The sequence below is a fragment of the Ipomoea nil genome, unplaced genomic scaffold, assembly GCF_001879475.1.
Source record: "Ipomoea nil cultivar Tokyo-kokei standard unplaced genomic scaffold, Asagao_1.1 scaffold3400, whole genome shotgun sequence".
NCBI lineage: Eukaryota > Viridiplantae > Streptophyta > Magnoliopsida > Solanales > Convolvulaceae > Ipomoea > Ipomoea nil.
The window spans coordinates 109,806-181,894 of NW_017619828.1; the positions used below are offsets into that span (position 1 = coordinate 109,806).

The window sequence follows — 72,089 nt, forward strand, 5'->3', positions numbered from 1 at the left end:
CTCATAATAACTTATGGCCCCCTTTTGACCAGATTAAATTTGAGTGATGAGTTTTCGTGTGACCTAAGACAAGAAACAGACAAAGTTAAACATAGTCATGAATTGCATTCATTCTAAGTACGAAAATATAACATTTTTATTAGATCATAAGGAAGAGAAAAAGAAAGTTCCAAGTCACGAGAATACAGTACACAACAATTTAGAGAAAGCGATAGGGCACGTGAAGTTCCAGACGAGTCATCTCTTCGGTCACATCTGACAGATTTGTCTTCTTTGCATAATAATAATAATAATAATAATAATAATAATAATAATGAATATGATTATGATATACTGAATGTTATATATATATATATATATATATATATATATATATATATATATATATATATATATATATATATATATATATATATATATTATTTATTTATATTTATATTTGTATTTGTATTTATATACATGTATAAGCATGTGTGTGAGTGAGAGAGAGAATAACAACAACAACAACAACAACAACAATAATAATAATAATAATAATAATAATAATTATTATTATTATTATTATTATTATTATTATTATTATTATTATTATTATTATTATTATACAAATACATATTTATTTTTATATTTATTTTCTCACTTATCCCACATCGGTTGAAGAAGTAAGGAATGGAGTGTTGAGGCTCCTATAAAAGGAGCCTCAAGGCTCCATAATTTCAATTGCAATGCTCATCCGCTAGGCAAGCTTGCAAAGCCCATCCGCTAGGCATGCAGATGAGCAGACTACTTAATTTAGGAGCCAAGGCTCCATAATTAAGGAGTCTTATACAGTTAATTTTTTTACATATATATATATATATATATATATATATATATATATATATATATATATTGATGGATAAAAATTATAATTAATTAAATATATACATTTATATAATACACTATATTTATTAAATAAATATAAATATTATATAATGTGCAAAGGGTATTTTTGGTATTTGTGATATAAAAGCTATTCCCATGGGCATGGGAATAGCTAATACCAAGGCCCCCCCTACGAATGGCTATTCCCCTTGCGAAGGTAATAGCTCATTCCTAGGCATGCTATTCTCATGGCAAAATGATCCAACCAAACGATGGAATAGGTCTATTCCAAGGAATGTTATTCCATTCCTGACCTATTCCATAAACCAAACATGTCATTACTTCGTCAAGAATTTCTCTTGCTTAGTTAGTCATTCGTCAGTACCTCGTCACAAATTTCTCTTGCTTAGTTATCCCTTGCGTCGTCAGTACCTCGTCACAAATTTCTCTTGCTTAGTTATCACCTTGCGTCCTTGCCTCGTCAGTACCTCGTCACAAATTTCTCTTGCTTAGTGATCACCCTTGGCTCGTCACAGGCTTAAAAATATTTATTCATAATAGAATTCAAACCTGGGATCACTTGACATACTCTTTCACTAAGTCTTCTTCCAACTATTCTAGATTAACATTTGGTAACTTATGTGCAACATAAATATCTTAAACCATAATCCCGCTTAACCATGAGGTTTAGCAATTCACGTACCTTTCATTCCATGGGTGCACCATACTCATACGGACCCAGAGCTGACTCAAGCAAAAATAAAATGAAAAATACTAAGGGGACGTTTACTAACAGGAAATTTCCGAGAATTGAAAATAGAAAACAGTGGAGGTGTTTATCATTTTCTTTTTTCATTTCCAAAATAGAGAATTATTCTCTATTTTGTAGGGAAATCAGGAACACGCCAAAAGTTGTTTTCTAAACTGGAACACACGCGTGAACAGTATAATATCAACGTGAACCACCCATCGACTCCAGGCAAAGAATAATATCAGCTTTTTTATTTTCTTCTTTCTTCTCATTTTCAAAATACATTTGGTTCATCAAAACTTTACACTTTATTCCTAACAACTGGTACCATTGATTCATTCATTGATCTTGTATATATGTGCATTCATTAAATATATTAGAACACTTTGCAACAAAAATACTTGATTACTATTTAAAAAAAGCGATTGAACTAAATGAACACTGAACAAAACACCTAAAGGACTGGTACCATTAATTCATTCATTGATCTTGTATATATGTGCATTCATTAAATATGTTAGAACCTTTTGCAACAAAAATACTTAGTTACTATTTAAAAAAAGTTTAGTAACAATTATAATGAATTTCCTATATTACATTGTATTCATATACTATGAGTTCATATTTAAATAAACAAATTCGACATTAAATTACTTATGTATGAACTTCTTATCATATATAATCTTGTATTGATATACTTTCAAATATTTATTTAATTATAAACATTGGTCATTAACTTATTCGCGCAATGCGCGTGTAAAACTAGTATTAAATTATTAATATTTGTGCGATTAATTCTTTAATTACCATAATGATTATTAGGTAATTATACTAATATTTTGCGATCCAATAGGTAGAAAATGTGAAAATTATGAATTTGTAGGCTTAAGTTCCTTCATTTAGCACCATGAACTAAAAACCGATTCTTTATGCCGCACCCACCTTTCATAAGTGTTGTTCTGATGCACAAATAAAAAAATGTTTTTCTGGGTTGATAGACCCAACATCCTCAACATGGGATGTCCCTCTGCTGAATGAGCTTTTTATGCCTACTGAAGTTGAGCGTATTACTAAAATACCTATTAGCCCAGCCTATGATGATTTGTGGTATTGGCATGGGGACCCTAAGGGGATTTATACCGTCAGGGGCACTTACCGTGATTTAATGGGAACCATAACTATACCCCCGAATGGCTTCTCATCCTGGAACAAAATTTGGAACCTGAAGGCACCCCCGAAGTGGAAAACTTTCTTGTGGAGAGCGGTGAGGGGCCGGGAGTACTTCCCACCACCACGAACTTATATAATAGGAGGGTAGATGTACCTTTAGCATGTCCTTTGTGTGGTCTACATCCTGAAAATATTTTGCATGCCTTGGTTCAATGTGATTATTCTAAATGTTTATGGAATATTTCGGGTTTAATGGTGCAGTGTACGATGGGAGATGATTTTGGTGTATGGCTTGAGTTGTTGCTACGGAGTGTTGATGAGAAACACTTTACTACTATGGTGGCCATCATGTACCACATTTGGTTGCAACGTAATTCTGCGGTATGGGAGCATAGGGTGGGTCTGCCTCGCCGTGTGCATGCAATGGCTATATATGGCAGCACTTGAAGCATGGTGCGCGGTTGCGGGTACACGGTCTCGGCAGCAGGAGGCGTCCGCGCCATCAGCCCCCAGCTGGGAAGTCCGCAGGCTAGCTGTTTTGTTCCTTTGACGCGGCTTTGGCTTCGGCGGATGGGAACGGCGCATATGGCCTTGTTCTTGAGCATGCAGGTGGCGGGTTTATTGCGGCAAAGAATGGGCCACTACCACCATGTCACGGACCTTTTATGGCGGAGGCATATGCCTGTAAGGAAGCCCTATCGTAGTTACGGGAACGGGGGGTTATGAAGGTGGTGCTTCGGACGGATTGCTTGAATCTATGTCACGCCCTTTCTACTTCAGTGGCGGAGTTTCGCTCTTATTGGTGTAGCTGTTTCAGCATGTGCGAACTTGATGAGTCTTTTATATTCTTGTTCTGTTATTTACATTCCTCGTACGTCAAATGTTTTAGCTCATTCGTTAGCTCAGGCAGCCTTATCTCAGGCAAACACTATGATGTGGGAGGATGTCCATCCTGCGTTTGTTTCGGCTTTGGTTAATTAATTATAACAGCATTTACCTTTCAAAAAAAATGTTTTTCTTCTAAATTTTTTTATAGGTTTCCTTCAAGTTACATGTTTTAAATTATTAATGTGGAGATGTTTTTTTATTGACTTGTTTAGATAGGTATTAAAAGTATAACTAACATGGCAGTCATTGTTAGAATGGTAATCCGAAAAACGTGAGTGACCTTTCTGAACAAAGATCCCAGTGAAAAACGTGAGAATGACTGTAGCATTCCCGCACTCAGACTTCAGTTGTGATGGATGCCTTTGCCACATATGGAGCTTTCTCAGAGTCTGACATTGCCTTGTACTGCGTCCCAACTGCTTTTTTCGCTATGAAATTAGCAGTTTCTGCGGTGCCTCGCTCATTAACGTAACGGATCTCATCCAACACCTCAACCACTTCCACCACCACTAGCTTCGCCTTCGGTATCTCGTTTTGTACCCCTGAACCAAGCCAGTCGGAGACCAGTTCGCACAACGGAGAGGCGGGGGCGCAGGGACGTAGTCAGGATTGAATAGTGCGGGGGCCAACCGTTGAAGTACTAAATCAAATACATTGATAACCCGCTAACATATCTCAAAATAATCGTTACATTACAAATTTAATAAAGTTTAGAATAAATCATTTATAATTGAATCTATATTAAATTATTTTGCAATATGCTTTTTAATGCACATTGCTTTGTACGGTTGAAAGAATGAAAACATTCACGCATGTTTTAAAAGACTATTGATTATTTCTTCAAAAATCCTCTTCACAACATAACATAATAACAATTGTTTTCTCAAATACATATACAACACAATTGTTACATTATTATGCATTTTAAATTAATTAAATACAAAATTTATCACATAACCACAATTTTACATAATTAACCAAACAAATGCACCTTGATATCCATTATTTAGAATCAAACAAAACGACTATTTAAGATAAACAATAGAATATGAAACAAAAATGAACCAAATTAACAAGTAGTTAGAATTGAAGCATGTGCTCCATCTCAACTAAAAATCTAAGCTAATAGTTGGATTGCACATTAATGGCTAGATGCTCATAGTTAGAAACAAAAACAAAAAATAAAAATAAAAATAAAAATTAACTTGAAAAACATGCATAGATTTTATTAATGACAAATTATCTTGTTATAAATGCCGCATATATGTATGGTTCTAGAGAAAGAAACTAGTAAGTAGGTTAAATGAGGTTTAATTTGAATGTGAGTAACAATATAGGGAAGACATAATTTGAAATGGGAGAGAATGGAAAAGTTGAGAAGATGAAATTTATAACTTAAGATTAACTTTAGATGAAATTTAAGATTAAAATTCTATATTTTTAATACATATATAATATTAAAAAAAATTGGGGTGGGGGAGGGGGGCCAAGGCTCTCCTAGGCATGCATTTGCCTCCGTCCCTGCACACTACTGGAAATTATGAAATTTCCGACCACTTGAAAGTAATCTTAAATCAAGTCGAAAGCAAAAAGTGGTCGGAAATAGCTATAAAGATTTTTTCGAATACCAAAAGTGATCAAAACAAGGCTTTCAACTTGATTTAAGATCACTTTCAGGTGATCGGAAATTCCATAATTTCTAGTAGTGGCGGGGCGGTATGGGTTCTTGTTGGCCGCTTTCTCACCCACAAACCCATACAGTTTGAAGCCATGCAACAAATCAAGGTGGCAGTCAGGAAACCTGTACTGGGGGTGCACATCATGGAAGTCGAAAGTAACCCAGAGCTAAATTGCTAATCACGCCGGGCTGGTTTTCGTTCCCTTTGCCACTCAATCTCGCCGCCCAAAATGCTTTATTAAATAGTTTCTTTCTAAGAAAAAACTATGAGAACCTTATGTTTTATTAATCAATTTTTAAAATTTTTAATTAAAAAATTGTCCCGTGTATTATTTAATAATCTCTCTTTATAATTGGTCAAATTATTTAATTATGGTAAATTAGGGAATAATTAATGATGATAATAGAAATCCTAGAAGAATATTAGAATTGAAGAATATTTAATTATTGTTATATTATTATTGTGACTCACGGAATACAATACAAGAATATTTAATTATGGTTATATTATTATTGTGTGACTCACGACCATTATATACTAACAAAACTTGAAAAGAAACTAATAATAATAATAATAATAATAATAATAATAATAATAATAATAATAATAATAATAATAATAATAATAATAATAATAATAATATAAGTGGTAAAAATAATATTTAAAAGTAATTAAGTGTTAATAATAATAGTAAGAATATTAACGTAAGAATTATAACATAGAATAAATCGTAATAATTAATAACTATAGTCTAGGATTAAATTTAGAATTGTCAGGAAAGATAAGCGACCTCTGATGAAATTAACTCTTTATCGATTTAAATATTCTTAATATATTACAACAATTTCATTTCGTGCATCGCACGGGTGAAAATACTGTAATAATAAAAAAGAAATAATAATATTACACTACACTAAGTTCGGATGCTAATTTCAGAAATTAGTAATATCTGTATAGTAATATGTTTATAATTCTAAATGACACTATTATTAACCTAATTACAATTAAATCATTATTCTTTAATTAGTATATATTAGTATAATAATAAAAGGAATAATAATATTACTGTACATTAAGTTCGGATATTAATTTCAGAAATTAGTAATATCTGTATAGTAATATATTTATAATTCTTACCCCAAATATATTTATAATTCTAAATGACGTTTTTGTCAAAAGTTTGATATTACTAAAATGTCCTGAGTATATATAGATATTATTTTTGAATACTATTGATTATATCGCAATGTAATCCACTTATAATTTTCAGAATTAAATACACTTGGATTATTTTATTTTTTTATTATTGATGATTGATGATTGACATTAGATGAAACTCCGACTTGTTATGTTAAATGGTAAAAGATCACAATAAAGTTGATCGGGATAAATCAAGAAGACCAATACAATGTCAATGAGTGAAGAGAGAGTCTTTGTTATTTTTTAAATAATTTAAATAATAATAATATTGATGAATAATAATATTTTTTTAATATGCTGCGAAATATGGATTCACTTTTAAAAATGCATTGAAATTACATGATGTAGAAAAAATAATAAAAGAATTACTAATTTGATGTTTGGAAGTAGAACTCAGGTATGAAAGTATTGCATGGATAATGATAGCCTTAGCCATATTTGGATAAGATTTTTCCTTTTTGGTATATTATCTATTTATCTTACTTAGATCGAATAGTTAGTTCCTGACTTAATTCAAACAAGAAATCGTTTATCCCGGCAAATTATCAACAGATCAGAAGGATAATTTTGAAAGGACTGAAATACCTTTATCTATTAATTAATTCTGACATATCACCCTATAAAGTATAAATACCCCTCTCTTCGCTGCGCTCTTCACACCGTCACTACTTCAATCTTCTTCTCCCTCAAATTAAATCTCAGTGAGAAATTAAGCAATCAATTTGGTGAGAATGGGAAAGGGCTAATGGAGTACCCACAGAAAACAACATGGCTGCTTGGCTTCTCGGCGTTGGCAACCTCAAGATTCAGCCCTTCAACCTCCCTCCTCTTGGTATATAATATACTAGTATTTGTCCCATGCGATGCACGGAAAATATGTTATAAAAATATACCATATATGAGGTTTATTCATATATAAAAATTTTGTTATTTAATAATTATGTGTGAGTTGCTATGATAAAATTAAAACATAAATATATTTAAAATTAAAATAAGAATTGGTATTTAAGGTGGGTGATTACTACAAATCTTTAATTATATTAAAAATTTAGTACATAGTATTTAATATTACAAATTTTTAAGAATTGAGCTTAGTAAACTACAATAGTAATTGAATTACAATTTTCAGAGTCACCACGGATCAAAATTTTTAGACCTTTGAAATTTCTAGAAATTTTTAGGTCTAATTTTTTTTTATCCGTGGTGACTCTGAAAATTGTTAGAAATCTCAAAGGTCTAAAAATTTTGATCCGTGGTAACTCTGAAAATTGTAATTCAATTACTATTGCAGTTTACTAAGTTCTTGAAAGTTTATAATATTAAATACTATGTATTAAATTTTTAAGATTGACCACATTAGAATAATCTCAATTGAAGTTTATTTGTGAGTTTTTGGATGGATTGGATGAGGCAAGAGAGATGAAAATGAATTAAGGTGAATTTGAATTTTTATGCACCATGTAATAAATAAATAAATAAATCTTAACTATAATATAACCATATGGTGAGCAATTATTGTTACAATAATTGCTCACAAAATCATATGGCTATATTATAGTTAAGATTGTTAGGACATAAATGTGTGGCTCAAAATCCATGAAGAATTAATCTTCCGACATCCCACCTCGCATGGTTGCACTCCAGATTCACTGCCGCACAATCAACACATGTTCTCCCATTTTCCCATTTTTCATGCGCTATTTTCTCTTATTCAATGTATAAATAGCATTAGTTCCTTTGTTTTCAAACACACATCAATTCAATATATTAAATTCATTCTTCTTCTTTCTTTGTCCCTCACGTAGCATATATATATATATATATATATATATATATATATATATATATATATATATATATATATATATATATATATATATATATATATATATATATATATATTTATATTTATATTTTCCCTTTTGTTAATTATTTATTTGTCATTTTATATAATTTTCCTCATTTATATATTTTTCCTATTATTTAACTTCTATAATTCTCAATTTTCGATTCTTCGCTTTCGCATTATTCCGCTATATTCCTAACAAGTGGTATCAGAGCGGTTTAATTGAGAGTTATTTTCAAAGATGTCGACTGTTACCAAGTTTGATATCGAGAAGTTCGACGGGAAAATTAGCTTTTCTATCTGGAAGGTTCAGATGGAAGCCGTTCTAACCCAGAACGGTTTGAAGAAAGCGCTAGCTGGGAAGAAGAAGAAACCGGCTACAATGACAGATGAAAATTGGGAAGATTTGGATGACAAGGCACGTTCAACCATTCTTTTGTGCATGTCTAAAGAAGTTCTACGTGAGGTAGTAAGTGAGACGACTGCGTCAGATTTATGGTCCAAGCTGGATACGCTTTACATGACCAAAACTCTGGCGAACACGCTGCGTTTGAAGGAGCGTCTGTACACAATCCGTATGACGGAAGGTACTTCTATTAAATCTCACTTGGATGAATTCAATTCTGTTTTATTAGACTTGGAAAATATTGATGTCATAATTGAAGATGAGGATCGTGCTGTTTTATTGCTTGTATCTCTCCCTAAATCATACAAGCATTTCAAAGAAATTATGCTTTATGGTAATAGTAGTGATACCCTTAGTTTCGACAATGTTATGTCAAACCTATTGTCCAAAGAAAAGTTTGACTTTGAAATTAAGTCTGAGGACAAAGGTGAAGGCTTGACTGTAAGGGGTCATTCACTTGAAACAGAGAGTAGCAATAAAAAAACTAGATCCAAGTCCAACAAATCCTGTAAGTACTGCAAGAAGCATGGTCATGATGTGACTGAATGCTTCAAGCTGAAAAACAAGCAAGAGAGAGAAAAGAAGTCCGCTGAAGCTAGTGTTGTTGAAAGTGATACAGATGGTGATGTGTTGTTATCTGTTAGCTCCGGTGAGAAACAGAGTGAAACCGAGTGGATTTTGGACTCTGGTTGTACATTCCACATGTGTCCCCACAAAGATTGGTTCATTTCTCTGGAACCGGTTGATGATGGAGTTGTCTTGTTGGGTAATGATACCCAATGCAAGGTTAGTGGAATTGGAAGTGTTTATATTAAAACTCATGATAACGTTGTCAGGACTCTTGCCAATGTTCGGTATGTTCCTGATTTGAAACGCAATCTGATATCCTTGGGCACCTTGGAATCTCTGGGGTGCAAGTACATAGCTAAAGGTGGAGTTCTGAAGGTCATAAAAGACTCTCTTGTTCTCATGAAAGCTTCTCATTCTGTAAGCTTGTACGTCTTGCATGGCAGTACTGTGACAGGTTTAGTTGCGATATCCTCATCGATGTCTGATGCATCTACTAGCACCGCACCTCTCGTCGAGCCACATTGAGAGTATTCCATTGCTATGGATCGTCCTAGGAGGACAATTAAAACACATGCTAGGTATGCTAGTGATTATAAAGCCAATTTGGTTGCTTATGCTCTTTCAGTCACACAGGAGGTTGATGGTGCTCTATCCAGCTATTCCGAGGCTCTTCCTGTTGCTAAGTTCAAGTAGTGCTTGAGTTTAGTCGGACGTTTTCAGTTGTTAATTCCCACTGTGGATTTGATCCAAGGTGGAGATTGTTAGGACATAAATGTGTGGCTCAAAATCCATGAAGAATTAATCTTTCGACATCCCACGTCGCATGGTTGCACTCCAGATTCACTACCGCACAATCAACACATGTTCTCCCATTTTCCCATTTTTCATGCGCTATTTTCTCTTATTCAATGTATAAATAGCACTTTTCAAACACACATCAATTCAATATATTAAATTCATTCTTCTTCTTTCTTTGTCTCTCACGTAGCATATATATATATATATATATATATATATATATATATATATATATATATATATATATATATATATATATATATATATATTTTTTTTTTTTTTCCTTTTGTTAATTATTTATTTGTCATTTTATATAATTTTCTTCATTTATATATTTTCCCTATTATTTAACTTCTATAATTCTCAATTTTTGATTCTTCGCTTCCGCATTATTCCTAACATATATATATATATATATATAATATATATATATATATATATATATATATATATATATATATATATATATATATATATATATATATATATATATATATATATATATATATATATATATATATTATATATATATATATATATAATGTTAATCGTATGGTGTATTTAATTTGCATGTTGTTGTGTGATAGGTCCTCATGATGTTAGAGTGAGTATGAAAGCAATTGGTATCTGTGGGAGTGATGTTCACCACCTCAAGGTGATCATCGTTACGTTTTAATTTGTTTATGGTTTTTAGGGTTTTATTTTAATTTTCAGTTAATTGATATAGAACTTGATTATTATATATTCAGCATGAGAGGTGTGGAGATTACATTGTGAAAGAACCAATGGTGATCCGCCACGAATGCGCAGGAATCATTGAAGAAGTCGGGAGCGAGGTGTAGAGTCTGGTCGCCAGCGACCGCCTGGCGTTGGAGCCCGGCGTTAGCTGTTGGCGGTGCAGCCATTGCAAGGAAGGCAGTTAAAATCTGTGCGACGAGATGAAGTTCTTCGCCACGCCGCCGATCCACGGCTCTCTCGCTAATCAGATCGTGCATCCGACGGATCTGTGCTTCAGACGTGAGCTTGGAGGAAGGCGCAATGTGCGAGCCGTTGAGCGTGGGCGTGTACGCTTATCGCCGGGCGAACATCGGGCCGGAGACCAATGTTCTGGTGCTCGGAGCCGGCCCTATTGGCCTCGTCTCCATGCTCTCCGCTCGGGCCTTCGGAGCTCCGAGAGTTGCTGTTGTGGATGTCGACGATCAGCGGTTGGCGTTCGCTAAGAAATTCGGAGCAGATGTGATTATCAAGGTTTCACACAAGATGGAAGATGTGGAATCTGAGGTGGAAAACATCAAGGCCGCCATGGGAGTCGGAATTGACGTCAGCTTGGACTGCGCTGGTTTTAATAAGACAATGTCCACCGCCCTTCGCGCAACCCGCTCCGGCGACAAGGTTTGCCTCGTCGGTATGGGCCACTGCGAAATGACAGTCCCCCTCACTCCTGTAGCAGCAAGGTAATTTTTAATTAATTATCTAATTGTATTATTAATAGAATCTCGATTGTATTTTGTTAAAGGTTAAAGATGATGGTTGTTTCTTAAAGGTTAAAGATGATGGTTGTGTTGTTGTGTAGGGAGGTGGATATAGTGGGGATATTCAGGTACAAGAATACATGGCCACCGTGCATAGAGTTTTTGAAGAGTGGGAATATTGACGTGAAGCCACTGATCACACGCAGGTTTGGGTTCACATAGAAGGAGGTTGAAGAGGCATTTAAACCAGTGCTCGTGGTGGCAATGCTATCAAAGTCATGTTCAATCTTTAGAGTTTAGATTAATTGATTAAAGTAGTAGTTACACTTGACTAGCTAGTCTCCTTTTTCCCTTTATTTTACTTAGGTAAGGGTACTTATATCTATGTCAATGAATCGAATACGCATAAAAGCTCAGGTATTTTGACATTTTCTCCATAAAATGGAATACTCATACGCCGTTATAATAGTATTGATTAATTATATTAATAGTAAAATAACGGCCAGTAATTTTAATATAAATTATTAATAATGGATTATTTTCCATTTATTTAATAAATTCTTTATTTATTTGCAAAGTCCTATGGCTTCTCGAATTACAGATTCTTTTCCATTTTCCTTATTAAGTATTTGAGCGGGAATAATAATAGTATAGAAGTATAGATTATTAATAACTAATTCTTTTATGTTTTTTTTTTCTTTTCTTCAAAATATTCTTTATATTCATTAGATTCCTAAGACAGTGGTTGGAATTAGGGACAAGCCTTTTCCGAACCACCCAAATGGTCGAAAAAGGTGTTACCGACCGGATTAAGGCCATTTCCGACCACTTTTGGGTGGTTGGAAATATGATGATTTCCAGTCGTGATGGCTTATAATGCCGAGCTGGTTTTCGTTCCCTTTGCTGCTCAATCTCACCGCCCCAATGCGTGACGTGCGGCGGTGGCCTTAACCTCGAATGTGCCATCGCCCATATCGAAAATCAGCATGGTCTTTTTGTTTTTAGTTTTTTGTTTTTTTTTTCCTACCATCCACATATTTATTCTATTTATCATATATATATATATATATATATATATATATATATATATATATATATATATATATATATATATATATATATATATATATAAACAAAATCGTCCATTTTAATTTCTCGCCCAAAACACTCCTATACTATTAATTAAGGTTTGCGTAATATTGTAAAATATGGTAATATAATTTCTATTCGTACTATAATTCTACATTAAAATATGGTAATACAATTCCTATACAATATATTCTTTCCTACTTTCATATTCGTAATACAATTCTAGATTAAAATTACTAATCTATACATACTATTAATAAAAACAAAATCCTACTACTTTTGCACTTTCCTGCCCAAACTACCTCCAAATCAATATTACTATATAAAATCTAATAATTATTATGGTAATTAAGCTAATAATTATAATTACACGAATATCTATACTATATATAAAAATAAAATCCACCATTTTAACTTCCCACCTAAAACAATCCTATAGTATTATGATTTGCGTAATATTGTAAAATAGTGTAATAGAATTCCTAATAGAATATATTGTTTCATACTTTCCTATTCGTACTACAATTCTACATTAAAATTCATATTGTTCTCCCAAAATGTTGATTCCCCAACCCTAACAGGGCGTTTGGTTGGAGGAGGTGAATTATGTGGGAAAGGAATTGTAATTCCATGGGAGTTGAATTACTGGGAATAAAGTGGGAATTTAAATTCCAGTGTTTGGTTGACAAGAATAGAATTACTGAGAATTTCAATTCCAATGTTTGGTATACATGGGACTTGAAAGGGAATAAGTAGTATAAAGTTAAAAATGTCCATTATTGTTGTTAGACATTAATTTTAGGTTAAAAAGGGAAATGATAATTTTGACTCATCACTATCTTTTTTTTCCTCGGAATTAAAATCCCAGGGGGGGACATGGGATTTTAATTCCATGAAAATGGGGGAATTGCAATTCCATGGAATTGCAATTCCCTCCAACCAAACTACGGAATTTAATGGCCTTTGGAATTAGGTGGGAATTAAGTGGGAAGGGAATTTAAAATCCCTCCAACCAAACACCCTGTAAGGGCCCCCCAACACCCAGACCCGATAGAGTATTTGGGAGGCTGTAAATCACTATTTCATATTCTAATATTATAAAATAGTGTAATACAATTCCTAATAGAATATATTGTTTCCTACTTTCCTATATGTATTACAATTCTAAATTAAAATTCTCATTCAAAATACAGTACAACAATATTAAAATTCATATTTCTATTCAACAATATTATATTATTTCTTTTCCCGTTAAAAATTATATTCTCCATTATTAGTTTTGTAATTCTCCGTTAAATTTACTAAATTTCAAACTTCCATTAAAACTCAACTACCTGGCTGAATAATAGTCTGAGAATATAAATGGCACGGAAATTAGGCCAATTGAAAAAAAGAAATGAATATTAATAATTGACTAAAAATTAAACAAGATCCCCAAATTAACTATTTCAAAAAGGAAACGGATTAACTATAGTATAGGTAAATTGGAAAAAAAGTATCTATTATTAATATTTTACTAGAAATATATATAAAAATATGTTATTAATAATTAACTAATTAATACATATTAAAAAAAATAATTGGTTGAGAATAAAGATGGCATGAGAATTAGGCCAATTGGAAAAAAATAAATATTATTACTTAATTTAAAATTAAAAATGATCCCAAATTGACTCAAATGAAAAAAAAAAAAGAAATGGCCAGACCGCTTACACAATAGTATATATAAATTGAAAAAGAAATCTGTTATTAATATTTGACTGAGAATATATATGACACGAACCCCTTGACTGAGATTGTTATTAGTAATTTACTGGAAATATAAAAAAAAAAATTGTTATTTTTTTTTTGAAAACAAAATTTTTTATTAATAATTAACTAATTAATATGTATTTAAAAAGAAAAAAATTGTTATTAATAATTAACTAACTAATATGTATTAAAAAGGAATAATTGACTTATGCAGAGTCCCCTTTTGTTTGGAGACAAGATCTGCGTGAAATGACATCCAATGAAGAAAGAATTCTCCGTAGGACAATTGTTCTATGTTTTGTCAGGGTGTGGAGAATTATACTATTTAAGATGCCTTTTAAATCTGGTATGTGGACCTTCTAACCATGAGGATATTATTCACACTGTGCGGGTGTCATTCACAAATCGTTTCGGGATGCATGTTATGAATATGGATTATTAGATGATGACAAGGAGTACATTGATGGCATTACTAACTCGAGTTACTTGGCATCCGCCTATGCTTTGCAACGGTTGTTTGCTACGGTGCTCACTTCAAGTTTAATCAGTAGGCCAGAGGTGGTGTGGAATGCCGTTTGGGAATTTCTTGCGGAGGATGCACAACTTTAGCGTCGACGTCTCATGCAAAATCTAGATATATCGGCATCCAATCTATTTAATCGACTTTGTTATTTGCTTATCATTATTTCAAAATAAACTAATTTGTTGATTTTTTTCTTTTTTGGTGTATGAAGAGTTGGTGTTATCGAATTCAGATAATAAGAAACAGTTCGCTCTGGTGGAATTAGAGAAGTTGCTATCTCTGTGGGGTGGGGAGGGGGTGGGGGGAGAGCTTGAGGGACTTTCCAGAAATGCCAATTCGAAACAAAAGCAGCATGGGTTTGATGGAAAACATGTTGATAGCTGAAGAGTTGGTGTATGACAAGGAATCGTTGAAGATAGAGCATGAAGGTACATAATTGACGGACGAAAAAAAAAAAGAATGTCTACGACTCTGTGCTGAATGATATTGATTCTAATGGAGATGGATTGTTCTTTGTGTATGGTTACGGTGGAACAGACAAGATGTTAGTGTGGAGAACGTTATTTTCAAAGATAAGGAGGCGCGGTGATACTGTTCTCAACGTTGCTTCGAGTGAAATAGCATCTTTGCTCTTGCAAGGTGGCAGGACGACGCATTCCAGATTTGCTATACCATTCTCTTTGGGCAATATATCGTGACCTTGCTAAGCTTATAATAAGGAGCAAATTGATAATATGGGACGAAGCAGCGATAACGCACAAACATTGTTTTGAGGCTTTGGATAAAACCATGAGGGATCTTTGGGGTTCGCCATACCGGGTAGTGACGAAAAGATATTTGGTGGAAATACAGTAGTTTTGGGCGGCGATTTTAGACAGATTCTTCCCGTTATTCCGAAAGTAACTAGACTAATAGTTGTCGCAGCCAGTACATGTATGACATGAATACTGCAGAAGGTCGAACATATTTAAGTTGTGACTCTTTGTGTAAGGCAGAATTAGATGGTGAAAATCTATCAGAAGTACACACTCCTAAATTCGTAAATAGTTTGAGATTGTCTGGACTTCCTAATCATTCATTGGAATTAAAGGTTGGTGCACCTGTTATGTTATTGGAGAATATAGACCACTCTATTGGTCTTTGCAACGTTACATGCTTCTTTGTCACAAGATTGTCCGATCACATTGTCGAAGCAAGAATAGTTAATGGGACTAATGAAGGAACCAAAGTTCTTATCCACTAAATGTCTCTCACTCCTTCTGATACAAGATTGCCCTTCAAGTTCCTGCATAAATAATACGCATTTATGATCGAAAATGTCATGACTATCAACAAAAGCCAGGGACAACCAGTAACTCACGTTGGGTTATTGCTGAAAAACCGGTCTTTAATCACTGTCAATTGTACATAGTTTTTTCTCGAGTCACCCATCCTGATGGCCTGAAGGTGTTAGCTCTAGACAAACATGGACAAGATTCTGTTGCTACTACCAATGTCGTCTACAAAGATGCTTTCAATAATGTGTAATTCCAACCAATGATATTATGTTTTCTTTTTATGCGAAAATGACAAAATCGATATATATCTACACAGAAAATATATCTTCCATACAAATAAATTAGGATAGCAAATGATTTCTATAATTGAGTTGCTAGACAACGAGCAAATTTTCCCAATTAATACAAATCCTAAACAATGATATATAAATTCTCTAAAGTTTGAGCACCGGATTCGTACATATACACATTAGCTATTAATTGGGTAATTATTTGTTCAAATTCAAGCAATGATAATATCATAAAATACAATCGATCGAACTCAATTCTTCAATTGTATTATATGAATATATAATATTCAATGTTATAATTTATATAATTGTATATCGATCCAAATATTCTTAAAATATTATAACAAATTCATTCCGTGCACCGCACGGGTGAAATACTAGTTTTAATAAAGATATAATTGTACATTACTTTACAAATATTAAACTATTATTTTTTTATTAGACAATATTGTTTTTACATCATTATCCGACCTACGTGACCTAACTACAATGTTGTTGATAAAAACTACAATTACACTTGGACTCTAAAACGGTAGGACCATTTTCCAACAAATTAACAACGTTGACATCCCACTGGCTCTAATTGAACAAGTTTACACATCATTCTCAGAATTTTATCAATGCATGAAAACTTCTAAAGAAATTTGTAAGTTAATTTTTCCTATATTATTATAACAATATCTATTGTAATCAGTAATCATATATTTCAAATTATGTATTATCATCCTCTATTCACAGCAATTGTCATTAACAAATTCACTACAAGAAAAATCGCGAATCGCGACGGAATTTTTCCGTCGCGAATGGCAAATATTCCGTCGTGAATCGCATTTCGCGACGGAATTTATTCCATCGTCTATCACCTTTTCGTATTTTGATAGACGATGGAATAATTCCGTCGCAACTTTTGGCGACGGACTTAGCGACGGAATATTTCTGATGCTATTTGGCGACGGAAGTATTTCATTGCGATTCCGTCGTCCATTTCGCAACGGAACTGTTTCCGTCGCAAATACGTCGTTATTTCTGAATCGGATATTCCGTCGCCATATTATCTTTTCCGTTTCCAATTCTGTCGCCCATTTCGCAACAAAAATGTTTCCCGTCGTAATGCCGTCGCATCATTTGCAACAAATATTTCATCGCAAATCTTATATTCCGTCGCGATTCCGTCACGTTTTTGAATTATTTTAAAATAAATTTGTGATTTTAAATAGTAATGAATGTTTTTAAAATATCTTATTTACCTATATCTCAATCATAGCAATTAAACAAGGCTGGGAAAAAAAGGAGCATGGAGATGACGATGATGCTTTATTATTTAAAATTTCAAAACTAAAACGAATGGTTTAACAGGATGCATCATTAGTCTCTCTAACGGCTACACTACAGTAATCATGTACACATGATTTTCAAATACTTCTACATGATGGTATCACTGGGAATCAATGCATCCTTGATGATTGTGACGATTTCACTTTTAATGAAATATCCTTCAGTTTCCCTAGCTGCTTCTTGAACATTTTCACTGTTAATGATCTAAAACAATCAAGAGTCAAGTTAGATGCTTCTTTATGTTACACGTGCACAGGAAGATTGAGCACATTGGTTCACTAGATTAATGGCCAAGTTTTTAAAAGCAAAAAGAGGAGAAGAGCATAAAACTATTTGATACCGAACCTTCACATCATTCCCAATACGAGCATATTCTTTTCAATGATTTCTCTTTTGATGTGTGAATTCCTGCCAATTCCAATTGGAACACTTCCCTTTGCAGCCAGAAGCCTCCTATCAGCATTCGTCTGAAGCAAGAAACCAAAGGATGTGAAAATGGCTATAAATTGCTAAAGGGAGAAAGAAGCATAACAACAACAAAGAGTATGATATCCATTAGATCATGAACTAATAAAATATCGCATCCTGCCCAAAAGCCAATTTCAGCCCAACAGGAATGCAAATTCATTCAGTATCTACATGGATGATTACCTTATAGTAATCTGCTCCCATCAATAATGTATCTTCTATAATTGCTCCCTCCGATATGCATGATCTAAGTCCAACCACAGAATGGTGAATTTTACAGTTCTGCACCAAACAACACACTTGTGAAGACAGACCATATAGGTTTCATAGTACTGTGTAGAGTAAGGTTAGTCATGATGTACTGAAACAGAATCCAATAAAAACAAGTGAACTCTCAGATCAAAATAGTTTTAAGCCTCTCGGAAAAAGTAGACGCATCACACTATGATATGCAATGACACAAATTATGATGCTCTTTCTTTTCCTGGTGGGCAAACTAGAGCAGTATAAGGTTGCACCAAAAAAATTATAATATGTAAGGATTTACAACCAAAGTTCAATTCACTTACCTTGATTACACAACCTTCACCAATAACGCCGTCTGTGACATCAGCATCAAGCATTATAGAAGGATGTAAATATCGAGGTTGAGTGTAAATGGGAGCTGATCGGTCATAGAAGCTTCAAGAAGGCATTGAAGACTTTTAGTGCTATAAATTAAAGCATCACAGTCAAGAAATCAGTCTACAATACTGTTGTGTTGGGCTTCCCTCCAATGTGGTAAATAGCCCAGTGGTTCAAAAAAAGAAGCACCAGTGGTCTAGTGGTAGAATAGTACCCTGCCACGGTACAGACCCGGGTTCAATTCCCGGCTGGTGCACACAATTAATTGACGACAAAAGCTGTGCGGGCTAGATGAGTCCCTGGTAAAGGACACTCCAAATATAGAGACTTATTGCCCATTCGTACTCTATCAGGGACACATTGACTGTAGAGCCAGGTTACCCGGGTGCCCGTCACTTACTTGCTAAGTGTCTTTTAGCAGTCAGAACCGACTACCTCCGTTCTTCCAGGCCGAGGGCCGGATGGGGGTATCTATCACATGATATACAAACTTGTGTTCGATTTCATTAGTTTATTCGTTTTGATTGAGTACGTTTATTTTGTGCCTAAAAAAGAATTTCAAAAGTATTCATTTATGTTATCATTCTCGCATGGCTCTTATTTTGGTGTGTATATAAAAATTCCATTATTCAATATCATATATAGGAAAAAAATGCGTAGAGGGTATGTCATAAGAGATTATTAAAAAATCACTTCTACTTTTTACAAATGTCTAAAAAGTAGTATAATAAGATAAAATTTCTTTATTTTGTTCTGTGTTTTTTTTTTTTAATTTCATTTTTGCATTTTTATCTTCTTGCACTCTTGATGATAAGACATTCTTTTCATTTTTCTTTTGTCACATCTTTTGATAATAACTTGTCACTGATCTTTGGCTTAATATGATTTTATCTATTTAAATATTTTACTGTAAAACTTGATTATGTTGATCATTAATCTGTAGTCCTTTGAATAATACACTAGTAATTCTCCTAAATTTCTTGATAGGACAGGTTCATCTTGACAATATTTTGATAATCTCTTGATTTAGAGAACTTTTGGTACTACGCCACTACGAAGTATAAGTAATTCAGTGGTTTAAAAAAAGAAGCACCAGTGGTCTAGTGGTAGAATAGTACCCTGCCACGGTACATACCCGGGTTCGATTCTCGGCTGGTGCACTCAATTAATTGATGACAAAAGCGATTCCCAGCTGGGGCGCTCAATTAATTAACGACAAGGCTAGCTGAGTACCTGGTTAAGGATACTCCGACTATAGAGATTGGTTGCCCATTCGTACTCGATCAGGGACACACTGACTGTAGAGCCAGGTCACCCGGGTGCCCATCACTTACTTGCTAAGTATCTTTTAGCAGTCAGAACCGACTACCTCCGTTCTTCCAGGCCGAGTGTCGGATGGGGGTATCTATCACATGATATAAAAAAAGAATTTCAAAAGTATTCATTTATGTTATCATTCTCGCATGGCGCTTATTTTGGTGTGTATATAAAAATTCCATTACTTAATATCATATATAGGAAAAAAATGCGTAGAAGGTATGTCATAAGAGATTATTAAAAAATCACTTCTACTTTTTACAAAAGTCTAAAAAGTTGTATAATAAGATAAAATTTCTTTATTTTGGTCTGTTTTTTTTTTTTTTTTTTTTTTTTTCATTTTTGCATTTTTATCTTCTTGCACTCTTGATGATAAGACATTCTTCTCTATTTTCTTTTGTCACACCTTTTGATAATAACTTGTCACTGATCTTTGGCTTAATATGATTTTATCTATTTAAACATTTTACTGTAAAACTTGATTATGTTGATCAATCATCTGTAGTCATTTGAATATTACAGTGGTAATTCTCCTAAATTTCTTGATAGGACAGGTTTATCTTGAAAATATTTTGATAGTCTATTGATTTAGAGAACTTTTGGTAAGACGCCACTACGAAGTATAAGTAATTCAGTGGTTTAAAAAAAGAAGCACCAGTGGTCTAGTGGTAGAATAGTACCCTGCCACGGTACAGACCCGGGTTCTATTCCCGGCTGGTGCACTCAATTAATTGACGACAAAAGCGATTCCCAGCTGGTGCACTCAATTAATTGACGACAAAAGCTGTGCAGGCTAGTTGAGTACCTGGTTAAGGACACTCCGACTATAGAGTGTCCAACTATAGAGATTGATTGCCCATTCGTACTCGATCCGGGACACACTGACTGTAGAGCAAGGTCACCCGGGTGCCTATCACTTACTTGCTAAGTGTCTTTTAGCAGTCAGAATTCCCACACTGACTGTAGAGCCATGTCACCCGAGTGCCCATCACTTACTTGGTAAGTGTCTTTTAGCAGTCAGAACCGACTACCTCCGTTCTTCCAGGCCGAGTGTCGGATGGGGGTATCTATCACATGATATAAAAAAAGAATTTCAAAAGTATTCATTTATGTTATCATTCTCGCATGGCGCTTATTTTGGTGTGTATATAAAAATTCCATTACTTAATATCATATATAGGAAAAAAATGCGTAGAAGGTATGTCATAAGAGATTATTAAAAAATCACTTCTACTTTTTACAGAAGTCTAAAAAGTTGTATAATAAGATAAAATTTCTTTATTTTGGTCTGTTTTTTTTTTTTTTTCATTTTTGCATTTTTATCTTCTTGCACTCTTGATGATAAGACATTCTTCTCTATTTTCTTTTGTCACACCTTTTGATAATAACTTGTCACTGATCTTTGGCTTAATATGATTTTATCTATTTAAATATTTTACAGTAAAACTTGATTATGTTGATCAATCATCTGTAGTCATTTGAATATTACAGTGGTAATTCTCCTAAATTTCTTGATAGGACAGGTTTATCTTGACAATATTTTGATAGTCTATTGATTTAGAGAACTTTTGGTAAGACGCCACTACGAAGTATAAGTAATTCAGTGGTTTAAAAAAAGAAGCACCAGTGGTCTAGTGGTAGAATAGTACCCTGCCACGGTACAGACCCGGGTTCGATTCTCTGCTGGTGCACTCAATTAATTGACGACAAAAGCTGTGCAGGCTAGTTGAGTACCTGGTTAAGGACACTCCGACTATAGAGTGTCCGACTATAGCGATTGATTGCCCATTCGTTCTCGATCCGGGACACACTGACTGTAGAGCCAGGTCACCCGAGTGCCCATCACTTACTTGCTAAGTGTCTTTTAGCAGTCAGAACCGACTACCTCCGTTCTTCCAGGCCGAGTGTCGGATGGGGGTATCTATCACATGATATAAAAAAAGAATTTCAAAAGTATTCATTTATGTTATCATTTTCGCATGTCGCTTATTTTGGTGTGTATATAAAAATTCCATTACTTAATATCATATATAGGAAAAAAATGCGTAGAATGTATGTCACAAGGGATTATTAAAAAATCACTTCTACTTTTTACAAAAGTCTAAAAAGTAGTATAATAAGAGAAAATTTCTTTATTTTGGTGTGTTTTTTTTTTTTTTTTCATTTTTGCATTTTTATCTTCTTGCACTCTTGATGATAAGACATTCTTTTCATTTTTCTTTTGTCACATCTTTTGATAATAACTTGTCACTGATCTTTGGCTTAATATGATTTTATCTATTTAAATATTTTACTGTAAAACTTGATTATGTTGATCATTAATCTGTAGTCCTTTGAATAATACACTAGTAATTCTCCTAAATTTCTTGATAGGACAGGTTCATCTTGACAATATTTTGATAGTCTCTTGATTTAGAGAACTTTTGGTACTACGCCACTACGAAGTATAAGTAATTCAGTGGTTTAAAAAAAGAAGCACCAGTGGTCTAGTGGTAGAATAGTACCCTGCTACGGTATATACCCGGGTTCAATTCTCGGTTGGTGCACTCAATTAATTGACGACAAAAGTGATTCCCAGCTGGTGCACTCAATTAATTGACGACAAGGCTAGCTGAGTACCTGGTTAAGGATACTTCGACTATAGCGATTGATTGCCCATTCGTACTCGATCAGGGACACAATGACTGTAGAGCCAGGTCACCTGGGTGCCCAGCACTTACTTGCTAAGTATCTTTTAGCAGTCAGAACCGACTACCTCCGTTCTTCCAGGCCCAGTGTCGGATGGGGGTATCTATCACATGATATAAAAAAAGAATTTCAAAAGTATTCATTTATGTTATCATTCTCGCATGGCGCTTATTTTGGTGTGTATATAAATATTCCATTATTTAATATCATATATAGGAAAAAATTGCGTAGAAGGTATGTCATAAGAGATTATTAAAAAATAACTTATACTTATTACAAATGTCTAAAAAGTTGTATAATATGATAAAATTTCTTTATTTTGGTCTTTTTTTTTTTCATTTTTGCGTTTTTAACTTCTTGCACTCTTGATGATAAGACATTCTTCTCTATTTTCTTTTGTCACACCTTTTGATAATAACATGTCACTGATCTTTGGCTTAATATGATTTTATCTAATTAAATATTTTACTGTAAAACTTGATTATGTTGATCAATCATCTATAGTCATTTGAATAATACAATGGTAATTCTCCTAAATTTCTTGATAGGACAGGTTTATCTTGACAATATTTTGATAGTCTATTGATTTAGAGAAATTTTGGTAATACGCCACTATGAAGTATAAGTAATTCAGTGGTTTAAAAAAAGAAGCACCAGTGGTTTAGTGGTAGAATAGTACCCTGCCACGGTACAGACCCGGGTTCGATTCCCGGCTGGTGCATTAAATTAATTGACGAAAAAAACGATTCCCAGCTGGTGCACTCAATTAATTGGCGACAAAAGCTGTGCAGGCTAGCTGAGTACCTGGTTAAGGACACTCCGACTATAGAGTGTCCGACTATAGAGATTGATTGCCCATTCGTACTCGATCAGGGACACACTGACTGTAGAGCCAGGTCAAGACACTTACTTGCTAAGTGTCTTTTAGCAGTCAGAACCGACTACCTAGAAAAAAAAAATCACTTCTACTTATTACAAATGTCTAAAAAGTAGTATAATATGATAAAATTTCTTTATTTTGGTCTTTTTTTTTTTCATTTTTGCGTTTTTAACTTCTTGCACTCTTGATGATAAGACATTCTTCTTTATTTTCTTTTGTCACACCTTTTGATAATAACATGTTACTGATCTTTGGCTTAATATGATTTTATCTATTTAAATATTTTACTGTAAAACTTGATTATGTTGATCAATCATCTGTAGTCATTTGAATAATACAATGGTAATTCTCCTAAATTTCTTGATAGGACAGGTTTAACTTGACAATATTTTGGTAGTCTATTAATTTAGAAAACTTTTGGTAATACGCCACTACGAAGTATAACTAATTCAGTGGTTCAAAAAAAGAAGCTCCAGTGGACTAGTGGTAGAATAGTACCCTGCTACGGTACAGACCCGGGTTCGATTCCCGGCTGGTGCATTCAATTAATTGACGACAAAAGCTGTGCAGGCTAGATGAGTACCTGGTTAAGGACACTCCGAATATAGAGACTTATTGCCCATTTGTACTCTATCGAGGACACACTGACTGTAGAGCCAGGTCACCCGGGTGCCCGTCACCTACATGCTAAGTGTCTTTTAGCAGTCAGAACTGACTACCTCCGTTCTTCCAGGCCGAGGGCCGGATGGGGGTATCTATCAAATGATATACAAACTTGTGTTCGATTTCATTTGTGTATTCATTTTGATTGAGTACGTTTATTTTGTGCCTAAAAAAGAATTTCAAAAGTATTCATTTATGTTATCATTCTCGCGTGGCTCTTATTTTGGTGTGTATATAAAAATTCCATTATTTAATATCATATATAGGAAAAAAATGCGTAGAGGGTATGTCATAAGAGATTATTAAAAAATCACTTCTACTTTTTACAAAAGTCTAAAAAGTAGTATAATAAGATAAAATTTCTTTATTTTGGCCTGTGTTTTTTTTTCATTTTTTCATTTTTATCTTCTTGCACTTTTGATGATAAGACATTCTTTTCTTTTTTCTTTTGTCACACCTTTTGATAATAACTTGTCACTGATCTTTGGCTTAATATGATTTTATCTATTTAAATATTTTACTGTAAAACTTGATTATGTTGATCAATCATCTGTAGTCATTTGAATAATACAATAGTAATTCTTCTAAATTTCTTGATAGGACAGGTTTATCTTGACAATATTTTGGTAGTCTATTGATTTAGAGAACTTTTGGTACTACGCCACTACGAAGTATATGTAATTCAGTGGTTCAAAAAAAAGAAGCACCAGTGGTCTAGTGGTAGAATAGTACCCTGCCACAGTGCCACGGTACAGACCCGAGTTTGATTCCCGGCTGGTGCACTCAATTAATTGACGACAAAAGCTGTGACTATAGAGACTGATTGCCCATTCGTACTCGATTAGGGACACACCTGACTGTAGAGCCAGGTCACCCGGATGCCCGTCACCTACTTGCTAAGTGTCTTTTAGCAGTCAGAACCGATTACCTCCGTTCTTCCAGGCCGAGTGCCGGATGGCGGTATCTATCACATGATATAAAAAAAGAATTTCAAAAGTATTCATTTATGTTATCATTCTCGCATGGCGCTTATTTTGGTGTGTATATAAATATTCCATTATTTAATATCATATATAGGAAAAAATTGCGTAGAAGGTATGTCATAAGAGATTATTAAAAAATAACTTATACTTATTACAAATGTCTAAAAAGTTGTATAATATGATAAAATTTCTTTATTTTGGTCTTTTTTTTTTTCATTTTTGCGTTTTTAACTTCTTGCACTCTTGATGATAAGACATTCTTCTCTATTTTCTTTTGTCACACCTTTTGATAATAACATGTCACTGATCTTTGGCTTAATATGATTTTATCTAATTAAATATTTTACTGTAAAACTTGATTATGTTGATCAATCATCTATAGTCATTTGAATAATACAATGGTAATTCTCCTAAATTTCTTGATAGGACAGGTTTATCTTGACAATATTTTGATAGTCTATTGATTTAGAGAAATTTTGGTAATACGCCACTATGAAGTATAAGTAATTCAGTGGTTTAAAAAAAGAAGCACCAGTGGTTTAGTGGTAGAATAGTACCCTGCCACGGTACAGACCCGGGTTCGATTCCCGGCTGGTGCATTAAATTAATTGACGAAAAAAATGATTCCCAGCTGGTGCACTCAATTAATTGGCGACAAAAGCTGTGCAGGCTAGCTGAGTACCTGGTTAAGGACACTCCGACTATAGAGTGTCCGACTATAGAGATTGATTGCCCATTCGTACTCGATCAGGGACACACTGACTGTAGAGCCAGGTCACCCCGGGTGCCCATCACTTACTTGCTAAGTGTCTTTTAGCAGTCAGAACCGACTACCTAGAAAAAAAAAATCACTTCTACTTATTACAAATGTCTAAAAAGTAGTATAATATGATAAAATTTCTTTATTTTGGTCTTTTTTTTTTTTCATTTTTGCGTTTTTAACTTCTTGCACTCTTGATGATAAGACATTCTTCTTTATTTTCTTTTGTCACACCTTTTGATAATAACATGTTACTGATCTTTGGCTTAATATGATTTTATCTATTTAAATATTTTACTGTAAAACTTGATTATGTTGATCAATCATCTGTAGTCATTTGAATAATACAATGGTAATTCTCCTAAATTTCTTGATAGGACAGGTTTAACTTGACAATATTTTGGTAGTCTATTAATTTAGAAAACTTTTGGTAATACGCCACTACGAAGTATAACTAATTCAGTGGTTCAAAAAAAGAAACTCCAGTGGACTAGTGGTAGAATAGTACCCTGCTACGGTACAGACCCGGGTTCGATTCCCGGCTGGTGCATTCAATTAATTGACGACAAAAGCTGTGCAGGCTAGATGAGTACCTGGTTAAGGACACTCCGAATATAGAGACTTATTGCCCATTCGTACTGTATCGGGGACACACTGACTGTAGAGCCAGGTCACCCGGGTGCCCGTCACCTACATGCTAAGTGTCTTTTAGCAGTCAGAACTGACTACCTCCGTTCTTCCAGGCCGAGGGCCGGATGGGGGTATCTATCACATGATATACAAACTTGTGTTCGATTTCATTTGTGTATTCATTTTGATTGAGTACGTTTATTTTGTGCCTAAAAAAGAATTTCAAAAGTATTCATTTATGTTATCATTCTCGCGTGGCTCTTATTTTGGTGTGTATATAAAAATTCCATTATTTAATATCATATATAGGAAAAAAATGCGTAGAGGGTATGTCATAAGAGATTATTAAAAAATCACTTCTACTTTTTACAAAAGTCTAAAAAGTAGTATAATAAGATAAAATTTCTTTATTTTGGCCTGTGTTTTTTTTTTTTCATTTTTTCATTTTTATCTTCTTGCACTTTTGATGATAAGACATTCTTTTCTTTTTTCTTTTGTCACACCTTTTGATAATAACTTGTCACTGATCTTTGGCTTAATATGATTTTATCTATTTAAATATTTTACTGTAAAACTTGATTATGTTGATCAATCATCTGTAGTCATTTGAATAATACAATAGTAATTCTTCTAAATTTCTTGATAGGACAGGTTTATCTTGACAATATTTTGGTAGTCTATTGATTTAGAGAACTTTTGGTACTACGCCACTACGAAGTATATGTAATTCAGTGGTTCAAAAAAAGAAGCACCAGTGGTCTAGTGGTAGAATAGTACCCTGCCACAGTGCCACGGTACAGACCCGAGTTTGATTCCCGGCTGGTGCACTCAATTAATTGACGACAAAAGCTGTGACTATAGAGACTGATTGCCCATTCGTACTCGATTAGGGACACACCTGACTGTAGAGCCAGGTCACCCGGATGCCCGTCACCTACTTGCTAAGTTTCTTTTAGCAGTCAGAACCGATTACCTCCGTTCTTCCAGGCCGAGTGCCGGATGGCGGTATCTATCACATGATATAAAAAAAGAATTTCAAAAGTATTCATTTATGTTATCATTCTCGCATGGCTCTTATTTTGGTGTGTATATAAAAATTCCATTACTTAATATCATATATAGGAAAAAAATGCGTCGAAGGTATGTCATAAGAGATTATTAAAAAATCACTTCTACTTTTTACAAAAGTCTAAAAAGTAGTATAATAAGATAAAATTTCTTTATTTTGGTCTGTTTTTTTTTTCATTTTTGCATTTTTATCTTCTTGCACTCTTAATGATAAGACATTCTTCTCTATTTTCTTTTGTCACACCTTTTGATAATAACTTGTCAGTGATCTTTGGCTTAATATGATTTTATCTATTTAAATATTTTACTGTAAAACTTGATTATGTTGATCATTCATCTGTAGTCATTTGAATAATACAATGGTAATTCTCCTAAATTTCTTGATAGGACAGGTTTATCTTGACAATATTTTGATAGTCTATTGATTTAGAGAACTTTTGGTACTCTCCCTAGCTAGGGTTTCTCTCCATCTCTCCCTCCTGGGGTTTTTTGCCTGTTCTTTTCACCGTGCGATCACCATTCTTTTCAGACCGAAGCTCTCGCCAATCATCCGTTCACTGCCTCCATGGCGTCAGGGTCCCAGCAGCACGGTGACGGCTCGTTCCAGTGTGACGAGGACTCGTTGTCCGATCGGTGGGCCGACATGCAACTTGAAGATGAGGAGGAAGGTGTGATCGCCGACAACACCTTCCAGCCGATCGATGTGGATGGAGGCAAGGTTTATTCGATTGTTGGGTGTTTTCTCACAAGGAAGATGATCAAGGTCGAGTACATGCGACAGGTCTTAGCATCGGCATGGCAACTTGTGATGGGTCGACGGGTAACGGAGTTACATGCGAATTTGTTTCTGTTTGCTTTTTATCATGAGACGGATATGCTCCGGGTGCTTCAGGATGGGCCATGGTCTTTTGAGAATCACACATTGATCTACCGGCAAGTGTGTGATGGTTCTTTGCCAGGGGAAGTTAAGCTTGATACTGTGGATATGTGGCTGCAAGTCTATGACTTGCCTATGGGGTACACGTCCAACGTAATTCTGGAACAGGTTGGTAATTATGTTAGTACTTTTATTAAGTGTGATGATCGTCAGGTTGGAGGGCCATGGAAAACATTCTACCGTGTGCGGGTTGTAGTATCACTGGACCAATCGCTAAAGCGCAGAATGAAATTAATACGCCGGGATAAAACCTGGGGATGGGTCAATCTGAAGTATGAGCGCCTACATAATTTTTGTTACTGATGTGGTATGTTAGGGCACCTTGAAAAATTCTGTGTGAAAGCTAGGGTTTCCGGGATCAAACCAGAACTTTATCCGTATGGACCCTGGATGAGAGCAGGGAGGGCCAAGGGCCCGAGGCCGGTTGGAGCGTCATGGCTATTGCCGCCGGTTGGTGTTACACCGTCGCCACCGAAGGTGCAGCCTGGTGCGGTATTGTCGAGTTGGGGTGGGATGGCAGATGTGCACATGGTAGCGAGTGGGGATGAGGTGGATGAGGATGTGGTGGCTTCAGCTAAAAGACGCCGTGCTGGTACGGTCAATGATGATGTGGGCGGGGCTACCTTACCGGTGAGTGAGGAGGTGGTGCAGGACAATGTGTCAAAAAACTTGCAGATGGCGGGTCTTGGTTCCCAGACCCGCCTGACCCAATGAGTACGCTCAGCTGGAACTGTCGTGGCTTGGGCAATCCACATACAGTTCGCGAACTTGAGGACATAGTGTCCCAGAAGAAGCCTGACTTTGTATTTTTAATGGAGACTAAAGTACGAAGGGATCATGCGGAACGTGTTCGAGTAAAATTAGGGTTTGAGGGGTTGTTTTTTGTCGAGCCGGGGGCGAACGTGGTTTAAGTGGTGGTTTGGGGTTATTGTGGCAAAGAAATAGTACGGCAAGACTGATAAGTTATTCGAAGAATTATGTTGATATAGAGATTAGTATGATTGGTTTTCCACACTGGAGGATGACTTGTTATTATGGCTTTCCAGAGAGGAATAGACGCAGGGAGGCATGGGATCTCATTAAATTCCTAAGTTCGCAATCTGATTTACCATGGCTCATGATTGGAGATTTCGATGAGCTTCTATTCCAGTACGAGAAGAGGGGGGGTAATCCACACCCGAATTATCTTCTGCGTGGGTTTGGAGAGGTTGTGGACTATTGTGATTTATCTCAGTTACCGATGAGTGGATATCAATTTACATGGGAAAAGGGGAAGGGCACGGCTAGATGGATAGAGGAGAAACTAGATAAGGTGCTAGCCACGAATGTGTGGTCTGATATAGTCCCCGGAGCAAATGTGGCAAATCTGTTGATGAGAGAATCGCATCATTCCGCCATCTTCCTAGGTATTCATGATCCAATAGGAAGTGGAGGGACACACAGAAGACAGTTCAGATTTGAGATGGCATGGTTGTATGATGAGGGGTGCAGGCCTGTAGTAGAGGAGTCGTGGAATGAGAAGAGGGGTAATGGATTACAGGATTGTATTGCGCATTGTGGTGATCGTTTGGCTAAGTGGGGGGGAGACCGATATCATAAATTTGGTGAGCGGATTAAAAAGCTCCGGAGGGATCAATTGCGACTCAGGGGGAGAATAGATACAGACTCATTAACTGAATTCCAGCGCCTGGAGGTGGAGTTGAGTAATATGGAGGCCCATGAGGATGCATATTGGAAACAACGAGCAAAGCAACATTAGCTCAAGAATGCAGATGCCAATACTAAGTTTTATCACAGGTATGCTTCTCACCGAAAAAAAGAAAAATTCTATATCTCGCATTATGAATAGTTCTGGGGATTGGGTTGAGGGGAATGATATGAAGGATGTGGTTATGGATTATTTTGCCAGTGTGTTTAGTTCTAGTAATCCTGTTTGTGGGCATAATCTGTTTGAGAAAGTAATGCCTAAAGTCACGCATGAACAAAACGAAGCACTACTTCAGCCTTTTGTAGTTGATGAGGTTAGGGCTGCATTGTTTGCAATGTTCCCAGATAAAGCACCAGGCCCGGATGGAATGAATCCTGGTTTCTATCAGCACTTCTGGGATGTGGTAGGAGGTGACATGGCAAATTATATTGTTGATTGCTTGAATAAGCGTACTTTCCCCCCTGTATTGAATGAAACGAATGTTGTGTTAATTCCAAAGAAGGATGTCCCAGAGTTAGTATCTGATCTACGTCCAATAGCCCTAAGCAATGTTGTTTACAGAGTGATGGCCAAAATGATCACGCAGAGAATGAAACCCTTTATGGAAGGTATTATTTCGGACACACAAAGTGCATTTATCCCTAATCGGCTAATTACTGATAATATTTTAGTAGCAGCTGATGTGGGACACTTTTTGAATAGAAAGGAGTGTGGTGTTGGTGGATGGGGGGCTCTTAAACTGGATATGGCAAAGGCATATGATCGTATGGAATGGCCTTTTTTAAAGGGGATGCTTAAAGCCTTAGGGTTTGATGATAGGTGGGTGGATTTGATCACGTTGTGTGTCTCCACAGTCTCCTACAGGTTCCTGGTCAATGGGTCTCCTACGGAGGCAATACTACCCACTCGTGGTCTCAGGCCGGGAGATCCTTTATCCCCGTATCTATTTATTATTTTTGCAGAAGGCCTTTCTCTGTTATTACAGCAGGCACAGACTAATGGCTTAATTCATGGTTGTAGAGTGGCACGAGCTGCGCCCCCGATCTCTCATTTGTTTTTTGCTGATGATAGTTTACTATTTTTTAAGGCAAATGTGCAGGAAGCTACAGAGATTAAGAATATTTTGACTATTTATGAGAGCTTATCTGGGCAAATGGTCAACTATCAGAAATCTAGTATTTGCTATAGTAGGAATACTAGTGGGACTGACAGGGATATGGTGGCACAGACCCTTGGGGTGGTTCAGGCTCCGAATTTTGGAAAATATTTGGGGTTACCAGCTTTTGTGGGGAGAAATAAGAAAATAGCTTTTGCCTACATTGAGGACAAAATCAAGCAGAGAATTGGGAAAGAAATATTATTGAAAAGTGTAGCTCAGGCAATGCCTACCTTTTCAATGAGTGTATTTTTGTTGCCCATATTTGTCTGATCTGCTATTGAACGCACAATGAACCGATACTGGTGGGGTTCTGGGACGGACCGTGGTATTCATTGGAAATCTTGGGATAAGTTGTGTATCCCAAACAAATATGGAGGTTTGGGATTTAAGGATTTAAGAGCATTTAATCTGGCTATGCTAGGAAAACAAGCATGGAGGTTCCTTACCAATCCTGACTCCTTGGTGGCCCGCATTTATAAAGCCAGGTATTATTATAACCGCCCCTTTAATGAAGCATGCCTAGGAAATAATCCTAGCTATTGTTGGAGGAGTATCATGGTAGCCAATGATTTAATAGTTGGTGGAGTGAGACGTCGTGTTGGAAATGGTAACTCAACTCTAATATGGAAGGATCCCTGGTTGCAGGATGAAATGGACCCTATGATCTAAACGGAAATGCCGCCACAGCTAATGGATGCAAGGGTATCTGGGTTAATAGATCAGACGACTGGTACATGGGACCCACATATTTTAGCAGATATTTTTGACCCAAGTGATGTGCCAAGAATATTAAAAATACCTATCTCCCCGGAATATGAGGATACATGGTATTGGTATGATGACCCCAACGGATGCTACTCGGTCAAGAATGGGTACAGGCACGTGGTGGGTATTTATGAGAGTAGCTCGGGATTTGATAAATGGGACACCCTATGGAAGCTACGAATACCACCTAAATGGAGAATGTTTCTATGGAGAGCTATAAGTAATATCCTTCCTACAACCAACAACTTACTTATAAAGAGGGTGGATGTTGATCCGATATGTGCCATGTGTGGATTAATCAATGAACATGTTATGCACTCATTAGTCTTGTGTGATTATGCAAAGTCCATTTGGACCCAATCTGGCCTTCCATTAACCCATGTTATCAAAAATATTTTTCATGAATGGTTTAGGGCAGTCTTGAATGTTCTAGACTCTAATGAAATGTTACTTGTAGCCGGAATTCTATACAATATTTGGAGAGCCCGAAACGGAGCAGTTTGGGATGCCTGTCTACAGTTGCCGAAAAGAGTTGTGCTAGCAACTATAACCATGAAGAATACGTGGCAAGCAATGCATGGTCTCACCGCCCAACAGCCGAACCAATTACCTGCTGGGCTGCCACCCGAGATCATCACCGCCCAAGCGCGAACTTCGACAATCTCGGCTGTCTCGGCAGTGCGGCTGCCATTCTCGTCCACTGCCCTGGAGCATCCAACGTATCCGAAAGTATGCTACATAGACGTAGGTTACAATGCCACCTTGAAAACACCGGTTTATTCTTATTAGACCATATTGGAGCTTATGTATTGGCTTGCTGTGTGCCACCACAAGCTTGCTTCTCACCCCTTATGGCCGAGGCCCTAGCATGCAAGGAAGCATTATCGTGGCTCAGACAGCGTGGTGAACAGTCAGTTCAAATTTACACGGATTGCCAAACTTTGCGAACCTATCTCGAGTCAACTATCCAACCTCGATCATATCTTGGCTATGTCCTTGATGAGTGCAGGCGGTTTATAGCTACATTTAATTTCGTTTCAGTTATTTTTATTCCTAGATCACAGAATGTTATGGCACATGATTTAGCGTCAGATGCCTTTACTTATTCTATACCTATGTACTGGGATGGGATCCCGCCTAACTGTATTTCGATTCATATATAAATGCAACCACATTGGTTTTTCAAAAAAAAAAAAAAACAAAAAAAAAAGAGAACTTTTGGTAATACGCCACTACGAAGTATAAGTAATTTAGTGGTTCAAAAAATGAAGCACCAGTGGTCTAGTGGTAGAATAGTACCCTGCCACAGTACAGACCTGGGTTCGATTCCTGGCTGGTGCACTCAATTAATTGACGACAAAAGCGATTCCCAGCTGGTACACTCAATTAATTGACGACAAAAGCTGTGTGGGCTAGCTGAGTACCTGGTTAAGGACACTCCGACTATAGAAACTGATTGCCCATTTGTACTCGATCAGGGACACACTGACTATAGAGCCAGGTCACCCGGGTGCCCGTCACCTACTTGCTAAGTGTCTTTTAGCAGTCAGAACCGACTACCTCCGTTCTTCCACGCCGAGTGCCGGATAGGGGTATCTATCACATGATATAAAAAAACGATTTCAAAAGTATTCATTTATGTTATCATTCTCGCATGGATATTATTTTGGTGTGTATATAAAAATTTCATTACTTAATATCATATATAGGGAAAAAATACGTAGAACGTATGTCATAAGAGATTATTAAAAAATCACTTCTACTTTTTACAAAAGTCTAAAAAGTAGTATAATAAGATAAAATTTCTTTATTTTGGTCTGTTTTTTTTTTTTTTTTTCATTTTTGCATTTTTATCTTCTTGCACTCTTGATGATAAGACATTCTTCTCTCTTTTCATTTGTCACACCTTTTGATAATAACTTGTCACTGATTTTTGGCTTAATATAATTTTATCTATTTAAATATTTTACTGTAAAACTTGATTATGTTGATCATTCATCTGTAGTCATTTGAATTATACAGAGGTAATTCTCCTAAATTTCTTGATAGGACAAGTTTATCTTGACAATATTTTGATAGTCTATTGATTTAGAGAACTTTTGGTAATACGCCACTACGAAGTATAAGTAATTCAGTGCTTCAAAAAAAGAAGCACCAGTGGTCTAGTGGTAAAATAGGACCCTGCCACGATACAGACCCGGGTTCAATTCCCGGCTGGTGCATTCAATTAATTGATGACTCCCGGCTGATGCACTCAATTAAATAACGACAAAAGTTGTGCGGGCTAGTTGAATACCTGGTTAAGGACACTTTGGCTATAGAGACTAATTGCCCATTCGTACTCGATCAGGGACACAATGACTGTAGAGCTTGGGTGCCCGTCACCTACTTGATAAGTGTCTTTTTGCAGTCAGAACCGACTACCTTCGTTCTTCCAGGCCGAGTGCATGATGGGGGTATCTATCGCATGATATACAAACTTGTGTTCAATTTCATTTGTTTGTTCATTTTGATTGAGTACGTTTGTTTTGTGCCTAAAAAAGAATTTCAAAAGTATTCATATATGTTATCATTCTCGCATGGCTCTTATTTTGGTGTGTATATAAAAATTCCATTATTTAAAATCATATATAGGAAAAAAAAATGCGTAGAAGGTATGTCATAAGAGATTATTAAAAAATCACTTCTACTTTTTACAAAAGTCTAAAAAGTAGTATAATAAGATAAAATTTCTTTATTTTGGTCTGTGTTTTTTTTTTTTTTCATTTTTTCATTTTTATCTTCTTGCACTCTTGATGATAAGACATTCTTCTCTATTTTCTTTTGTCACACCTTTTGATAATAACTTGTCACTGATCTTTGGCTTAATATGATTTTATCTATTTAAATATTTTACTGTAAAACTTGATTATGTTGATCATTCATCTGTATTCATTTGAATAATACAATGGTAATTCTCCTAAATTTCTTGATAGGACAGGTTTATCTAGACAATATTTTGATAGTCTATTGATTTAGAGAACTTTTGGTAATACGCCACTACGAAGTATAAGTAATTCAGTGGTTCAAAAAAAAAGCACCTGTGGTCTAGTGGTAGAATAGTACCCTGCCACGACACAGACCCGGGTTTGATTCCTGGCTGGTGCATTCAATTAATTGACGACTCCCGGCTGGTGCACTCAATTAATTGACGACAAAAGTTGTGCGGGCTAGCTGAGTACCTGGTTAAGGACACTTTGACTATAGAGACTGATTGCCCATTCGTACACACTGATTGACTGTAGAGCCCGTGTGCCCGTCACCTACTTGATAAGTGTCTTTTGCAATCAGAACCGACTACCATCGTTCTTCCAGGCCGAGTGCCGGATGGGGGTATCTATCGCATGATATACAAACTTGTGTTCGATTTCATTTGTTTGTTCATTTTGATTGAGTACGTTTGTTTTGTGCCTAAAAAAGAATTTCAAAAGTATTCATTTATGTTATCATTCTTGCATGGCTCTTTTTTTGGTGTGTATATAAAATTTCCATTATTTAATATCATATATAGCAAAAAAATGCGTAGAAGATATGTCATAAGAGATTATTAAAAAATCACTTCTACTTTTTACAAAAGTCTAAAAAGTAGTATAATAAGATAAAATTTCTTCATTTTGGTCTGTTTTTTTTTTTTTCATTTTTGCATTTTTATCTTCTAGCACTCTTTATGATAAGACATTCTTCCCTATTTTCTTTTGTCACACCTTTTGATAATAACATGTCACTGAACTTTGGCTTAATATGATTTTATCTATTTAAATATTTTACTGTAAAACTTGATTATGTTGATCATTCATCTGTACTCATTTGAATAATACAATGGTAATTCTCCTAATTTCTTGATAGGACAGGTTCATCTTGACAATATTTTGATAGTCTATTGATTTAGAAAACTTTTGGTACTACGCCACTACGAAGTATAAGTAATTCAGTGGTTCAAAAAAAGAAGCACCAGTGGTCTAGTGGTAGAATAGTACCCTGCCACGGTACAGACCCAGGTTCGATTCCCGGCTGGTGCACTCAATTAATTGACGACAAAAGCGATTCCCGGCTGGTGCACTCCATTAATTGACGACAAAAGTTGTGCGGGCTAGCTGAGTACCTGGTTAAGGACACTCCGACTATAGAGTGTCCGACTACAGAGACTGATTGCCCATTCGTACTCGATCAAGGACACACTGACTGTAGAGGCAGGTCACCCGGATGCCCGTCACCTACTTGCTAAGTGTCTTTTAGCAGTTTGAACCGACTACCTCCGTTCTTCCAGGCCGAGTGCCGGATGGGGGTATCTATCACAAGATATAAAAAAAAAAAAAGAATTTCAAAACTATTCATTTATGTTATCATTCTCGCATGGCTCTTATTTTGGTGTGTATATAAAAATTCCATTACTTAATATCATATATAGGAAAAAAATGCATAGAAGGTATGTCATAAGTGATTATTAAAAAATCACTTCTACTTTTTACAAAAGTCTAAAAAGTAGTATAATAAGATAAAATTTCTTTATTTGGGTCTGTTTTATTTTTTCATTTTTGCATTTTTTTCTTCTTGCACTCTTGATGATTAGACATTCTTCTCTATTTTCTTTTGTCACACCTTTTGATAATAACTTGTCACTGATCTTTGGCTTAATATGATTTTATCTATTTAAATATTTTACTGTAAAACTTGATTATGTTGATCATTCATCTGTAGTCATTTGAATAATACAATGGTAATTCTCCTAAATTTCTTGATAGGACTGGTTCATCTTGACAATATTTTGATAGTCTATTGATTTAGAGAACTTTTGGTACTACGCCACTACGAATTATAAGTAATTCAGTGGTTCAAGAAAAGAAGCACCAGTGGTCTAGTGGTAGAATAGTACCTTGCCACGGTACAGAACTGGGTTCAATTCCCGGCTGGTGCACTCAATTAATTGACAACAAAAGCTACGCGGGTTAGCTGAGTACCTGGTTTTAAGGACACTCCGACTATAGAGACTGATTGCCCATTCGTATTCGATTAGGGACACACTGATTGTAGAGCTAGGTCACTCGGGTGGCCGTCACCTACTTGCTAAGTGTCTTTTAGCAGTCGACTACCTCCGTTCTTCCAAGCCGAGTGCCGGATGTGGGTATCTATCGCATGATATACAAACTTGTGTTCGATTTCATTTGTTTGTTCATTTTGATTGAGTACGTTTGTTTTGTGCCTAAAAAAGAATTTCAAAAGTATTCATTTATATTATCATTCTCGCATGGCTCTTAATTTGGTGTGTATATAAAATTTCAATTATTTAATATCATATATAGGAAAAAAAATGCGTAGAAGATATGTCACAAGAGATTATTAAAAAATCACTTCTACTCTTTACAAAAGTCTAAAAAGTAGTAAAATAAGACAAAATTTCTTTATTTTGGTGTCTTATTTTTTTCATTTTTTGCATTATTATCTTCTTGCACTCTTGATGATAAGACATTCTTCTCTATTTTCTTTTGTCACACCTTTTGATAATAACTTGTCACTGATCTTTGGCTTAATATGATTTTATCTATTTAAATATTTCACTATAAAACTTGATTATGTTGATCATTCATCTGTAGTCATTTGAATAATACAATGGTAATTCTCCTAAATTTCTTGATAGGACAGGTTCATCTTGACAATATTTTGATAGTCTATTGATTTAGAGAACTTTGGGTACTACGCCACTACGAAGTATAAGTAATTCAGTGGTTCAAAAAAAGAAGCACCAGTGGTCTAGTGGTAGAATAGTACCCGGCCACGGTACAGACCCGGGTTCGAATCTCAGCTGGTGCACTCAATTAATTAACGACAAAAGCTGTGCGGGCTAGATGAGTACCTGGTTAAGGACACTCCGACTATAGAGACTGATTTCCCATTCGTACTCGATCAGGGACACACTGACAGTAGAGCCAGGTCACTTGGGTGCCTGTTACCTACTTGCTGCTAAGTGTCTTTCAGCAGTTTGTTCATTTTGATTGAGTACGTTTATTTTGTGCCTAAAAAAGAATTTCAAAAGTATTCATTTATGTTATCATTCTCGCATGGCTCTTATTTTGGTGTGTATATAAAAATTCCATTATTTAATATCATATATAGGAAAAAAAATGCGTAGAAGGTATGTCATAAGAGATTATTAAAAAATCACTACTACTTTTTACAAAAGTCTAAAAAGTAGTATAATAAGATAAAAATTTTTTATTTTGGTCTGTGTTCTTTTTTTTTTTTTTCATTTTTTCATTTTTATCTTCTTGCACTCTTGATGATAATACATTCTTCTCTATTTTCTTTTGTCACACCTTTTGATAATAACTTGTCACTGATCTTTGGCTTAATATGATTTTATCTATTTAAATATTTTACTGTAAAACTTGATTATGTTGATCATTCATCTGTAGTCATTTGAATAATACAATGATAATTCTCCTAAATTTCTTGATAGGACAGGTTTATCTTGACAATATTTTGATAGTCTATTGATTTAGAGAACTTTTGGAAATACGCCACTACGAAGTATAAGTAATTCAGTGGTTCAAAAAAAGAAGCACCTGTGGTCTAGTGGTAGAATAGTACCATGCCACGGTATAGACCCGGGTTTGATTCCCGGCTAGTGCACTCAGTTAATTGACGACAAAAGTTGTGCGGGCTAGCTGAGTACCTGGTTAAGGTCACTTTGACTATAGAGACTGATTGCCCATTCGTACTCGATCAGGGACACAGTGACTGTAGAGCCCGGGTGCCCGTCACCTACTTGATAAGTGTCTTTTTGCAGTCAGAACTGACTACCTTCGTTCTTCCAGGCCGAGTGCCGGATGGGGGTATCTATCGCATGATATACAAACTTGTGTTCGATTTCATTTGTTTGTTCATTTTGATTGAGTACATTTGTTTTGTGCCTAAAAAAGAATTTCAAAAGTATTCATTTATGTTATCATTCACGCACGGCTCTTATTTTGGTGTGTATATAAAATTTCCATTATTTAATATCATATATAGGAAAAAAATGCGTAGAAGATATGTCATAAGAGATTATTAAAAAATCACTTCTACTTTTTACAAAAGTCTAAAAAGTAGTATAATAAGATAAAATTTCTTCATTTTGGTCTGTTTTTTTTTTTTTTTTTTTCAGTTTTGCATTTTTTTCTTCTTGCACTCTTTATGATAAGACATTCTTCCCTATTTTCTTTTGTCACACCTTTTGATAATAACATGTCACTGATCTTTGGCTTAATATGATTTTATCTATTTAAATATTTTACTGTAAAACTTGATTATGTTGATCATTCATCTGTAGTCATTTGAATAATACAATGGTAATTCTCCTAATTTCTTGATAGGACAAGTTCATCTTGACAATATTTTGATAGTCTATTGATTTAGAGAACTTTTGGTAATACGCCACTACGAATTATAAGTAATTCAGTGGTTCAAAAAAAGAAGCACCAGTGGTTAAGTGGTAAAATAGTTCCTTGCCACGGTACAGACCCGGGTTCGATTCCCGACTGGTGCACTCAATTAATTGACGACGGGCTAGCTGAGTACCTAGTTAAGGACACTCCGACTATAAAGACGGATTGCCCATTCGTATTCGATTAGGGATAAACTGATTGTAGAGCTAGGTCACCGGTGTGGCCGTCACCTACTTGCTAAGGGTCTTTTAGCATCCGACTACCTCCGTTCTTCCAAGTCGAGTGCCGGATGGGGGTATCTATCGCATGATATACAAACTTGTGTTCGATTTCATTTGTTTGTTCATTTTGATTGAGTACGTTTGTTTTGTGCCTAAAAAAAGAATTTCAAAAGTATTCATTTATGTTATCATTCTCGCATGGCTCTTATTTTGGTGTGTATATAAAATTTCAATTATTTAATATCATATATAGGAAAAAAAATGCGTAGAAGATATGTCATAAGAGATTATTAAAAAATCACTTCTACTTTTTACAAAAGTCTAAAAAGTAGTAAAATAAGACAAAATTTCTTTATTTTGGTGTCTTATTTTTTTCATTTTTTGCATTATTATCTTCTTGCACTCTTGATGATAAGACATTCTTCTCTATTTTCTTTTGTCACACCTTTTGATAATAACTTGTCACTGATCTTTGGCTTAATATGATTTTATCTATTTAAATATTTTACTATAAAACTTGATTATGTTGATCATTCATCTGTAGTCATTTGAATAATACAATGGTAATTCTCCTAAATTTCTTGATAGGACAGGTTCATCTTGACAATATTTTGATAGTCTATTTATTTAGATAAAATTTCTTTATTTTGGTTTTTTTTTTTTTTTTGTTTTTTTGTTTTTTTTTTTTTTTTTTTTTTTGCATTTTTATCTTCTTGCACTCTTGATGATAAGACATTCTTCTCTATTCTCTTTTGTCACACCATTTTATACTAATTTATCACTGATCTTTAGCTTAATTTGATTTTATCTATTTTAATATTTTACCGTAAAACTTGATTATATTGTTCATTCATCAGTAGTCATTTGAATAATACAATGGTAATTCTCATTTGACCATGAATCGAGTCTCACCAGCGGTAGTGTGGGAGCAACCTCTCAAAGTGAGGGGGGTTTCCTTGTGCGCAGTGAGCACATGTCTAGCCTCTGTGGTTCATGTTCAGTTGAGTTACCATGATTTACATCCTCCAAAATGCTCTGTCGGGTCGAGGTGTGGGGGGCCCTTAGGGTTGGGGTTCAGCCTTTTTGGATGAATAATACAATGGTCATTCTCCTAAATTTCTTGATAGGACAGGTTCTGCTTGACAATATTTTGATAGTCTATTGATTTAAAGAACTTTTTGTAATACGCCACTACGAAGTATAAGTAATTTAGTGAATCAGAAAATGAAGACCCAGTGGTCTAGTGGTAGAATAGTACCTGCCACGATACAGACCCGGGTTCGATTCTCGGCTGGTGGACTCAATTAATTGACGACAAAAGCTGTGCGGGCTTGCTGAGTACCTGGTTAAGGATTCTCCGACTACAGAGACTGGTCGCCCATTCGTACTCAATCGGGGACCCACTGATTGTAGAGCCTGATCGCCCTGGTGCCCCTCACTATTGCCCCTTGTGAAGGGGTGTTTTTTAGTAGTCAGAACCGACTACCTATGTTCTTCCAGGCCAAGTGCCGAATGGGGGTATCATCGCATGATATACGAACTTGTGTTCGATTTTATTTTTTTGTTCATTTTGATTGAGTACAGTTGTTTTGTGCCTAAAAAAGAATTTCAAAAGTATTCATTTATGCTATCATTCTCGCATGGCTCTTATTTTGGTGTGTATATATATAAATTCCATTATTTAATATCATATATAGGATAAAAAATGCTTAGAAGATATGTCTTAAGAGATTATTACAAAATCACTTCTAATTTTTCCTAAAGTCTTAAAAGTAGTATAATAAGATAAAATTTCTTTATTTTGGTCTTTTTTTTCTTTTTTTTTTTTTTTTTTTTTTTTTTTGCATTTTATCGTCTTGCACTCTTGATGATAAGACATTCTTCTCTATTTTCTTTTGTCACACCTTTTGATCATAATTTGTCACTAATCTTTTGCTTAATTTAATTTTATCTATATAAATATTTTACCGTAAAACTTGATTATATTGACCATTCATCAATACTCATTTGAATAATACAATGGTAATTCTCCTAAATTTCTTGATAGGACAGATTCATCTTGACAATATTTTGATAGTCTATTGATTTAGATAACATTTGGTAATACGCCATTACAAAGTATATGTAATTCAGTGGTTCAGAATAAGAAGCACCATTGGTCAAGTTGTAGAATAGTACCCTAATTGAGTGCACTAGCCGGGAATTGAATCAGGTTAGGGACACACTGACTGTAGAGCCTGTGTGGACTAGCTGAGTACCTGGTTAGGGACACACTGACGGTAGAGCCTGGTCGCCAGGGGGGAGCCTGTTACCGTTGCCCCTTGTGAAGGGGACCCACTTGCTAAGTGTCTTTTAGTGGGTGTATTTATCACATGATATACGAACTTGTGTTCGATTTCATTTGTTTGTTCTTTTTGATTGAGTACATTTGTTTTGTGCCTAAAATGAATTTCAAAAGTATTCATTTATGCTATCATTCTCGCATGGCTCTTATTTTGGTGTGTATATAAAAATTCCATTTTTTAATACCATATATAGAAAAAAAATAAATAAATAAAAATTAAAAAAAAAGGTAGAACATATGTCTTAAGAGATTATTAAAAAATCACTTCTACTTTTTACAAAAGTCTAAAAAGTATTACAATAAGATAAAATTTCTTTATTTTGGTCTACTCTTTTTTTTTTTTTTTTTTTTTTTTTTACATTTTTATCTTCTTGCACTCTTGATGATAAGAAATTCTTCATTATTTTCTTTTATCACACGTTTTGATAATAACTTGTCACTGATCTTTGGCTTAATTTAATTTTATTTATTTAAATATTTTTTCGTAAAACTTGATTATATTGATCATTCATCAATAGTCATTTGAATAATACAATTGTAATTCTCCTAAATTTCTTGATCGGACAGGTTCATCTTGACAATATTTTGATCGTCTATTGATTTAGAGAACTTTTGGTGATACGCCACTACGAAGTATAAGTAATTCAGTGGTTCAGAACAAGAAGCACCAGTGGTCTAGTGCTAGAATAGTACCCTGCCATGGTACAGACTCGGGTTCGATTACTGGCTGATGCACTCAATTAAGTGACGATAAAAGTTGTGTGGGCTAGCTCAGTACCTGGTTAGGGACACTTCGACTTCAGAGCCTAGTCGCCCAGGTGCTTGTCACCGTTGCCCCTTGTTAAGTGTCTTTTAGTAGTCAGAACCGACTACCTCTGTTCTTCCAGACCGAGGGCCAAAAAAAAAAAATAAATAAATAAATTAACAGGCTGGGAGGCCGCTGACTATCCATCTTCTAGAAATTACAACTTAATATTTGAGACTTGAGGCTCTTTCCACTTTTCCCACTTTTCCCCCTAATATTTTTTTTTTCTTTTAATTTATTTTATAATAATAATAATAATAATAATAATAATAATAATAATTAACCCTTGCTCACAATAATAATAATAATAATAATAATAATAATAATAATAATAATAATAATAATAATTATTATTATTATTATTATTATTATTATTATTATTATTATAACAAAATTTAAAAAAAAAAAAGAAAAAAGAATAAAGGGAGCTATTATGAAATATATGTATATCCTTTTAAGTCATTTTACATGTTAACAACTAATATTAAACAGCTAATTTTGTCAAACATCTTTTTATAAACCACTAATACGATCCGATGGTCAAACCCGCTAGCATAAACCGCTGTTTGCCAAACAAGCCCAAAATATGGCATAATCAAAATATAGCAAAATAACATAACACTTGGCCGTATACACATGTTTAAGCAACCAAAAAAAAAAAGATACAAACAACAAATGTAGCAAATTTTTATCTTGATTTCTCCTTTTGCAACATCTTGTTGATGTGCTCTCGCATCTTCACAAAGTCGTCATCAAAGTCATCATTGTAGAACCTCTCCTTAACTTGCCCGGTTATCATTAGCTTGACCCGATTGAGCAAGAAAAAGATTTACCATTGCCTCCAAGCATTGTAACCTTGCTTCTCGCTTCACATCTTGAGCTTTGTACTCTCTCAACACTTTTAAGATGTCACGTGTTTGAGAGTCAATTTTCATTGTCATGCGATCAATTTCCAACTTAATTGTGCTATTGCCTTGCAACAACAAGTCCATCTTTTGGCACAATATTGAATGATGCAACTCCATCTTTTGGCACAATCTTGAAAGATGCTCATTTATTTGTTCTTTCATGGCATCCAAACTAGCAATTACCTCCTTGCTCACAATTTGCTCACCAACATTATAGTGATACCTACAAATACCAAATGGTTTTCAAAACATTTTTCGTTTATGGATAAGACCATTTTTAACCAGTTCACAATCACACAAGATATATACTACTCTATAGAAAGTACCTTTGGTTCATAGGCTGACGAGCATTGTTTGTAGCAGGCATGCCCATGTGGACCTTCGTTTTAGGTTGTTCATCGTCATCTTCTTCCATCGTCAATCTTCCTCTCTCCTGTCCAACTTGGTAAATAAGCTTCATATATATTTTAAAGAAGACAGTACTAGTTGTCAGAAACATTCCAAATGAACATTGAAACATGTCCACAAAAAGTTAAGCACTAAGGAAACATCTGAAAATCAATGTACATATCATACCTTTTGGGCACCATCTGTTTTAATTGGTCTGATGTCTGGATTTGGACCAACTATTCTATCAAAAAGAGAAATGTACTTGGCATAGTTTGGTTCCTCATCAAACTTCAAATTCACAACATATTCAACAAACTGCCTAAAAGGACTAGGGCAGAAGCAACAGAGCATTTCTGGAGAAGTAGACATCTTTTTCTTGCAGACAAGGAACCCTTTGTTCTCACCCTAATGCGACCATGTTGTGTTACGAAACGAGTATTGTAAGCAAATAACTCCTTCAAAGTACATGAATGCAAACCTGGTATCCCTGCCAAGGCAGCCGTCCACGGAGAAGGAAGACGAGTGTGTAAGCAAGGGACTCTAAATCATCTCTTCGGCTTGCAATCCTTCCATGATGAGCATGCACACTTGCATAACATACTGTCCCTCTGAAGCAATGATAGTATCATTTCTCATTTAGTTGGTCAAATAAATTAATCAATGTCAAAACCAAGACCACAAAATACAATTAAAGGTGAATAATGATTCATTTGTCTACCTGAAAACATCAGGACGTTGATCATATTTAACATGTGCGCCTGTTGAAGTGTCACGCCACCTTGTAGCTGAAGTGAAAAGAAAATGGAGGATAGTTCGGAAGATCAGCATTAACATAAGAAACCCAAAAATAAATGCAGATTTGTAGACTGCACGATAGATTTAGAACTTACCCAAACCAAGATCAACAAGGAACAACTTTTTCTCATCAGGAGTTCCGGGAGGTCCAAGAAGAAAGTTCTCTGGTTTTACATCCCCATGCACATATCTGCAGACAATTAGGCAGTCAGATGTTCATCATAACCTATATTATTCCAAAGTCGAAAATGCAATAAAATTAATTGAAATGTAGTGTCTGGCCAAGTAAATGAATTATTCAAACAGAAGATTTCATGAAAAGCATTAAGTTGGGGCTCTTTGAAAATGGAGCATTTTCCATTTATCTGGCCAGAAAAGCATTTTACTGATTGGCCTTAGCATCTGCCTTTTGGGGCAGATAAGCTGCAAAATAAGCTGGGCCAAGCAAACATTATATTATATTATGCCAAGGAATGCAGAGACCCATGCTTGTGCTTCAAATACATTGTCCACTGTTTAAGTAAACAATACATAGCTTAGCTTCCCAAATGTGCTAGAAGAACAAAGCAATTTTAGGTATTAAAAACTTACCCTCGAGAATGCAACTTCTCTAGTATTGAGATTGCTTCAATGGCAATGCATGCTACCATTTCAATTGACATCCTGATTTTAGGAAATAAATATGTGATACATGAGTATATTAGTTGGTAGAAGAGACAATATGATTGCCTAAGCATCGTCATGATTTTCCTCGAGGGAACTTACATGTCGGAATTGTTATTCCAAACATCCCATAAACTAGGACCAAGCATATCCATAACCTGAAAATATTTTCGCAATGCTACTGGTCATGTTCACACTTAAATACTAAGATATAGTCAGTGCATATTAAAAGATCTTACATACCATAATACAGTAATCGCCTTGGAGACCTTTATAATGTACGCGTGGTATGCCATGACTACCTCCAAGGGCACCGAAAAACAGCCATGGATGTCAATTTAGGTATACAGTACCACTAGCAACCATAAGTAGTCATACTTACTTGTAGACTTCCCACTCATAAGGCGGTCCATACTTACAACCTTTGCTGCTTCTATGCTCAAATTTCAAGGCTACCTAAATAAAATTTATTAAAAAAAAAAAGTTTAAGTCATTACAAACATGAAGAAAAAAAAAAATCCATAGACCATAATGTATTAATTAGGGAAGCATAGAATATCACCTCTATAGCTCCTGGACCAGTTCTTTCAGTCGGATTTGGAGGATTAGTGCGACGGCCAACATACACTTGACCGAATCCTCCTTTCCCGAGCTTCCTCTCAATCTTATATGCAGGAGATCCACAAACCTGGACCTGTTTCATACAAAAACAAATGAATTCATCGGGAGGTAAAACTTGTTAACTAATTTCTATCCAAAATCTACAAGCAAAAGATAACATATTTGAAAACAATCTTTTATATGTAAAACAAGCAATGGTGTTCTTCGGTTCCTACTAGCAGGCATAGAGGTGATATCAAAGAAGTACATTGTCCGATGAGCACAAACCATTAAAAAGATTAACTTTTACAACATAGAAAACTTTGATTTTTCAATTACCCATAAATCGCTTAGGAAACCCTTGTCCTAACTTAGAAAAAAAAAAAAAAAAAACAGTTAATCTCAATATAAATCAGACGAGGAATTTATATAAAAACCAACTGTTTAGAAATGTTAAAACGAATACAGAAATGAGAAAGAGGAGAATCATTAACTCATCGGGAAAATATTTTGGCGTGGGTTTCGAAATAGGGAAATCTCTAAAGTGGGATACCAACCAGGGAAAGTGTCTTTGAGAAAGGCGACATTCACCAAAGGGAATCTGGTCTTTAGCATAGGCAACATTCTAATATAATTTATTACAAAAAAATAAAGAATATACATTGAAATACAGTATTACGGAAAAGAAAAAAAAAACATACAGTGAAATACAATATTTTTAAAAAAATTTTTTGATTAGTATAATAATTAGTAACATATAATGATTAGATGTTTAACTAAATAAATAAGTAAATAAGTACTAATGATTACTAAAAGTGAAACATAATTATAATGTAATAAAATACAAAAACGGTGATATTAATTATTTTTTTTAAATGAAAAAATTGTTATATATCTACACAAAAAAATATATCTTCCATACAAATGAATAAGGATACCAATTCATTTCTATAACTGAGTTGTTAGAGAACGAGCACATTTGCCTAATTTATGAAAATTCTAAATAATGATAAATAAAATCTTCAAAGTTATAGCACCATATGCGTACATCTAGACATTAGCTATTAATTTGACCAATTATTTGCACAAATTCAAGCAATGATAACATCAAAATATATAAACGATCCAAACCATATCTTTAATTTGCACTATATAATATTTGATGTTCTAATTTAAATAATTATATATCGATTCATATATTCTTAATATATTATAACAAATTCATTCCGAGAATCGCACGGGTGCAAATACTATTCTATTTTCTAATGAAAAAATAAATTGTAGAAGATAAACATTAAGAAAAGTGGACTAAACATGCCTTTAAAATCTTTTTCATTAATAAACCCATCGTAATAGGACCATACATGTCATTAGTGACAAGTTTTAATTGATTATTGGTTAAACTATAGTATAAAAAGGAAAAAAAAAATTGATTATTGGCTGGGAAGAAGGAAGAAGAAAACTGATTTCTCTTGCTGGGCTGTAATGGCACAGCTGTTTTTTTGGCTGGAAAGAAGTGGTAGAAAAAGCTTGAAATAGGGTTATATTTAAGAGGAGAAAGAAGGTGGAGTGAATATCTTGGGAACCTAAAGGAATAAATACGGTAGGTTGGGAGTAAATACGGTGGTTTACCGTATTTACTCTACCGTCTACAAAAAATTAATAGAAAAATATATCTCGCCTAAGGGAAAGGCGAGATACCTTTTAGCTCGCCTATGAAAAAGATACTTTCCCTTACACGTAAACCACTCCAAACATTTCCTTGTCACGAATACCATGTTAGGATTCTTCCTCCTCGGGGAAATCACCCGAGGAGAGGAAGTTATACCCTTTCTGGAAGGGGAGCGCCCAAACCCTTATCCCCACTTCGCCCACCGCTATCGTGCTCGTCCATCAGCTTATCCCCAACAACCTTCCTTCAAAACACTATCTTGTCCTATTCTCTCCCTCGAACGACGTCACTCTGTTCACAGCATTCCCCTCGCGCTCCTCATCTTCATCTCCATCCACCACTAGCACTACTCTCCTCCAATTATAGTATTACTACCGTCGTTCTTCCTCCCGGCGGCTACCTTCCTCGGCCTAATCGTCCGGCAGGTCGTCTTCCCGTCGGTATTGGGGTCTTGTGGGCTGAGTTCGATCGCAGCTCCCCCTGATTTTCCTCCTCCCTTTTCTTCTTCTAGATTCCTCTCCTTTCAACAAAAATCAGACACCGACTAACGATCGAAGCCATATGCAAAGTATCTATCTCCGTGTGTATCTGACTATCTGACTATATATTACAGAAAACCTAAAAGTTACAGAGTAAACAAAAATATAGATTAGGGTTAGAATCTGTGGAGAGAAATAGTGAAGTAATGGTAAAACGAGAGGGATAGCCGATAGGGGGACGAGAGAGACAGACAGACAGAGAGAAAATGATATGCTTTTCTGAATTTCTGCAGCTGCCGATTTTTGTCGAAACAACTTTATAGACATGAGGTGTGGAGAAACAGACGTGAAGTGTGGAGAAATAGACATGAAGTGACGAAGTGTGGAGAAATATACATGAAGTAACGAAGTGTGAAAATAGACATGAAGTGACGAAGTGTGGAGAAATAGACATGAAGTGACGAAGTGTGAAAACTGAAAATAGACATGAAGTAACGAAGTGTGAAAATAGACATGAAGTAACGAAGTATGAAAATAGACATATATTTAATAATAATAATAATAATAATAATAATAATAATAATATAATAATAATAATAATAATAATAATAATAATTGTTTTTTTAAAATAAAAAATAATAATAATAATTTAATAAAAAAATAAAATTTAAATAAAAAAAATATATGGGGAGCCGAATTGAAGCATGTGCTCCATATCAACTAAAAGCCTAAACTGATAGTTGGATTGCACATTAATGGTTATATGCTCAACAAGCCGAACGTTCGGCTCCCCTTAGTTTTGCCACTTTTTCCACATCAGTGGGAAAAGTGGCATGGGAGGTTTGAGGCTCCTATAAAAGGAGCCTTAAGGCTCCAGTTTAAAAATTAAGCTTGCCCATCAACGGATGGGCAAGTAGTGAGCCAGGGAAACTGGCTCTTGTTATTCAATGAGTCGAAATGGTTCTACAATTTTTTATTTTTTTTTTTAAATATAGAGGTGTTTTGGAGAAATTATTCTCAAAATCGCTAAGTGAAAATATTGTAAATTGCAATGTTTGTATTTTCAATGGTTTGGAACAAATTGTTGTTTCAAACTGTTGAATAACCAAACACTTTCTTTAGCATTTTGATCTTTGGGTTACATCATATTTACCAATCGTCCAATATCTTTGGGTAACATTATAATTAAAAAATTCAAATTTTTACTACACCTAAATTTCTTAAATTAGGAATTTCTTTATCAATAATAATTTATCCAACAATAATGATTGAACTAAATGAACACTGAACAAAACACCTAAAGGACTGGTGTTGGTCCCGAGAGGGTGGCGAGAAGTCTAGAGGGGGGTGAATAGACTTCTCTAACTTTTCAAACTTCTCTTAAACACACAACACTTTGGTAATTTCAACTCCAAGTAACAAGTATAAACAACTAATCAACTTAGAGTGTGCACAGCGGAATAAGTAACGGTAAAGTGTTATGTTTGATTGTGCGGTGCTCAAAGAGAGATTCTAAACATGCAACACGTTCAAAACACTTGATATGGCTCAAAGATGATGTATGCAAAATTTGGTTCACATGCAAACGTGGAAACTATCAAACCTAGACAGTTAAAGATATGCGATAAATCGTTACGGGTTAGTTCATAGATAAAGCATGCACAAAGTAAATAAGCATTAAATTAAACAGAGTAGAGAGAGAGAGAGAGAGAGAGAGATTTATAGTGGCTCGGAGATGGTGTAATTCTCCTACTCCACTCTTCTCCTTTCACTCCAATGAGGAAATTCACTATTCTTCGATCACCCAAATACAATAGTGAATCAGTGCCCGCCAACACTTCCCGAGTGCTACACACAAAGCTACACTCGTCCAAGGTTTTTCACAAGCTCCTCTTGTTACTACGCTTTCCCCCGAGTACTTCGCACCAAGTTGTACTCCTACACCACGAGAACTACGCACAAAGCTACACTCACACAGGGTTTTCACAAGCTCCTCTTGTTACTCTACCCTTTACAACGAGTGCTACGCACAAAGCTATACTCAACCAGGGTTTTTCACACTCCCGTTGTTACTCCGCCCTCTTTCTACACTCAGTAGAGATGTTTACAAAGAAATAGAATATTTCTAATGAAGCTTAGATCCCCTTTTTGGCTGATTTGAATATTGCTTGCTTTTCTCTCGCTTGTGTATCTTGATCGATCAGCCATGTTCATTCTTCAAGTCTTCTTGGACAATTTATAGCCAATGAAAGTTATTTGCCCGTTGATCAACTTCCGATCTCGATCGTCCATCTTCGTATGTAGTTGATCAAAAATAAAGTTATCAACTTGATCTACAACTCTAGATGATAGCCTTTCCGCCTTTGTCAGATAATTCAAATAATCCAATCGTTGCATATATGCAGATCTGACATAAAGTCCATTGAAAGATGTAGCCTCCAGAATTTGAATAAGTTCTTCGTGTGAACTCTTGACTTTATGGCTGTATAATTGATCTGACAAATCAAGTTAATCAAATAATTATCCTGTTGATTCTTGCTTAAGTATAAAATAATATCTTTGTGAATCAGCTAGCCTTCTCTGAGTATCTCCGTAAAAATATTGCTGTCCATAAAATCATCTTGGACAATTTCTTCTTGTCGATCTGGTGCACGATCCTTCGTGATACTTCGTCACAAAACTTGCTTAGATAGTGCCTTTTTAGTTGGTAGAAGAACTCCAAATATTATTCCACATAGAATTTGAACTTAGACCATGTGTTCATACATGTATTTGACTTCATGCTACCACTTGTTCCACTTCCTGACATCCTTAGTCATTGACTCAATAGCTTCCTTAGTTAACAACTTGCATCGTCAATTGCATAGTTAACAACTCCTTAGCCCCTTAGATAAAAAGGCTTGCAATGAGATTCAAATTCAAGATCATTTAGATAATTTATCAACAAGTATCTCAACTAGTAATACCTTTACAGGGCGTTTGGTTGGAGAGGGGGAATTACGTGGGAAAGAAATTGCAATTCCATGGGAGATAAATTACTGGGAATAAAGTGGGAATTTAAATTCTAGTGTTTGGTACTTTGGTTTACAGGAATAGAATTACTGGAATTTCAATTCCAATGTTTGGTATACATGAGAATTGAAAGGGAATAAATAGTATAAAGTCAAAAATGTTCATTGTTGTCGTTAGGCATTAATTTTAGGTTAAAAAATGAAGGGGTAATTTTGACTCATCAGTATCTTTTTTTCTTCCTAAAATCTCAGGAACTAAAATTCCAGCTCAACTAAAAGCCTAAGCTAATAGCTGGATTGCACATTAATGGCAATATGCTCAACAATGTACATATTCAAATAAACTTATAAGAGAATTTACATAATTACATTGATTTATTCTTAATTGTATTTCAACTATATTATAATTTTCACAATACGAATAATAACTAAGATAATTATATTTAGAAAGCAAATTTCAAATTTTGTAGGAGTAAATATAAACTCCAATTGAACACATTTTTTTATATGATTATATAATATATTCTTTATGCAAATGTCAATCCATAAATCCACATGTCATTCTATAAGCCCAAGACCACTTTTTGTGGAGATAATTCAAATAGATTTTTTTTCTTTAAAAAGTCCTAAGTTTAGAAATCCAGAAAAACATTAAAGACCTATATGATATATACATTTATATATTTAAATTTTTATTTATGGCTCAAATGAATTTTTTTTTTTTAATTCTGAAGTTCAATAATTGACCCATGGCACGCAGCATTTGTTTTCTTCATCCCTTCTCGCTTCTGCCATTTCTTTGAAGCATTTGAGAAGATAGAAAAGTAAACTCCAAAATCTCTACCTATAGAAAGTGGTTCCTTAATGTCTGGCTCCATTTTTTCTACCACTTTCCACGATTCTTCTCTTTTGTTTACTCCTTTGTTTTTAGATAGGTGTGATTGTTAGAGCCTCCTCTACATTCTACCATCTTTTGTCTCCTCCGCTGTCAGCCCGCCATGGCCATGAAAATACACAAATGGTAGGACAAATTGCTGCAGTTTACGCTCACATGGATTTGAACTGGGGTGTTTTATAGGAGAAAAATTATATGTAGATGCTTTCATTAATTGCACTGTTTTGGATATCAAATAGGCTTTCATCGAAAATTTAATTAATATTGTAATCCCAAGAGGCACCATAGATAACAAAAGCATATCAAATAGACTTTCATTGTAAAGTCAGAGATTTAATTAATATTGCATCATTTCATATTTTCTATTAATCGGGAATCGGAATCCTTAATCATAATATCATAACAGTTAATAACTCCATTAATTCAATAAATGTAATCCTTTGTTATGGGCGAGAAAAAAATAGCTATTTTATTTTTCAAATGCTGTTTTTTTTTTTTTTTTTTTTTTTATAGTAAAGGATGTTGTGGCTATTTTATAATAATAATAATAATAACTAATTAATAAGGATAGAGATAATAATTGTAACATTAATTACTTCTCAAACCATATAGCTTTATTATAGTTAAGATGTTGTTATTAGTTTAATTGATAGATGACTCACCAGACTATTGCCACATTTATTCTAATTTTATATTTTTGGAACTAAGTGAAATCTCTAAGTGAAACCAAAATATATATACAATATAATAATTATGTTTGAAGTGTATACTTTGAGATATTTGTTTAGCTTAATTTGTGGAGTTAATGTTATGAATTTTTGGAGTTAATGTTATGCATTTATAAGAACAGCTCACGGTGTTCAATACAGTAACCATTGAACAGTTCATGGTGTTCAATAGTATTAATAATATATTCATGAAAATGTTGAGACAAACCATTGGATATTTGCATTGTTTAAGTCGTCCCGATGAGAAATGTTAGACCTATTATATTTTTGTCAACTAAGTTTATAAATTTTAATTGTATAAATTGTATAAATCAAAATCAAGCAAGGATAACATTAGAAAACATAATATATCCAACTCATTTCATCAATTGCACAATACAATATTCATTGTTATTGTTGTAAAATCTAATTATGGACATTATTCTAGCATTAATGATATGATTTGTAACGGCTTTATATTCATGGTATGATCTTGTAATAGTTGTTATATATATTGATGAAGTGATGTACAGAATTGATGAATGAATAAGAAATCTCCTTCCTCTGTTCTTTATTTTCTTCTTCCTGTTTTTACTGTTATTCGCGAGCTAAACAAACTTGCAATACAACACGTTATCAGCACTTTTGCTCTACATAAATCTTCCGTGAACGGTAATATGAATCTGTTTCAATCTGATCCACGTGAATCTGTGAATTTTTATTTTTATTTAAAAAAAAAAAAATACCATATCATATGATTGCTCCCTATTTTTTTTTAATATGAATCTGCACATATCTGCAAATATGAATCTATGGATTATTTTGTTTAATTTTTACTATTTGCGTCAATTTCTAAAGCATGAGATTAAAGCATGGAGTATCTGCAAATATAATTGTCAGTTGTTTAATTTTTTTTTTCTCGTTTTTCGTTGCCCCTGCCGTGTGTTTCCTTGAACGGCGTGAATGGCGACCGGAGATCTCCGCGTGACGCCATCGATCCGGACAAGACCAGTTCGGTTGCGTCGCAGCCAGCGATCGGTCACACCCCAGGAGGCGGCTGGCGATCTACAGTTCGACGATCGGATGCCTGTACGTGCGCACATGCCATCGATCTCCTTCAATTCGAAGCCGCCGGGGAGAGGGAGGACAGATCCGCTTCGTTGATCCGTTGCTGCTTCCGCCGTCTATTGTTGGCGTCGTTGTTGCCACACTTCGGCGAAGGGGGAGACAGCAACACCACAGTTCGCTGCTAAGCGTGTATAATACGCAGGCTCCAAACAGAAAGGCAGTCTCGCAACTCAAGCCGTGGTGTTGGCAGAATAGAAAAATGCGAAGAAGAATCAAAATTGACTTCACTGCCTGCACGCATGAAGAATTAAAAGGCATCAAAATTTGTGATGAAATATAATGAGGAGAAACATTGAGAACAAAGTCAATGATCAATTCTACGATGAAGCTTGTTAATGATGACGGTGAAATGATTAAAATGCCTCAAGCATCTTCCTTCATTTCCCGTCCTTCGTGGAAAGCCACCAACAATAAGTGATCCTATGGAGCTCTCCAGCAGCCCCATAAGCTAAGTACTCATCATATATCCTTTATGTATATGTATATGTATATATATATATATATATATATATATATATATATATATATATATATATATATATATATATATATATAGCCATACATTTTGTGTCATATAATCAATGGTGCATGCAATGATCTTTCATATATAATAGTGAAAGTCCTGTATCTAATGATCTATTTTTGCATACATTATATGACTAATACAGTGATTAGTATGGATATCGAGAATAAAAGCAAGGCATATAATAAATACTTTATACCTTGTTTTGAATTTATGGATTGCGCTTTGAAGGGATGATTTGGTTTAAATCATAATATTAAAGAAGATGGAGCTCAGACGCATTATGGGATTTTTGGACCTCGCATCCTCTTTCCCTCTTCAATAAATGTTTGGGCAGCAGGTTTCCTGCCAATACTACAAGTCTACAAGTGCAACCTACTTGCTTTGTAATTAAACCAAAGCCAGGTATTCTCATTTTTCAAAGAAAATATTTAGACATGCATATATTCTTCCAAAAGGTTGAACCCCAACCCTAAGGTCCCCCCACACCCCGGCCCGGCAAAGCATTTGGGATGATGTAAATCATGGTGACTCAACTGAACATGAACCACAGAGGCTAGACCGGTGCTCACTGCGCACAAGGAGCCCCCCTCACTTTGAGAGGTTGCTCCCACACTGCCGCGCGCGGGTGAGACTCGATCCCTGGTCATTCTTCCAAAGTTTCACCTCAAAGAAAATATTTAGACATGCATATATTTATATGATAGCTGGTTATTCTGTGCAAGTAGCCATATTTCGCAGAAAACATATTTTTATTAAAAATTTAAATATGCATGGTGATTAACTATGTGCTTCATATCATTGCCTATCAGTTGCTCGAATATGTTTTATGTCAATGTGAACCACTATAAAAGAGCACATGTTGGTTTGTTCTTGATAACAATTATTTACTATAGGCCATGTATATATTGAGATTAATCTCACATTTTATTATAGCTTGAATTTTATAGACATAGCATACCCAGAAGGCGAATTCATAGCACTAGTCATATGATAATAGTACTAGGACAATTTATATGACTAATGTCAAATTGACTTAATTCTGATTTGGAAGTCAATAATTTATTTGTCCAAAAATCCATGCATATTGATGGTGCTAGTTTTATCATAAAATTATATCGCATGAGTATTGAATCTTGAATATCTCAAATCTAAGTATTTAAACAAAATAGTAGTGCATATTTTCAATATAGTTTTGCCTAGAAGGTAAATACTTAGAGCACTAATTTTATTTGACATATTTTGGTCTAAACCATCGGTTATGAATATTTGATTGAAAAAGATTCATAGAGCCTAAGTTGATCCCTGAAGGATCGTACGATGAATAAATTATTGTGATCCAGTAATGTATAGAATAAAATGCATGATCTGAGAAGTTAATTCTTATGGGTCATCCAGAATTATTTGACAATTTAGAATTTACTTCTCTATGTTTAATTTTCTGGACGGGTTTTACTTCCCGAATAGTACCTTTCGAATAGTACATGAATCTGTTGTACTCCACTAGAAGTACATAACTAAAAAATTTTTTAAATAGTTTGGGTCTCATTGCCATATGTGATAGTCACCTTGTACTCCTGTAGTAGTACATGACCAGATTATAATAAGTATTTTGAATGTCATTGAATTTTTTTTAAAAGACATCAAAATTTTAGTTTTGTAGGAATGTACTTTATGAGTTCGAGCCTTTCCTACTTGGCAATATGCCTAGTCATCGGATAATTTTTATTAAAGGTCTAGAAGACTTCTAATGCGATTGATTTTTGGATGACTAATGACTCGTAAAAAGTCTTAAATTTCTATCTTTTGTGCTATGATTATTCAATCCAAAATATTTTATGATCATGTCACAAAGTAATACATGATATAGTTATTAAAAATGCTATGTGTTTGAAAGCTAGAAGTAAATTACGTCATAATAATTTGCCCGAAGCAAATTAGTTGTATATATTTTATGACGATGACTTCTCATATGTTTATGAATTTTTGAGATCCTGAATTGTCTCACCATCTATACATCTATTTGGCATTTAACGTATTTAAGATGTACTCGTATAATCTCATTTAATTAATATGTATGTTTTCTCTATTTTGACATTGTGAATAATATTAGTGTTATTATTATATTTATGGTTTAACCTATAGTTGTTTATATGTGGTTAGGATTAGTCTTCTGTTAATAACCTGGTAGATAGGATCAGTTAGAGGTAGTTTCAGATATACACTCTTGTAATCCTATCTTTCCTTATTGAATTGGAATCTTGAATTCTCATCTGGTATCAGCCAAAACACGATCCTCCACCGCAAACAACCAACCCCCTCCCTACCCCCACCATGTCGTCGCATTCCTCCGAGAGAACCCCATCCGCCGCTGCAGGCGGCTCAGCTCCGGCGACCGGTAATCCGCTATCGGGAGCTCACCATTTCATCTTGATGAAACTGACCTCGAGAAACTTTCTATTTTGGAGGACTCAGCTTCTCCCGTTTCTCAGAGGTCAGGATCTCATTGGCTATGTGGACGGCACTACACCCTGTCCGCCGGCGTTTCTCTCTGCAACCTCATTCGGCGAATCGGGAACCGGCACCACCACTGCTTCGACGACCCCCAACCCGGCGCACAAGGCCTGGGTTCTTCAGGACCAATCGATATTGAGCCTTCTCATATTGTCGATGTCGGACGAGGTTCTTCACCTCGCGGTTGGCCGTGACACTGCCACCGACGTATGGAGGTCTATTTGCACCGCCCTCGGTTCTAACACGCAGGCGCGGTGTTTGAGTCTGCTTGGGCAATTCCAGGCGCTCCGGCAAGGGGCGTCCACGCCCGGTGATTACCTCGGCAAAGCAGAGCTATTGGTGGAAGCGCTTGCACAAGCCGGCCAGCCGCTGTCCATGGCCGAGCAAAATTTGTATGTGATACGGGGCTTGCGTCCGGAGTACAGGGCATATGCGGCGTCGTTGACGGCTCACGCTCCGGTTTCCCTTCCGCACCTTGCGGATCATCTCCAAGCTGCCGACTTCATCCTTGCTGATGATTTTGAAGATGGCGCTGCAACCGGGTCACACTCGGCCTTCTACGCCGGCCGAGGCAGTGGAAACGGAGGACGCCACACCGGCGGTCACGGCAACTCCGACGGAGGCAGGCAGAGTCACTGGCGCGGTGGGCGTGGCGGTCGGAATCAGCGGGGTGGCGGCCGCAATCAACGTGGTGGTGGTCCCCGGTGCCAAATTTGTAAGGCACAGGGACACACCGTGGTATACTGTTACAAACGGTATACAACACAACCACCTGCGCAGGCACATGTCGCCGTGTCGGGCGAAACTCCGGTCACTACCGTACCGTCAGCCGAGGCGTGGTACCCTGACACTGGGGCCACGGCTCACGCGACTCCGGAACCTGGAATGTTAACATCATCGGAGGAATATACCGGTCCGGACACGTTGAGAGTGGGAAATGGTACAGGCTTAGAAATTTCGCGGGTTGGCCATGCATCGATCCCCTCTGTGTCAAAACACCTGTTTCTGTCTAATGTGTTACATGTCCCCGAATTAACTGTTCCCCTTTTATCTGTTCAAAAATTTGCTAAAGACAATTCTATGTTTTTTGAATTTCATGACAGTTGTTTCGTTGTGAAGGATTCCAAAACCAAGGCGGTGTTTCTTAAAGGCCCGACTTCTGGAGGTCTTTACAAGTTGCCAATTTCCCGAAGTCATTTCGCGTTCGTCAGTTCCCGGGCAACACCCACGATATGGCATCGCAGGCTTGGTCACCCTCACAAATTGGTCCAGAATAAAATTCTGCAACATTGTTCAGTTACGCAAAATAGTGTTAGTTTCGGGTCATGTACGGCTTGCCATCTCGGCAAGTCTTGTAGTTTTCCATTAGATAGACTCAATACTACTAGCAATAATGTACTTGACTTACTGTACACGGATATCTGGGGGCCTGCACCAGTTATCTCGTCTAGTGGCTTCCGCTATTTTCTTCTCTTTGTAGATGATTTTTCACGCTATTGCTGGTTTTATCCATTAAGGGTAAAATCAGACATCTATAAAGCATTTGATGTTTTTCGTGTTTTGGTAGAGCGACAATTCTCGCGCTCTATCAAGTCCATACAATCCGAGTTAGGGGGTGAGTACCGAAAATTACACACCACTTTTCAAACCCTCGGGATCAATCACCGCCAGTCGTGTGCATACACACACGAGCAAAACGGAAGAGTTGAGCGCCGCAACAGACATATTGTCGAAACGGGCTTATCTCTTTTAGCTCAAGGATCAGTCCCTCAACAATATTGAGATTTTGCCTTTGAGACAGCAACATGTCTCATTAATTACCTACCCACTCCTGTCCTAAAATTTGACAGTCCTTATTCCCGCCTACATCACAAAATACCACCCTATCAGTTTCTACGTGTCTTCGGTTGTTTGTGTTTTCCCTATCTTAGGCCTTACAATCGGCATAAGATAGAGTTTCGGTCCACACCTTGTGTCTTCCTGGGGTACCCTCTATCCTTCCGAGGCTACAGATGCATGGACCTAACCAGTGGAAAGATTTATGTCTGCCGCCATGTGCGGTTTGATGAAACCATTTTTCCTTTTGTTACAGGTATAACTCCTCGTGTGGCTCAGGTACACCCTGTACCGTGGGCATCTGGACCCATTGTGCCCGCTCATATTCAGACTACAGTGCAACCCGACATATCACAAGACTCTGACCCGAGTCCTATAGCTCAAGAAGAGCCACCTTTGGCAATTGAGCCCGCTATCCCGACTACTCGGGGGCGGGGTCGGGGACGAGGTCGGGGTCGGGGTTGGGGTCGGGCTCAACCACAAGAACAAGCTCATGTCATGCGTCTACGTGGTCAGACTCGAGGTACTGATGAAGAGTTTCAGGTCCTCACAGCCGTTACAGCTGATCCGACTTGCTATTCTCAAGCTGTGGGTCATCCACAGTGGCGGGATGCTATGAATCAAGAATTTAACGCCCTATTGCACAACAATACCTGGAGTCTAGTCCCGCCTAAACCCACGATGAATATTATTGGGTGCAAATGGGTATTCCGCACCAAACGGAATGCTGATGGGTCTATCGAACGGTATAAAGCACGGCTTGTGGCCAAGGGTTATAATCAAGTAGCCGGAGAAGATTTTTTCGACACGTTCAGTCCAGTTGTTAAACCGACAACTGTTCGTCTTCTTCTTTCTTTGGCTATATCCAACAAGTGGACGCTACGGCAGTTGGATGTGCACAATGCCTTTCTGAATGGGCATCTAGCTGAAACCGTGTATATGAAGCAGCCTCCGGGATATGAAGACCCGGCTCATCCGGATAACGTATGCCACCTACAGAGGTCTCTCTACGGGCTCAAGCAAGCACCCCGCGCGTAGTTTAAACGCCTGCATGACTTTCTTCTTACTACCGGTTTTAGCTCCTCGAAGACGGATGTATCCCTATTCTACTACAGCTTGGATGGATGTCAGGTGTTTTTATTGGTGTACGTGGATGATATCATTATGCTAGGGAGCAGTGCTACGCTTATTAATACTCTGTTGTCTCTCTACGGGCTCAAGCAAGCACCCCGCGCGTAGTTTAAACGCCTGCATGACTTTCTTCTTACTACCGGTTTTAGCGCCTCGAAGACGGATGTATCCCTATTCTACTACAGCTTGGATGGATGTCAGGTGTTTTTATTGGTGTACGTGGATGATATCATTATGCTAGGGAGCAGTGCTACGCTTATTAATACTCTGTTGTGCCGTCTTGCTACTGCTTTCAAAATCCGAGATCTCGGGAAACCCAGCTTCTTCTTGGGGATTGAAACAGTTGACACCTCAGCGGGCGTTATTTTATCTCAACGGCGTTTACATGAAGGATATTTTGAACAGGGCCGGCATGGTTGACTGTAAACCCTTATCCACTCCTGCTTCGACTACTCAGCCGGTTACTCCGTCAGACGAACCTTTTGATAATCCAACGCAATATCGAAGGATTGTTGGGGCCTTACAGTATCTTACTATCACTCGGCCGGATTTATCATATGCCGTAAACCGGTTATGTCAGTTTATGCACACTCCGACAGTAGATCACTGGGGCATGGTTAAACGCGTCTTACGGTATGTCAAAGGCACGTTAGACTATGGCTTGCGTCTGACTCCCTCACCGACTACTTCTATTCACGCATATTCGGACTCCGACTGGGCCGGGTGTCCCATCGATCGGAAGAGCACCAGTGGATATGCAGTCTTTTTAGGGACAAACCTTGTGTCGTGGCTTTCTCGGAAATAGCGGACAGTAGCGCGCTCCTCGACCGAAGCAGAGTATAAGGCCTTAGCCGATGTGGCAGCTGAGGTCACGTGGGTTGTTTCCCTTCTTCGGGAGTTAGGGCTACATTCTGGGCAGTCCTCGACTTTGTGGTGTGACAATCTGGGTGCGACGTATCTTTGTGCTAATCCAGTGTTTCACGCCAAGACAAAACATGTTGAGATAGACTACCATTTTGTTCGAGACAAGGTAGCCAGTGGTGATTTTGTGGTTAATTTTGTATCAACGAAGGATCAGCTTGCAGACATCATGACGAAGCCTCTTGCAGGGCCCAGGTTTATTACTCTTCGAGACAAGCTGAACGTTGTGTCCTTGCCACCGTCCGCTTGAGGGGGTGTGTGAATAATATTAGTGTTATTATTATATTTATGGTTTAACCTATAGTTGTTTATATGTGGTTAGGATTAGTCTTCTGTTAATAACCTGGTAGATAGGATCAGTTAGAGGTAGTTTCAGATATACACTCTTGTAATCCTATCTTTCCCTATTGAATTGGAATCTTGAATTCTCATCGACATATATGTGCATATACTTATGAGTACTCCATATGTTGCGATATTTTTTTTATCAAATTGTAATGACCCAAAATCCTTTAAATTATGGCATGAACAATTGGGTTACTTAGGGCAAACATAATGAGTCAGATATTGGAATTTCTTACCCTTTATGAGTAAATTTTAAAGCATGCGTGAATGAGAAATTACCAAATTATTTATTTTTGGGGATATTTGTATTAATTCAAATCTGACCCACTGCATATCGTAGTTATTCCCCCCATACACATAATACGTGGTAGAATTACACATTTCCCGATCTGCGTTACTAGTCTTAGTATGTAGTCCATTTTATTGTATCACCACTTCACGCGTATCTCTATGGGCTATAAACCTCCGTCGGTTGTTTAAATACCTAGAGTCCATTATAGGGGGTCAATAGATACGCTGACTACATACATGCATCATGAAGATCATTTCACGGCATTAGGGGGAGATGAGCCCAAATTTAATGAAATGCCGAGAAGTTCCATGCAATGGAAAGTTCTTCATTAGTTAAGAAATCCACGTACTATTTAGATTGAACAAGAAGTTCAAAAGATAGTTTATATATTTGCGACTTTAGCAAATAATCTGCCAAATATCTATTGATCATAGTGATCATAAAAGAGCGACTAGGTCCATATACCTTCCCCAACTTGGACCAAATATATCTACCGATACTCCTTGACACTAGAAGTGTAGGAGATCTATTGGTGAAAAGAGATAAGAATCATAATACTAGATCTAGCAAATAACATTGTCACTCTTGGAAAAGCTTGAACTAATTAGTCTTGGAGACGCTCGTCCAAATGGCGAGAAACCCTAGTTAATTCATAGGTGCACCAAACAAACATAATACTAGGGATGCGGGATAACCAGATGTGATTTGAATAGTTGTGGGAAATGTCTAGAATCTGGTTGACTTAAATATTGCTATGAACAATTATAAATATGGGAGAAATTTTTGAAAAATGTTATAAGTTGTCGACAACACAATTGCCTTCAAATTGCTCATATTATATGACAATCTGGATCCAGAACTAGGTGCCAGAAACACCTAGATTGATTAACGTATAAAGAGAGCAATTAAAGACATATACAGCTCAACTTGCTAATATATTCCTCTCGTACACCATTGAGATATTAACCCTGTAGGTTACAAATGGTGTGAAGGAAAACAAGAATAACGAGGTGATAAGATATGAAGCGAGTCTGTAGCCTATGGGTTCACGCAGAGACCCTTAATTGATTTTAATCAAATATACTCTCCCACGATAAATGGCATTAAGTTCCGCTACATAATATTATTGGCAGAATAATAAACTTAGATATGCAACTAATATTAATTTCAAAAGTCCCCGAAGGATTTTAAGTTCTCAAAGTGAGAAAAAGTGAAAATTGCAACATTAAAATATTAAGGTCTTTATTTGACTTGAAATAATTAAGAATTGGTTGATTATTTTCCTCTCGAAGAAGGAATATGTATTTATGTGTCATTATTTACTCTTTAAAGAGTTGCGAATGGAGTTATTATCCTCATTAAGAAGGAATAATATGTACCATTATGTGCTAGATAAAGAGTTGATGAACTTATTTGTTATTTATCGCAGTCAATAATGATAGTGTAAACATCAATGAAATATCTTAACAACTTGATGATATCAGTTCATGTCTAAAGACGGGGATTTTTTTTTTTTTTAATAAAAGGCTTGGTATTATCTCGACTTGAAAATCAAGTTTTTCCTTAAAGAATTTTATACACTAGTTAGCCAATATATGATTTTGATTGGATACTTAGACAAACAAATATATAATGTCTACTTGGGTACTGGCTATTATTTTTGTATCCCCATAATGCCAAGTTCCAAAACTGGTTGTATTATATTTACCCCCATTTTCCCATAGAGGGTCAATAAAGATTGTGTTATTGCACAAATGATAAAAGGATATATAATGAAATCCTTTTGACTAGATATTGTGATGTCAATATTATAGTATGTTAGGAATATATTGTAAATTTTGATGAGCCGAATGTATTTTTGAAAAATCAAGTAGTCCCCAATTTTATTCTATTTGAGTCAGTCTGAGTCTACAGAGTATGGTGCACCAATATCATGCAACCCATGTACAAGTCTGGAAGATCATAATTTATTTGAAGAAGTTAAGCGGGATTATAGCTTAACACAATTATGATGCGGATAAGTCACCAAGAACCATGCTAGAGGAGTTGGATGATACGTGTGTGAGCTATGTCAAATGATCTTAAGTTTGAATCTCAAGTGAAGCATTTTTACCTTGCTTGGGAGACTAGCTCCACCGTATGGGAGACTAGCTAATTTCGTATGGGAGACTAGCTAACATGAAGACTAGCTAGCTTGGGAGACTAACCAAGGAGATTGCACAAGTCTCACAAGAGCCATGCACCAGATGAAGAAACACACCAAGCATGGTGGACCAAGCACAAAAACGAAAACAGAGCATCTCACCATGAACAACTATGAAGTTTTTACAGAGGTTCCAATATATTATCTTACAAAGATCATGAAGGAGAAAATATCTGATATATTTTCATCTGAACATCAACTTTTTACGGTGGAACCGGAGACGCTCGAAGGAGGCTGATTCGCGGAGAAATTGTTTTATACTCAATCAAGAATCAGCAGATAAATTATTTGATCAACTTGACATGTCAAAGCATTTATGAAGGACAAGAAATATCAAGCTTGTCGCGCCGAACTTATCAAATTTTGGAGGCTACAAAATTCAAGACACGGCAACGGGCAAATTATTCAAATCATCTGACAAAAGGAGAAATGACATCTACCTAATATTTCAGATCAAGTTGACAATATCTTTTGATCAACTACAATTCAAAATGGACGATCGAGATCGAAAGTTGATCAACGGGTAAATAGCTTTCTTTGGCTATAAATTGTCCAAGCAGACTTGAAGACAAATACTGATTCTACGGCTGAAAAATTACAAGCAAGAGAAAAGCAAGCAATACTCAAATCAGCCAAGAAGCAATATATTGAGCTATACACGACTAAATTCAAGTCTGAGTGAGAGAAAATTTTTATCTCTTTGAAAACTTCTCTACTGAGTGTAGAAAGAGGGCGGAGTAACTAGAGAGAGTGAAAAACCCTGGTTGAGTGTAGCTTTGTGCGTAACACTCGTTGTAAAGGGCAGAGTAACAAGGGGAGCTTGTGAAAACCTTGTGAGAGTGTAGCTTTGTACGTAGTTCTCGTGGTGTAGGAGTACAGCTTGGTGCGAAGTACTCGGGAAAGCGGAGTAACAAGAGGAGCTTGCGAAAAACCTTGGAGGAGTGTAGCTTTGTGCGAAACACTCGGAGAAGTGTCGGTGGACACTTATTCACTATTGTATCTGGGTGATCGAAGAATAGTGAATTTCCTCATTGGAGTGAAAGGAGAAGAGTGGACTAGGAGGATTACACCACCTCTGAACCACTATAAATCTCTCTCTATATTTACTTACTGCTCATATATTTTGTGCATGCTTATTCTAACTGCGAACTAACCCGATTACGATTTATCGCATATCTTTATCTATCTGGGTTTGATAGTTTCCACGTTTGCATGCAAGCCAAACTTTACGTACATCATCTTTGAACCATATCAAGTGTTTCTAACGTGTTGCATGTTTAGAATCTCTCTTTGAGCACCACACTATTAAGCATAACACTTTACCGCTACCTATTCCGCTACACACTCTAAGTTGTTTATCTTGTTGATGCTTGTTACTTAGAGTTGAAATTACCAAAGTGTTATTTGCCTTGTGTGTTTTTGCGAAAGAATTGAAAAGTTAGAGAAGTCTATTCACCCCCCCTCTAGACTTTTCGCCACCCTTTCGAGACCAACAAGTGGTATCAGAGCGGTTGTCTATTTGAGTCAATTTTGACTGCTAGACAGATCTCAAAATCTTCAAGATGAAGAGAGATATGGTTCTTGCTCAAAATCTGCTTTTCTCACTTAATAAATTTGATGATTGGAAAATTCGAATGCCGGTGCACTTATCTGCTCTAAATGATGAAATGTGGGAAGTCATCACAAATGGTCCTATCAAGATCATGGAAGTTAACACCGCCGCCGCACTAAATCCAGATGCTCCAAAATATATTCCAAAGCCAAGAATGGAGTGGACAAGTGATGATAGAGGGCGAAATAATTTGGACAACATTGCCAAAGATATTTTGTTCAAAGCGGTCGATGACACCACGGCAAAAGAAATATGGGCTACACTTATTAGTATCGGTGAAGGCGACGAACAAGAAAAAGACAATAAACTAACCATAGCCATGAAGAGGTTCGAAGATTTCAAAATGCTAACGAACGAAAGCATCACCGATATGGAAGCTCGATTGATCAAAATACTTGGAGAAATCACGGATCTGGGAAAGATCATTACAGAAGGAAATCTCACTCAAAGTGTTACGCGGACTACCTACAGATTGGGATATGAAGGTGACCGCAATGCGCGAGCATAGAGATCTAAGGACATTATCTACGGATAAACTCTTTAGTGATCTTAAGGCGTATGAGTTCGAAATGAAGACACGAGTCGAAGAAGAACGTGATGAACAAACATCCGCATTAATGGCCGAACAACCTTCAACTTCAAGGTCAGTAGGAAATAATGATTTTTTATCTGACGAACAATTTTCTCTATTTGTTAAAAAATTCAGGAAGTTCATGCGAAAGAACAAAGGATCACCACAAGGAAATTCCTTTCGGGAGAATAGAAGATCAAGAAGAGAATCTACAGAAGATAACACAAATGTGTGTTACAATTGTAGAAAGCCTGGACATTTTATGGCCGAATGTCCACACCCCAAGGTGAACAAAAATTCGAATACTTCTAACTCTCCACAGGTTGAGTACAAGTCGAAAGAGAAGAAATTCAAAAAGGACAAACGGAAGGCACTAATAAGCGATCCATTAGAAGCAAGTGGATCTGAAAAATCATCTAGCGACGAGAGTGATTCTTCACAAGAAGATACGGTGCTACTATGCCTAGTAAGCAAGACATCCGAACATGAGGAATGCTATATGGCGCGTGAAACCGACGAAGAGGTATCTTCTAGCTCTTTTAGTTCTTTTAGTTCCGTTGACACTTCTTTCGAGACTCAAGAATCATTTCAAAGTCTTATGGAAGATTGTCAAAAGGTCATGGCCACTCATACTCAAATCAAAGAGCGCAATAATACGTTAATCCTTGAAAAGGAAGAAATATCGCAAAAATTGCAAAATGCTCTAAATGAAATGAGTGACTTGAAAGCCGAAAATGTTCGACTTCAAGAAGAGTGCAAAGCAAAAAAGGTTCGAGAACATAACCTTCGGGAAGTAATCGCATCATTTACAAATTCATCCAAAATAATGGATAAAATGGTAAACATGCAAAAACCCGCTGGAGATAAAGCCGGATTAGGCTACGACCCGTCATGTTCTCAAACCCCTGTGAAACTGACTAATTCTACTAATACTTTAATTAATAAAGTTCCAGTAGTAAAATTTGTGAAAAGTCAGTATAGCACAATGAGACAAGGAATTGGTAATCAAATAAATGCCCAGAAAAATGTTGCAAGGCCGAATAAAAAATTTAATATCTCGGATAGGCAACAAAATCTTAAAAGGAAAAAATTTGTATCTCCAAAGAGAGCCAACGAGTCTAGTGCAATAAAACCTCATAGGAATGTGGGAAGAATTCCGAGAATTGGGGCTGGGAGATTATATCCCTCAGAACAAGATTGGTCGCTTGATGACAAACCATGGACCAAGTCCAGATTTGCTCTTTTTCATAGAATCAAGCAACTATCTGCTTCCCAACCCGCACCAAAGCATTATTCGCAAGTGTGTTATGATTATAGAGTCTTTAATGGTTACAAATCACCTACTCTTGGATCAGTGGGATCTAGGTGGATTTGGATGCCAAAAATTACTAACACAAAAGGACCCAAACAAGTATGGGTACTTATAAGTAATTAATCTTTTTTGCAGGAAGTTTGGTATTTCGATAGTGGATGCTCTCGACATATGACCGGCAATAAAGCTAGTCTAGTTGAGTTCAAAAGTATCGAAGGACCAAAAGTAGTTTTCGGTGGAAACGATCGATATGGAATGACAAAAGGAACCGGCGCAATTGTGAAAAATGGTTTACGAATTGATGACGTATCTTATGTCGAAGGATTAAAATTCAACTTGTTTAGTACAAGTCAATTTTACGACAAAGGATATCTCGTAGAATTTTACAAAGGCAAATGTCAAGTCAAAGACGAATCCACGAATGATGTCGTACTCGCCGGATCAAGAAAGAAAAACATGTATATTGTAGATTGGAGTACAACAAAAGATTCCGTATGCTTGATGGCAAACAATTCGAATGAAGCTAGTTGGGAATGGCACAGAAGGCTAAATCATTTGAATTTCAAAACCATCAACAAGCTTGCCAAAAATAAGTTAGTTGAAGGACTACCCAATATTGTGTTCAAGAAAGATCAAATATGTGACGCATGCCAGAAAGGAAAACAAATCAAAGCATCATTCAAAGCCAAAGCAAATGAGTCAACATCGAGACCTTTAAGTCTACTGCACATGGATTTATTTGGTCTAGTAGACCCAGTAAGTATAAGTGGTAAGAAATATACTTTGGTTGTTGTTGATGATTTTTCCAGGTACACATGGACAATTTTCATCAAGAAAAAGGATGAAGTCTTATCAAAGTTGCCAGAGTTATTGAAGCTACTGCAAGTCGAAAAAGATTTGAAGATTGCAACAATACGAACCGATCGAGGAACAGAGTTCGTGAACAGAGTAATTCAATCATATTGCAATTCACAAGGGATCTTACATCAATTATCTGCCGCACGAACGCCGCAACAAAATGGTGTAGCTGAAAGAAGAAATTGAACACTCAAGGAAGCCGCACGAGTCATGATAACGGCCGCCGGACTACCAAAGAGATTTTGGGCCGAAGCAATCAATACGGCGTGCTATACTCAAAATCGCAGTCTAATCCACAAGTCCTATAACAAAACACCATATGAATTATGGAAAGGGAGAAAACCCAATCTCACATATTTTCATACATTTGGTTGTAAATGTTTTGTACATGTTAATGGAAAGTCTCAATTAAAGACTTTTGACGAGCGAGCGGACGAAGGAACATTCTTGGGATATTCATCCACCAGCAAGGCATGTAGAATATTCAACAAATCAACCATGGCGGTAGAAGAATCGATTCACGTTGTGTTCGATGAAAATCACGACAATAATGGCAAAAATTGTGAAGGTAATCGTGATTTAATTAATTCTAATGATATGTTGGAAGATAATGTGTTGCAGGAAGTAGAAGAATCAAGTGATATGGGTACTCATCAAATTGAGGCAATATCCAATATGATACCCGAAATATCACGTACACCACAATCAAAATTGCACCCAGAATTCAAGAAGAAGAAATTCCAGTAGATGAACAAGAAGATGTACCCGTCAACAATTCGCAACAAGTGGATTCACACCAAGTGACTTTGCAACAAGAAGGAAACTCTGAGAATCCAATGAGTTTTCAACCGAATCGAAAATGGCTAAGAAGCCACACACATGACTTAGTCATTGGAGATCCGAGGGATGGAGTAAAAACGCGATCATCTACTAGGAACCTACAACAAGATGCAATGTTCTCATGCTTTCTATCACAACTGGAGTCGAAAGAGATTGGTGAAGCTTTAGCCGATCCAAGTTGGATAGATGTCATGCAAGAAGAATTAGATCAATTCAAGCGCAACGACGTATGGAAACTTGTTCCAAGACCAACGCACCAAAATGTAATTGTCACGAAATGGGTCTTTAGGAACAAAGCAAACGAAGACGGAGTCATTGTCAGGAATAAAGCAAGATTAGTTGCGAAGGGGTATTCACAAGAAGAAGGCATTGATTTTGATGAGACATTCGCCCCGGTCGCACGACTCGAAGCAATCCGGATATTCCTATCATACGCAGTGCACAAGAATTTCATTGTAATATAAAATGGACGTAAAGAGCGCGTTTCTTAATGGCTTACTTGAAGAAGAAGTTTACGTCGAACAACCACCCGGTTTTGAGGTAAAAGACGTTGGTGATCAAGTCTACAAATTAAAGAAGGCATTGTATGGGTTAAAACAAGCTCCGCGATCTTGGTACGACACCTTGTCAATGTTCTTAATTAGTTGTGGATTCACCAAAGGTCTAGTCGATAAAACCCTCTTTAGAATTCAAGAAAATAATCACATTTTATTAGTACAAATTTATGCTGATGATATTATCTTTGGAAGTACTAATAAATCTTTATGTGAGAAATTTTCTAAGCTCATGCAGAACAGGTTCGAGATGAGTATGATGGGAGAATTAAATTACTTTTTGGGACTGCAAGTCAAGCAACTTGAAGAAGGAATTTTCATAAATCAAGCCAAGTACACAAAAGATCTTATCAAAAAATTTGGCATAGATGGAAAATCCTCAGTCAAAATTCCCATGAGTACATCTCAAAAATTGGATAAAGATGATGAAGGAAAAGACGTCGATCAAACGATGTATCGAGGGATGATTGGATCGTTACTATACTTAACCGCGAGCAGACCGGACATATCATACTCGGTTGGCGTATGCGCAAGATTCCAATCAAAGCCCAAAGAAAGTCATCTGATTGCAACCAAGAAGATAATTCGATATCTCAAAGGAACAAACAATGTGGGATTATGGTATCCCAAAGAAGGAGATTTTACACTTACTGGTTATTCAGATGCAGATTTTGCAGGTTGTAAAATAGACCAAAAAAGTACCTCAGGGACATGCCAGTTCTTAGGGGGAAGATTGGTCTCTTGGTTCAGCAAAAAGCAAAACTCCATAGCTATGAGCACTGCCGAAGCCGAATATATTGCAGCTGGGAGTTGTGCACAAATCTTATGGATGAAGCAACAATTATTTGACTATGGAATTAAGTGCGAAAATGTTAGCATTTTATGCGATAATACTAGTGCAATCTCCATAACCCAAAATCCGGTACTTCATTCGCAAAACAAGCATATTGACGTTCGAAACCATTTTATCTGAGATCACGTCGAAAAGAAAGATTTAAAAATCGATCATGTTCCCACGGAGAATCAAATTGCCGACATTCTCACAAAGCCGTTGTGTGAATCTCATTTTGCAACTCTAAGGCATGAAATGGGAATGATCGAAATGAGCTAAGCAATTTCTAAACTCTTAATTTTTGTTAATATGTTCGCACTGTGTATGTTGCATGTGATCTACGTGCCTTTATTTAATTTTGTGTGTACATGCAATATGTGTTTAGTTGTGTACATGTTTTCGTAAAATTTATATGTGCCTAAATGTGTTGTAATTTTATCTTACGAAATTTGCGTACCTGTGTTTGTAATTTATTAATGTGATACGTATGACTATTTATTTTGTCACGTTTTAGCATAGTTAATTTGTGTAATTTATTTGCTAAATGTGTTTAATTGATTTGATTAAATCTTAGTATGCAATTTAGGGGGAATAAATTTTCAATTGGGTTAATTTTGAAGAAAAAGCATATATTTAGGGGGAATTGAGAAATTTGCATGATTAGGTGGGCTTACACATATATTGTTATATTCTGATGAATGCTTGCCAAAATTTGGAAAATCAAATGTCAAAAAGGTAAGGCCCATATTTAGAAAGTCAAAGGTTTTTAATATTTTGGGAACTTGAAGCTCTTTTCAGATATTAGGTATCTGTCTGTCCAACTTATTTTTATCAGGTTTCTTTTCAGAAAATCAACTTTATTGAAATATGAAATTGAGATAATAATATTTATCTGGAATATATTTATTGGTCTAACAGATTATTTTCGAGATTTTTTTTATCTGATTTGCTCCAGGTTGGCAGTTATTTGAAGCACAATTTTTGGCGCCATGTACTCACAAATGGAGTATATAAATCTGAGCTGGCAAATTTAAATCATGTGGAAGGTCGAATTTATCCTCAAGGAGATCAATATTCTCTCTCTACCCACTAGAGGGCAAAGGAGTA

The 72,089-nt window shown here is 36.0% G+C and overlaps 2 protein-coding genes, 2 long non-coding RNA genes, 12 other non-coding genes and 1 pseudogene across 16 annotated transcripts; 14 read left to right on the plus strand and 3 right to left on the minus strand.

Moving 5' to 3' along the window:
* The first annotated feature begins 7,303 nt into the window (after positions 1–7,303).
* Positions 7,304–11,937, plus strand: LOC109171187 (annotated as a pseudogene).
* Positions 11,938–17,857: 5,920 nt separating this feature from the next.
* Positions 17,858–18,356, minus strand: LOC109171186. Its single transcript, XR_002052551.1, has 2 exons — positions 18,256–18,356; positions 17,858–18,114 (listed from the first exon to the last, which is right to left on the minus strand). It is a non-coding gene; the product is annotated as an uncharacterized LOC109171186 (long non-coding RNA).
* Positions 18,357–18,597: 241 nt separating this feature from the next.
* On the minus strand, positions 18,598–19,043 carry LOC109171185. Its single transcript, XR_002052550.1, has 2 exons — positions 18,948–19,043; positions 18,598–18,660 (listed from the first exon to the last, which is right to left on the minus strand). It is a non-coding gene; the product is annotated as an uncharacterized LOC109171185 (long non-coding RNA).
* Positions 19,044–19,187: 144 nt separating this feature from the next.
* TRNAG-GCC lies at positions 19,188–19,258 on the plus strand. Its single transcript has one exon. It is a non-coding gene; the product is annotated as a tRNA-Gly (tRNA).
* Positions 19,259–20,091: 833 nt separating this feature from the next.
* Positions 20,092–20,162, plus strand: TRNAG-GCC. Its single transcript has one exon. It is a non-coding gene; the product is annotated as a tRNA-Gly (tRNA).
* An 808-nt stretch (positions 20,163–20,970) lies between these two features.
* TRNAG-GCC lies at positions 20,971–21,041 on the plus strand. The gene has a single exon. It is a non-coding gene; the product is annotated as a tRNA-Gly (tRNA).
* Positions 21,042–21,939: 898 nt separating this feature from the next.
* TRNAG-GCC lies at positions 21,940–22,010 on the plus strand. The gene has a single exon. It is a non-coding gene; the product is annotated as a tRNA-Gly (tRNA).
* A 784-nt stretch (positions 22,011–22,794) lies between these two features.
* On the plus strand, positions 22,795–22,865 carry TRNAS-GCU. The gene has a single exon. It is a non-coding gene; the product is annotated as a tRNA-Ser (tRNA).
* A 792-nt stretch (positions 22,866–23,657) lies between these two features.
* Positions 23,658–23,728, plus strand: TRNAG-GCC. The gene has a single exon. It is a non-coding gene; the product is annotated as a tRNA-Gly (tRNA).
* A 628-nt stretch (positions 23,729–24,356) lies between these two features.
* Positions 24,357–24,427, plus strand: TRNAS-GCU. Its single transcript has one exon. It is a non-coding gene; the product is annotated as a tRNA-Ser (tRNA).
* A 1,634-nt stretch (positions 24,428–26,061) lies between these two features.
* On the plus strand, positions 26,062–26,132 carry TRNAG-GCC. Its single transcript has one exon. It is a non-coding gene; the product is annotated as a tRNA-Gly (tRNA).
* Positions 26,133–29,949: 3,817 nt separating this feature from the next.
* On the plus strand, positions 29,950–30,687 carry LOC109171174. Its single transcript, XM_019320303.1, has one exon. The coding sequence runs from the start codon at positions 29,950–29,952 to the stop codon at positions 30,685–30,687; it is 738 nt and encodes a 245-aa protein (XP_019175848.1).
* Positions 30,688–34,711: 4,024 nt separating this feature from the next.
* On the plus strand, positions 34,712–34,782 carry TRNAG-GCC. The gene has a single exon. It is a non-coding gene; the product is annotated as a tRNA-Gly (tRNA).
* A 1,765-nt stretch (positions 34,783–36,547) lies between these two features.
* TRNAG-GCC lies at positions 36,548–36,618 on the plus strand. Its single transcript has one exon. It is a non-coding gene; the product is annotated as a tRNA-Gly (tRNA).
* An 825-nt stretch (positions 36,619–37,443) lies between these two features.
* Positions 37,444–37,514, plus strand: TRNAG-GCC. The gene has a single exon. It is a non-coding gene; the product is annotated as a tRNA-Gly (tRNA).
* Positions 37,515–40,050: 2,536 nt separating this feature from the next.
* TRNAG-GCC lies at positions 40,051–40,121 on the plus strand. The gene has a single exon. It is a non-coding gene; the product is annotated as a tRNA-Gly (tRNA).
* Positions 40,122–44,053: 3,932 nt separating this feature from the next.
* Positions 44,054–49,287, minus strand: LOC109171171 (casein kinase 1-like protein HD16). The gene is made up of 13 exons (XM_019320301.1): positions 49,147–49,287; positions 48,575–49,036; positions 46,709–46,840; positions 46,529–46,602; positions 46,390–46,444; positions 46,249–46,304; positions 46,075–46,146; positions 45,579–45,673; positions 45,407–45,473; positions 45,167–45,296; positions 44,875–45,093; positions 44,625–44,752; positions 44,054–44,521 (listed from the first exon to the last, which is right to left on the minus strand). Exons 2-13 carry the CDS (start codon positions 48,638–48,640, stop codon positions 44,170–44,172), a joined length of 1,446 nt encoding a protein of 481 aa, XP_019175846.1. The 5' UTR covers positions 48,641–49,036; positions 49,147–49,287; the 3' UTR covers positions 44,054–44,169.
* Between the last annotated feature and the right edge of the window lie 22,802 nt (positions 49,288–72,089).

Excerpts from the sequence above, each read along its gene's own strand:
- LOC109171171 (XM_019320301.1), bottom strand. The coding sequence starts at position 48,640 with ATGGACGAGCACGATAGCGGTGGGCGAAGTGGGGATAAGGGTTTGGGC. Across the intron at positions 46,603-46,708 it reads CTGGTCCAGGAGCTATAGAG|GTAGCCTTGAAATTTGAGCA; the intron begins GTGATATTCTAT and ends AATTTTATTTAG. Across the intron at positions 45,094-45,166 it reads TGCCTTGGCAGGGATACCAG|GGTGAGAACAAAGGGTTCCT; the intron begins GTTTGCATTCAT and ends TGGTCGCATTAG.
- LOC109171174 (XM_019320303.1), top strand. The coding sequence starts at position 29,950 with ATGACTTGTTATTATGGCTTTCCAGAGAGGAATAGACGCAGGGAGGCA.